The sequence below is a fragment of the Vigna unguiculata genome, chromosome 5 (assembly GCF_037176805.1).
Source record: "Vigna unguiculata cultivar grain cowpea cultivar isolate G323 ecotype 2 chromosome 5, ASM3717680v1, whole genome shotgun sequence".
Classification (NCBI taxonomy): domain Eukaryota; kingdom Viridiplantae; phylum Streptophyta; class Magnoliopsida; order Fabales; family Fabaceae; genus Vigna; species Vigna unguiculata.
The window spans coordinates 29,510,527-29,582,615 of NC_140796.1; the positions used below are offsets into that span (position 1 = coordinate 29,510,527).

The 72,089-nt window shown below is 34.2% G+C and overlaps 2 protein-coding genes and 2 long non-coding RNA genes across 13 annotated transcripts; 3 read left to right on the top strand and 1 right to left on the bottom strand.

Moving 5' to 3' along the window:
- The first annotated feature begins 15,033 nt into the window (after window positions 1-15,033).
- LOC114183110 (pleiotropic drug resistance protein 1-like) lies at window positions 15,034-19,138 on the top strand. 9 transcript variants are annotated; one of them, XM_028069988.2, is made up of 11 exons: window positions 15,034-15,719; window positions 15,792-15,932; window positions 16,187-16,579; window positions 16,663-16,944; window positions 17,053-17,140; window positions 17,232-17,356; window positions 17,437-17,545; window positions 17,635-17,778; window positions 18,110-18,181; window positions 18,262-18,333; window positions 18,903-19,138. In XM_028069988.2, exons 2-8 carry the CDS (start codon window positions 15,846-15,848, stop codon window positions 17,655-17,657), a joined length of 1,107 nt encoding a protein of 368 aa, XP_027925789.1. In that variant the 5' UTR covers window positions 15,034-15,719; window positions 15,792-15,845; the 3' UTR covers window positions 17,658-17,778; window positions 18,110-18,181; window positions 18,262-18,333; window positions 18,903-19,138. The 9 variants fall into 9 exon arrangements, with proteins under 9 accessions (XP_027925789.1, XP_027925787.1, XP_027925790.1 ...); XM_028069986.2 differs by having other exon boundaries at window positions 18,262-19,138; XM_028069989.2 differs by lacking the exon at window positions 18,262-18,333.
- Window positions 19,139-19,590: 452 nt separating this feature from the next.
- Window positions 19,591-23,731, top strand: LOC114186212 (uncharacterized). 2 transcript variants are annotated; one of them, XR_014995418.1, is made up of 3 exons: window positions 19,591-19,965; window positions 21,066-21,180; window positions 21,958-23,731. It is a non-coding gene; the product is annotated as an uncharacterized LOC114186212 (long non-coding RNA). The 2 variants fall into 2 exon arrangements; XR_003604990.2 differs by having other exon boundaries at window positions 19,593-19,965; window positions 21,953-23,730.
- Window positions 23,732-23,925: 194 nt separating this feature from the next.
- Window positions 23,926-26,069, top strand: LOC146886341 (uncharacterized). Its single transcript, XR_014994717.1, has 2 exons — window positions 23,926-24,900; window positions 25,063-26,069. It is a non-coding gene; the product is annotated as an uncharacterized LOC146886341 (long non-coding RNA).
- Window positions 26,070-34,002: 7,933 nt separating this feature from the next.
- Window positions 34,003-39,380, bottom strand: LOC146886342 (uncharacterized). Its single transcript, XM_085673401.1, has 10 exons — window positions 39,208-39,380; window positions 38,573-38,818; window positions 36,952-37,020; window positions 36,436-36,803; window positions 36,128-36,369; window positions 35,832-36,044; window positions 35,656-35,748; window positions 35,469-35,570; window positions 34,166-34,522; window positions 34,003-34,077 (listed from the first exon to the last, which is right to left on the bottom strand). Exons 1-10 carry the CDS (start codon window positions 39,378-39,380, stop codon window positions 34,003-34,005), a joined length of 1,938 nt encoding a protein of 645 aa, XP_085529527.1.
- Between the last annotated feature and the right edge of the window lie 32,709 nt (window positions 39,381-72,089).

Genomic DNA, 72,089 nt, shown 5'->3' on the forward strand with positions numbered 1-72,089 from the left:
CCAATTGAATGACCACACCAGTAGACTTAAGAGGTCCAAGATGAAGTGAAGTAAAAACAGATAAAGGCATTACATTAATAGAAGCTCCTAAATCTAACATAGCATTGTCAAACTTAGTACTTCCTATAATGCAGGGAACAAAAAACATACCTGGATCCTTACACTTTTGCGGCATTCTGACTGCAGGCTTCTTAATTAAGCTAGAGACATTTCTTCCCATGTTCACTACCTCTTTGTCCATAATACGCCTTTTATGTGTACATAATTCTTTGAGAAACTTGGCGTATTTAGGAATTTGTCTTACAACATCCAACAAAGGGATGTTTATCTCCACTTTTTTGAAAGTATTCAGGATTTCTTTGTCTAACTCCTCCATCTTTTTAATTTTTGGTATCAAACGGTTTGGATAGGGAGGAGGAGGAGAATAAGGAGAAGAATTTTCAGAGGAAGTATTAGGGGATCCCAACCTGGAGTTATCACTGGGTGCAGGCATCTCAGATGTTGCTTGTGTTGCTTCATCTGATCTTCCTCTTTCATCATTAGGTACAACTTCATTGTCCTTATCTTCATCTTCTTGGGTATCCCCAAGGCCTTGTATTTGCTTACCCGATCTTAAAGTAATAACGCTTACATTTCGCGGGTTGATTACAGTTTGTGCAGGCAAATTGCTCGAGCCTTTTGAGACTTCATCTGATTTAACTCATTTGCCATTTGTCCAATCTGGTTCTGCAAGTTTTGATTGGTTGCTTCCATCGTCTGTTTCAACTCATTGATTTGTCCCTTCATCATGTCAGCCATCATTTTCATCATTGCTTCCATGTTTGAATCACCAGAGGTTGCAGCTGGTTGTGGTTGTTGCCTCTGTTGAGGTGGAACATAGACTTGTTGGTGTTGAGGCTGTTGATTTCCCCATTTCTGGCTGGGATATTCCTTCCAATCTGGGTTGTACTTGTTGGAGGACAAATCATGGTTGTATTGCTGCCGAGGTGGTCTATTATTGCCATAGATGTTTGCAGCATATGCCTGAGGTTGTTCATTGTCTAACGTCCTTGTCTCTTTTAACATAGAAAAAGCCTCTGTAGGATGATTAGTAGAAGCACAAATTCCACATAAAGTAGAAGGGATAGGCTTTTTCTGTAAGTCTGTCGAGGTCCTTACCATGGCCGCTAAGTCATCCAACTTCCCTTCTATTTTCTTGTGATCTGCAACATATGACGCTTCTACTTCATGGGTTCCCTTCAATAGAGTTATAGAATTACTCCTTGTGGAAAATTGTTGATGGTTCGACGCCATAGTTTCAATCAATTGTCTTGCATTTGTTGGTGTTTTGTCCACCAATGACCCTCCACTTGCAGCATCTATCATTTGTCTATCCATGATACTCAATCCCTCATAAAAGTATTGAATGAGGAGATGCTCGTTTATTTGGTGATGAGGACAGGAAGCACATAACTTTTTGAATCTTTCCCAATACTCGTGAAGACTTTCTCTTTCTTGTTGCCTTATCCCATAAATATCTTTGCGAATAGCAGCAACTTTAGATGCTGGAAAAAACTTTTCCAGAAATAATCTTTTCAGAGTCTCCCAAGTATTGATGGATCCTGACGGAAGGCAGTATAACCAATTCTTAGCGGCATCTTGCAGTGAGAATGGAAAAGCCTTAAGCTTGATATGTTCCTCTATCACTGTTGTAGGTCTCATGGATGAACAAACAACATGAAATTCCTTCAAATGATGGTACGGGTCTTCTCCTGCTAATCCATGGAATTTGGGTAAAAGATGGATTAACCCAGACTTAAGCTCACATTCTCCATCTGGATATTGGATGCACATGTTTTGTGTAATTGCTGCATCCGGTGAAGCCAATTCTCTTATTGTTCTTTCTTCTATTCTATCTTCTTGAATTTCTGGTTCAGGTGATGGATCAGAAGATATGTTAATCACCGGAGGTGATTCTAATGGTACACTTTCAGTGGTAGGTTCAGATGATGATGGTGCTCCTTCAATAGAACACCTGAGTTCAAGTCTCCTACGTGATTTACGCAAGTTCCTTTCAAGTTCTGAATCAAGTTGATAAAATTGACCCGAATTGGCCCGAGTCATGCACTAAGCAGTCCACCTGAAAGTGTTTCCCTGTGTGTTTTTTTTTTCTTCCTATTCTTGTTTTGGAGAAAGATTTCAAGAAAGAAATGAGTTAAGATGTCGTTGGGTCTACTCCCAGGAAAGAGAGGTGCGTCACAGTGGACAACTTAAATACCAAGTCTTTTCTAGACAGAGTTTTCCAAACTAGTCTCAAAAAATTTCTTAAAAGAAATTCTTAATCAAAACAAAAATAGAACTTTGCTTGGAATATATTAAAAGAAAACTAGAGACTACAAAATAACAAACTATATTAAACGTATATGCGTAAAATAAATAAATAAATAAATAAAAAATAAAATAAAATAAATAAATAAAAACAGAATCAAAATAAAAGAAATACTAACCGTATTCCCCGGCAACGGCGCCAAATTTGATATACTATCGTTAGGCGATCAAATTACCACTACTTTAGCAACTTCAGTATTGCCAGTTAGTAGTGAACAAAATAGTTAGGGTTAAGATAACCCTGAGTCGTCTCACAACGAATACGGAATTGATCTCAAATATTTGATTCTTAAAAATGCAATTAAAACTAGCAACTATAAAAATAGGGGGATTTTGATGTGCAAAGAAAATGACACGGAAGATTGTAAACACAATAATAGTAAATAGGTCAATTCCACTGCTTTTTCTAAATAAGACTCTTCAATGGTTATCCAGAGATTATTGTTAAATTAATTATTGTTGTTGTTTTACAAATCAATCAATGTAAAGACTCAATTCATTTGTTGGCATCCTCATATTTAATCAAAGTACAGTCTTAATTAAAAGTGAGAATTGTTAGATTGTCCATAGTAAATTCAATCAAAGTACAGTCTCAATTAATTTTACTATGCCTAATCATGTCTATTCCTTTGATTCTTCACCAAATAGAAAACTTAATTAATCAAAGTAAAGTCTTGACTAATTTAGTTAAAGTAATTACCTCTAATCAAATTAAAGTCTCAATTATTGGCAAAAACTTATTTAATCAAATGAAAGTTTCTAAACAAAATCAAAGTAAAGTCTCAATCTAATTTAAAAACTTTTTAACTCATATGATTAGCATGCATGTAGATTTAAAATCATTATTTTCTATTCGATTACGAAGCAAAGGACATAGATAAACAGAAACCACAACAATAATCAAAATAACAAACACATAAATTCATCTAACCTCAGAATCCATTTAAGAAATTACAGTGGAATCAACCCTTAAAGCTTAGCCCTCCATGGCTTTGATGGAATACATGATAATATATGAAGGAAAGAAAATAAAAGAAAGAATGAGAGATGTGGTGGAGACGGTATCTGCCAAAACCAGAGAGTTCTAAGTGTTTAAGCTGTAAGTTGTAAGTTGTCCCCCTTCTGCTCCCTTAAGTCTCTTTATATAGGCTTCCACTGGACTTTGGGCTTTATCTGTCAGTTGCTAAAATCTTTTATTTTTATTTAATTAATTAGCAACTTAATTCCTGTCCCATTTCCAATTCTACCCCTCTTATTTAAGCATTTTTACAAAATTGACCAGAATTTGACCAGTTTTGACCAAAGTTTGACCAGTTGACTGCCTATCAGATGCTGACACGTGGCGCAGAGTGCACTTTCTCTCTCCAGACTAGGGTTTGCTGCGTTTAGGGTTTCATGGAGGCTTGTGGGTGCTGCAACGGCGCGGCTGACGGTGCGACGGTTAGATTTCCGGCGTGGTGGTTGCTCCGACATGGCTTAGGGCTGCTACGTTTTCCACTTCTGTTTTGCGTTTTCCAGCGTTTTCCAGCAAGTACACGAGGATGATGGTTGCAGCGTTGTTGCTGCTGCGCGGTGGTTTCCGGCGAGGTGATGTTGCTTCTAGATTCTCGCAAGGATGCAGTTGGTGGCTCGTCAAGCATGGTGTTGGTAGCTGCTGCTTTCGACGTGCAATGGAGGTTTTGGAACGTCAATGGTGGCTGCCGGTGTTGCAGGTGAAGGTGGTGTGCGTGACGGCACTATTGTGGAGATGGTGCGACGGAGGTGCGCTGCAGTTGCACGAACGGAGAGGATGGTTGTCGTGGAGGTGCTGGAATGGAGGTTGCTGTTTCCGGCGAGTAGAGTTGCTCGCGTGGAAACGGAAGTCTGCTTCTGTAATGGCGCGTCGCGGTGGTGTTGATGGAGGAAGATGGTGGCGAGAACGGTGGCGGCACTGCTGCAGCTGCGATGGAGATGGCACGGTGGCGCGGTGGTGCGGCGGTTGTGTTGACGTCTTCGCTGGTGCGTCGTGGTGGCAGGTCTGCGATGGTGCGGCGGCATGAAGAGGTGCGGCGGCGGCTGTGGAGGTTGGAAGGAGAGGACAAAATTAGGGTTAGGGTTTCATGAGTGAGATGGAGGAGATGATGACGTGGCAAGATCTGATTGGTTAATTTGGTGAGTGGAAGATTATGACACGTGTCAGCTTATGGTTGGCCTGATTTGAAAGGTGGGGATTGCCACATGGCATAATCTGGTTGAGTGGAGTTTAAGTAGTACGAGGGGTGCAACTTAGTGAAAACTGAGGTTGCAGAACAGGTTTTTGTGGTCCACTTGCAGGAGGAGTGTGCAAATAAAATCTGGGGGTGCATTTAGCTCCTGATTTATTCTTTTCCAGAATTTCTTGATTTTGGACTTATTTTGTAACTTTGAATATTTCAAAATCACACTATTAATTGACCAAAAATAAATTCCAGCTGCATTAACAAACATTAGAATATGCAATAATATTTTATGCAACTAAAATCAATTTTTACGCCACTTTAACCAAACTTACTCAATAAATCCAATAATCACAAATCCTAATTAAATCAATCTTTAAGCACAGAAAATTCAATTAAATCCCCAAATTTAAATATTAAATGAGGGCAAAAATTTGAACTCATCAATATCCAATTTAACTTATATGCTAAACTTTTTTATTATTATGATTTAAAATGTAAAATGCTGCCATGATATAAACCTTATTGCTTTCAATTAATTTTAATATTCAAGATCGCAAATGTTTGGGAGTTTTGAATTTACTATAAGTTAAAACTAACATATTATGCTTCTTGTTCACTTTCCAGATGATAACTATTCTCCATATTTTATAGGTTTTGACTAAATGAATAAATAAATAAAATTATTGTTATATATGATGTGCCCTTGCCTTTTGCTTTATTCACCAAAGATATGTCATTATTTTCTTTATTCATAAGTGGGTAGGAATTAATTCATAAGATAATAAAATTAAAATTTGAAAAGTAACGAGTATTAGTTAAGCTACTAGGAACTTTTTCTTTCAAGTTTTACATGTGTAATGATAAGTTAAGTCCAACCAGGTCCCTACTTTATGGACGAGAACATCCTTGGCACATTGAGGGAGCAAGCTGCTATAGGACTTGGCAAATTGATAGAAGTGACTGGTGGTGATTAATCACTCAAAAGGTTTGTCATCCCAATAATACGACATTTAATAAAAACTTGTTATGGATTACTATGTTTCATATTTTAGCATCAACAGTTGTATGAATAAAGTAAAATGACATCATATTATAATTTAGTATTTTGTCAATGTTTTGGCTTTTATTTCAATATCCTAACTAAACCAATTAATTGGTTGGTGGCTTATTTTTTTCCTATTGTTTGTGGTAGGCCTCTTATCCGAATTATATGGATAAATTCCCGTGGCAAGTGAAGGGTGCCATCTTGTCTATTCTAACATCAATGATAAAAAGGATGGAATCTCCCTAATGATTTTTCTTCCTCAATTGCAAACAACATTTGTCAAGTGTCTACAACATTCTACAAGGTTTGTTTGAGATATTAATAATTGAGTAATTCTACAAGTGTGCAATATAATATATATATATATATATATATATATATATTTGTAAGATAGTTTTAATTGACTAATTTAAGTTAATTTTTCTTTGTTGTAGTATTTTCCTGGTTGCAGATGCCAACAATATTCTGACAATCAAATCATTGAAGTTAGGTAAGATTGGTGTTTTTATCTCATTAGTAAATGCTTATTATAGGTTGGTATGTTATGCTTGTATCCTTATAAAACTATGTCATTGCTTATGCTGATTTGAATCTCGACATTTCATTTTAATGTTGTATCCAGTTTGTGACCAATATAATTTCTTTTTATTGCAGGATCAATTGGTTGTGGAATATTCTAAGACTATGTTAAGTTCATATATACCGTGGAATTAGTGTGTTAGTTTAAGCTTGTATTAAATTTTGTTACTTTTGGGGCTTAATATTGGTTGTTTACTTAGGACATTTCGAGTTAGATGCTTGATTTGATATTGGATGATAGACTTTTTTCTTTTGTATAAATGTATTATAGTAGATTGTTTACAATCTTTAAAGGAAAACTTGCCTAGCAATATTACATATTTTTATGACTAACATTTTGTTAGACTTTTGATTGATTGTTATAGTAGTCAAAGAACTTTTATGCAAATATAAAACTAAAAAGAAGGAATGAATGAAAAATAAAATAAATAATAAAAAAAACAAAATCCAATAGAAAATGTTTTTTGTTCAAAGCATACATTTGTTTTAATGAATGAAAAATAAAATAAATTATATAAAAAGGCAACTAATAGAGAGCGTTTGTTGATAAGAGTGTTGTCTATTGAATTACACATGTAGAGCACTTATTTAGATAAGTGTTATTTATTGATGTGTAGATAGAGAATGCTTGTTTCGAGAAGCATCGTTTATTGATTGTCATTAGATAACGCTTTTTTGTAAGTGCTCTTTATTAATAGATATCACTCCAATAGAGAGCGCTTAACAAACACTGTCTATGAACAAAAAAAAGCACTGTCTATTGACAATTTTGGCATATATGCAACATTTGAATCGATTAAATAGAAAACAATTGGTTGAAGGTTTCCCAAAACTCAAGTTTGAGAAGGTGATGAATACGTATTTTTGCCCTCATTTAATGTTTAATTCTGGGTATTTAATTGAATTTATGTGCCTAAAGAGTGATTTAATTGATAATTTTGATAATTAGGTTGTTTGAGCTTGTGTGATAAAAATGTCTTAAAAAGTGATTTTTAGCTGCATAAATTATTTTTGGATATTTTAACGTTTGTTGATGCAGCTGAAGTTAAGTTTTAAGCTCATTTAGAGGTGTGGAAATAAATTGATTAAAGTTTCATGACACCTTAAAGATAAATCAAAGAATAAGAAATTATCAAAAGCACAAAAATTCAGGCCAAGCATTACATGAAGACGGTAAAAAGCTTGAAAAAGTGAAGAAGTTTGGCTAAACCAAGAAGAGAGGAAAGAAAAATTGGACCTTGCGGTTTTCTTTATCTTTATGATAGAAGATAATTTGGGAAAATATATCTTTAGATATTTTATTTGATATTTTTAAATAATTATCTTATTTAATTATATCATAAAATATTAAAAGATAATAACTACCAAATCTTTTTAAATATGACAAGATCTTCTTGAATCTTTTTAGTTCCACAACAAACAAATATATCTTAAAGATATTGGATTATTTAGAAGATAATTTAAGGAGATTGCAAAGGGTTGATTTGGAAAATTAATACAAATATTAATTGGTGATAATTTATCATATATCTTTAAGTAATTAATTAATTTAATTATATTAGATATTGATATTATCAACCAATTATATTTGTCAAATAGTCTATATCTCTCCAAGTATTTTTAAATATTTATATTTATCTTTATTTCAAAAGATATTTGAGAGATTTTAGCAACAGAAAAGCCCAGTCCAATTCCTATATAAAGAGACCAAGGGAGAAGTAGAAAACAAGCTCGGGACTTCGGAGTTTTGGAACCCTTAGGGGTGCCTAATTTCGTTTCCTTTCTCTCTCTTTTCTTCTCTCTATTCTTCTTTTTATTTTGTATTCCATGGATTGCTAAACTTCTTGGGTTGATTCCATTGTAATTTCATTATGGATTTTGAGGTTAGAATGAATTAATTTCTTTGTTCTTTTTATTATTGTTGAGGTTTTAATTCATCTATGTCTTTTATCTTTGAATCTCGTAAAAAGTAATGATTTTAAATCTATATGCATGTTGATCATATGAGTTCAAGGGTTTTTAAATTTAATTGAGACTTTACTTTGATTTTATTTAGAAACTTTCATGTGATTAAATGAGTTTTTACCAATAATTGAGACTTTACTTTGGTTAAAGGTATTTACTCTAATGAAAATTAATCGAGACTTTACTTTGATTAATTAAGCTTTTTATTTGGTGAGGAGATAAAAGAATAGACATGATTAGGCATAGTAAAATTTGATTGAGACTGTACTTTGATTGAATTTACTATGGATAATCTAAAAGTTCTCACTTTTAATTGAGACTGTACTTTGGTTAAAAGTGAGAACGCCAACAAATTAATTGAGACTTTACATTGATTAATTTGCAAATCTACAACAATAATTAATTGAGCAATAATCTTTAGATAACCGATGATGAATCTATTTTGAAAAAGCAATGGAATCAATCTATTTTCTTTTCTATTGTTTTTATTTCTTTTTATCTTTTAAATTTTATTTCTATCTTTGTTTATCTGAATCCCCTATATTTTTTATTTTGTTTGACTAACCGCTTTGTATAGTTTTATAAGAACTAATTTGTTAAAAATCAATTCTGTGTTCGTTGGGAGACGACTTTAGGTTACTTTACCCTTACTATTTTGTTGACTACTTTCTTAACAATACTGAAGTTGTTATAGATAAGTAGTATTAATTTGAACGCGTCAACGACAGCGTTATCAGAAGGATAGAGTGTGTGAAGCATGCAAAAAGGGAAAACAAACCAAGGTTTCTATTAAACCTAAAAATTGTTTCAATTGAATGGCCTTTGTAATTGCTTCACATGGATCTATTTGGACCTTCGTGAACCATGAGTCTTGGTGGAAACTTCTATGCCTTAGTAATAGTTAATGATTATTCTAGATTCACATGGACACTATTATTAGCAACAAAGAATGATATGTTTCACGCTTTTAAAAGGCTTGCCAAAATTTTGGAAAATGAAAAGTTTGAACACTTTTGTGAAAAAGATGGTATAAAACACAACTTTTCAGCTCCTAGAACTCCACAACAAAATGGAGTAGCTGAAAGAAATAATATATCACTTGAGGAACTTGCTAGAACCATGTTAAATGAAACTTCATTACCAAAATAGTTTTGGGCTAATGCAATCAACACATCTAACTATGTTTTAAATCGTGTGTTGATTAGGCCAATTTTAAAGAAAACCCCTTATGAGCTTTTCAAATGTAGAAGGCCTATTTTGACCTACCTAAAAGTGTGTCGCTATAAATGCTTCATTTTAAATAATGGCAAAGAACAACTTGGGAAGTTTGATGTTAAAGCGAATGATGGTATATTTATTGGTTATACTACAAATAGTCATGCATATATAATATATAATAAAAGGTTAATGACTGTTGAAGAGTCAATCCACGTGGTATTTGATGTAACTAATCCTAAACTGCAAGATCAATTGTCAAAGAATGCAGATGATGAAGATATGCTCTTGGAGAAGCAATCTGGAACAGTAAATGAGTTAGTTGAAAAGGGAAAATAGTCGATTGAAACATTAGTTCACAACAACTTACCCAGTGAGTGGATTGAACCTAATGGCTATCAAAAGATAACATCATTGGTGGCAGTAATAATGGAGTATCCACTAGGTGCAAGCTTACCTACTGAACATGTTGCATTTGTGTCTCAAATTGAACCTAAGAATGTGAATGAGGCTTTAAATGATAGTAATTGGGTTATTTCTACGCAAGATTAATTAAATCAATTCACTAGAAATGAAGTATGATCTCTAATTCCTAGAAGTGATGACATGAATATAATTGGTACTAAATAGGTGTTTAGAAATAAAATGCATGAAGATGACAAATAAAACTAGGCTAGTGGCTGAAAGGTATAATCAAGAGGAAGGTATTGATTTTGATGAAACATATACCCGTGTACATAGACTAGAAGTTGTGAGATTACTATTACCATATGCTTGCATGTGTAATTTTAAATTGTGTCAAATGGATGTGAAAAGTGCATTCTTGAATGGTTTCTTAAATGAATAAGTGTATGTATCACAACCTCTTGGCTTTGAAAATCATCTATATCATAATCATGTTTTCAAATTTAAAAAGACCTAGTATTTTTTGAAACAAGCACCACAACAGTGGTATAAAAGACTGAGAAATTTTCTTTTATCAAAAGGATATGCTAAAGATGTTGTTGATAAAACACTCTTCATTTGCAAACATGAAAGAGATGTCATACTTGTTCAAGTATAGTTTGATTATATTATCTTCAATTCAAATAATAATTTTATGTGCGAAGAGTTTGTTGTAGCTATGCAGGGTGAATTTGAAATGTCTATAATGGGTGAGCTAACCTACTTTCTAGTGTTGCAAGTGTAACATCCCATCTAGTATGCGACTGGTAACAATTATTTTCAAATAAAACATCCAATAAGATTTTCTGATACCATCCTCTTAAATTAGGAAAATTAAAAACTTTAAAAACAGTATCGACCAATTTCATACAAATAAAATCCATGCAAAAATAATTAAGAATTAACCCCCATGGTTAATATTTTAAATGTAAACCTAAAAATTACTCGTGGAAAACCATAGCAATAAAAACATTTCAAAATCTTTTGTAAATCATTCCAAAAGAAAAATCTTAAAGCTTTTCTCATGCCTTTCTACTCCTCGCCAATAGCACATGTATCGTCCCCTACTCCCGCATAACACAAGTTATACGTTCCCAAACGATAGAAAGGGTGAGCAAACATCAAACCATTAATCACAATTAATTCACATCATCTCACCCAATAAACATAACATTGCATAACTGATGAGTTTATATTTTTTTCCCTCATTTAGTGTTTAATTTTGGAGATTTAATTGAATTTTTGTTCTAACTGTGTTCCCCGGCAACGACACCAAATTTGATAAACATTGTCGTTGACGCAATCAAATTAATACTACTTATCTATAACAACTTCAATATTGTTTTAAAAGTAGTCAACAAAATAGAATGGGTAAAGTAACCCTAAGTCATCTCCCAACGAACACAAAATTGATTTCTAACAAATTAGCTTTTATAAAAACTACACAAAAAGGCTTAATCAAATAAAATAAGAAATAAAGAAATAAAGTTATAAAAAGATGAAAAGATATAAAACAAAAGAAAATAGATTGATTCCACTACTTTTTCAAAATAGGATTCTTCATCGATTATCTAAAGATTTTTGCTCAATTAATTATTGTTGTAGATTTACAAATTAATTAATGTAAATTCTCAATTAAAAGCAAGAACTTTGCAGATTAATCAAAGTAAATTTAACCAACGTACATTCTCAATTAAATATTACTATGCTTAATCATGTTCATTCCTTTACCTCTAAATTTAAGCAAAAAACTAATTAACCAAAGTACATTCTTGATTAATTCTAGTTAAAGTTTTCACCTTAATACAAGTACATTCTCAATCATTGGCAAAAATTCATTCAATCACATGAAAGTTTTTAAATTTAATCAAAGTACATTCTCAATTAAAATTAAAAACTCTTGAACTCATATGATTGATTTGCATATATATAAAAACATCTTACTAATTAGCTATGATGTAAAAACCATTATTTTTCATGTGATTCAGAGATAAAAGACACAAGTGAATGAAAATCAAAACAATAATCAAAAGAACAAACAAATTTATTGATTTTAACCTCATAATTCAATTAACAAATTACAATGGAACCAACCGTTGAAGCATAGCACTCAATAAAATCAAAATAAAAATAAGAGAAGAATGGAGAGAGAACGAAATTAGGCCCCCTAAGGGTTCCTAAATTTCGAAGTCCGAGCTTGTCTTTTTTACTTCCCCTTGGTCTTTTTAGATAGAACTTGAACTGAGCTTTTATATTGCTAAAATCTCTTAAATATCTTTTAAAATAAAGATAAATATAAATATTATTTATCTTTATAATGATTATGAATATTTAAGAATATTTGGAGAGATATATGCTTTTTGACAAAATAGTTGTTTGGGAATTTATGATATAATTAAATAAAAAAATTATTTAAAAATATCTATAAATTATCACAAAATAATATTTGCCTTCATTTTCCCAAATCAACACTTTGTAATCTCCTCCAATTATCTTCTAAATAATCCAATATCTTCAAGACATATTTGTTTGTTCTGGAGATCTAAAAAGATTTAAGAAGATCTTACCATATTTAAAAGATTTGGTAGTTATTATCTTTTGATATTTTATGAAATAATTAAATAAGATAATTATTTTAAAATATAAAATAAAATATCTAAAGATATATTTTCCCAAATTATCTTTTATCATAAAGATAGAGAAAATCGCAAGGTCCAATTTTTGTTGTCCGTTTCCTCTTCTTAGCTTAGTCAAACTTCTTCACTTTTTGAAGCTTTTCACCCTTTTTTTCATGTAATGCTTCACTTGATTTTTTATGATTTTGATAATTTTCTATTCTTGGATTTATCTTTAAGGTGTCGTGAAGCTTTAATCAATGTATTTCTACACCTCCATGAGCTGCAACTCCACTAACACACCTCAAAATATCCAAAGAACATTTATGCAACTAAAAAGTTATTTTTAACATGTTTTTGTATCTCATGCTCAATAAACCCAATTATAAGAAATCCAAATTAAATTAATCTTTTAAGAACAAAAATTCAAATATATCCCCAAAATTAAACATTAAATGAGAGCAAAAATATGAACTCATCAATAAAACATCAAGCCATAACAAATCCTTACACTAAGAAGGATATCAATTCAATGATGAACTTGAACACACGCATACATACACCATCATGAATATGCCAAGCCAATTATAGGATATACAAACCAATGTCAATAGAAGATGAATAATAACCCTTGCACATAAGACTACATAGAATGCCACTTCCCACTACTTAAGAAGAGGAAGAAGATTCAGGTACAATTTTTCTACCTCTACAACAACAACAACAACTTGAAGATTCTTCACCACAGTCCACTCCAAGACGAGTAAGATCTTTGGTAGACATATACGAAACCTATAATATGGCCATGATTGAGCCTAATTGCTATAAAGAAGCATCAAACTAAGAAGTATGGGTCAATGCTATGGAAGAAGAGGTTAAAATGATTGAGAAGAATAACACTTGGGAGTTTGTGAACTATCCTCGAGGAAAAGGCATCATTGGAGTCAAATGGGTATATAAAACAAAGCTCAATCTTGATGGAACTATACAAAAGAACAAGGCCAGATTGGTCGCAAAAGGCTAATGACAACAACTAGGAATTGACTACAATGAGACATTTGCTCTAGTCGCACGACTAGATACATTGTAACATCTATCAATTGGATGTTAAATCAACCTTTCTAAATGGAGTGCTCGACGAAGAGATTTAAGTTGAAAAACCTCAAGGCTTCATCAACAAAGGCAATGAAGGCAAAGTACTATGACTAAAAAGAGCCTTATACAGCCTAAAGCAAGCTCTTCGGGCATGGTATAGCAAGATTGATCAATACTTCATCGATTAGGGATTCAGGAGAGCAAAAGTGAGCTACCACTATATATTAAAGCACAAGGTGAAACAACAAGAAGACAATATATTTATCTCTCAAAAGAAAATATATTGAAGCCCTATTGAAGAAGTTCAAGATGTATGATTGTAAACTTGTCGCTACTCCATTGGTGGTAAATGAGAAGCTACAACAAGATGATGGAGCACAAGAAGTAGATGCATCATGCTACAGGAGTTTGATTGGAAGTCTCTTATATCTCACAACAACACAACCAGACATTATGTATGCTACGAGTCTTCTATCAAGATTAATGCAAAAGCCAAGTTAGATTCATTTTGGAGTAGGAAAACGAATTTTAAGATATCTACAAGGCACAAAGGAGTTTGGAATATGGTACAAAACCATGACTAACTCAAGGATGATTGGCTACACCGATAGTGATTGAACAGGACAATAGATGACATGAAGAGCACCTCAGGCTATGCTCTCTTGCTTGGATCGAGAATATTCTCTTGGGCATTAAAGAAGCAAGCAATTGTGGCACAATCAACAACTGAAGCAGAATACATGGCTGCTGCTGAAGCAACGAGTCAAGCTATATAGCTTCTAAAGATATTTAAAGATATGGAAGAAAAACAAAGTGGACCTACTACAATCAACTATGACAATAAATCAGCTATTGCAATGACGAAGAACCTAGTGCATCATAGTAGAACAAAACACATGGCAATTAAATATAACTTCATCAGAGAAGCAGAGACAAATATGAAGATCTGACTCGAGTACTACACAAAAGAAGACCAAATTGCATATATTTTTACAAAGGCATTACCATGACCAAGGTTTGAACAACTACGCGCTATGCTTGGAGTTACTGAATTTGCATCAAGGAAGATTATTAAAGTGTAACGCAAATTCCAGAAGAATCAAGAAAATCTTAAGATAAAAGTGTTGAAATGTAATGAAAGTTCTAAAACAAGGTAGAAAAACCTAAGATAGGAGGAAAATTTGAAGAACATTCTACATAGGCAAAAATCTAGAACATTCCACACAAGTTGTGACTATCATTTTCTAGAATAGTTGATAGGTTTATAAATATTCATGACCTCAACCATTTGATGTAAGACAAGAACTAAGACAACATCTAACACACTAGTAACTTCTAAAGCTACATACTCCTTCACTACAAAAAAAAAATTATATAACATGAGTCATTTTGTAGAGGTTAAAAAAGACCTTCACAAATAAAAATCATATGGACAAATTATGATAAATTTTATAAAAGCTGATAATAGAGAGATTTTTTATTTTCTTTAAAGAGGTTTATAACCTTCGCAGATTGTAACACATTCTTCCCCTGTTGAATTCACGTGTTCCCTCCTAAATCAGAACAGTTAATGCATCTTTCCTTTCACTCGAAAACACACAGAAACCTAAGTTCACAGTCGATTTCTCTCCACGATTAAGCCATGCCGTAGCCTCCGTTGCAGCGATCTTCGTCGCGCCAGCTCCGTCGCGCCGTCTCCGTCGCACCGTCTCCGTCGCGCCGTCTCCGTCGCACCGTCTCCGTCGCGCCGTCTCCGTCGCACCGTCTCCGTCGCGCCGTCTCCGTCGCATCGTCTCCGTCGCACCAGCTCCGTCTAGCAGTCTTTGTCGCGCTAGCTCCATCGAAAACTTAAGTTCAGAGTGCCAATCGATTCCGCTCCGCGATTAAGCCATGTCGTAGCCTCCGTTGCAGTAGCCTCCGTTGCAGGGATCTCCGTCGCACCAGCTCTGTCGCGCCGTCTCCGTCGCGCCAGCTCCGTCGCGCCAAATCCGTCGCGTCAGCTCCGTCGTGCCAACTCCGTCGCGCCAGCTCCGTCGTGCCAACTCCGTCGCGCCAGCTCCGTCGCGCCAGCTCCGTCGTGCCAACTCCGTCGCGCCAGCTCCGTCGTGCCAGCTCCGTCGTGCCAGCTCCGTCGCGCCAGCTCCGTCGTGCCAGCTCCGTCGTGCCAGCTTGTTAGATTTTAGCATGAGTTTGATGGTACCATTGGTTTTCATTTCAGTCTTCATTGTTACAGTGTGGTTGTTTTACTTGAATAATTACTATTTTCAGGAAACTCAAATCATCAAAATTCATGTTGCATTTTTTTAAGCTACTTCTATCGCCATGGATATAATATCTCTGCACCTGATATACCAGGCAGCTGCAACTGGAGGTCTGGAGGCAAGTCTTGTAACAGATTATGTTCTGAAGGTAACACCACTAGAATAATGTCCTCTCATGCTTCAAAGAATAATATAAAATATATGCTTATGTTGTGAAGGTAACAACACTATAAAAGTTTATGTTCTTTGTCCCTACAAATATGTTAACATAACATGACTGTACTAAAAACGTACAATTCTTTTGCAAGAACTAGGATCGAACACGAGGGACCAGAAACCTATTTTGATCTATATATTATTAAGAAATGAACAGAAAAAGTATTTGCTTTTAACACTTTGCAGATTCTGGGGTTGGATATATGTGCTGATACAATGATGGGGGATGAAATGTTGTGCGGTGTATCTGGAGGACAAAGGAAGCGGGTTACTACAGGGGAGATGTTGGTTGGACCAGCAAATGCTCTCTTCATGGATGAAATATCCACTGGTTTAGACAGTTCCACAACTTTTCAAATCGTCAAGTGTCTCAAGCATTATGTTCACATTCTTGATGGAGCTGTAGTTATCTCTTTACTCCAGCCAACACCGGAGACTTATGAACTTTTTGATGACATTGTTCTTATATCTGCTGGCCAAATTGTCTACCAAGGACCCCGCCAACATGTTCTTGAATTTTTTGAATCTGTTGGTTTCCAATGTCCCGAGAGGAAAGGTGTTGCTGACTTTCTACAAGAAGTAAGTCAAAGTTTTCCTCTTGCATCTCTCGTTTGATGTTTTTTGCTGAAATCAATGCACATAAAGTTGATGTCTTGTCAAAGGTAACTTCAAGAAAGGACCAAGAGCAGTATTGGATGCATAGAGGTGAAGCATATAGGTTTGTAACTGTCACTCAATTTGTTGAGGCATTTCAGTCATTTCATGTTGGAAGGAGAATCCGAGAAGAGCTTGCAATTCCATTCGACAAGTCCAAAAGCCACCCAGCTGCATTAACCACTAGAAGATATGGTGTGAACAAGAAGGAATTGTTAAAGGCTAACATTTCAAGAGAGTTTTTGCTCATGAAAAGGAATTCATTTGTTCACATCTTCAAGCTGCTCCAGGTGAGTTCTAATGACTTTATCTAAAACATCATGTGAAGACAATTACAACTTTAATGATTTTGCTTACATGGTTTCTACTTTTGATTTTTCTGTTTGTGCGTTACATAGCTTACGACCTTGGCAATATTGACCATGATAATGTTTCTGCGAACCGAGATGCACCGGGATAATCTGGGTGATGGAGGTGTTTATACTGGTGCTCTATTTTTCGCAGTAGTAATTCTTATGTTTAATGGATTGGCTGCGATTTCATTGACCATTGTAAAGCTTCCTGTTGGGTCATGCAGAACGTTCTGGAAAGGCTAATTCTGTTGTGAGTTGTAGCCGCATAGAGAATAGAGGAATGGTTCTTCCTTTTGAACCATATTCTATTACATTTGATCAAATAGTGTACTCTGTTGATATGCCACAAGTAAGTCACTTGAGAGGGATTGTGGAAGTGATTTTAGCTAAACTTACCTAAAATTAAAACATAATTCTTGTGATTGGCAGGAAATGAAGGATCAAGGTGTAAGGGAGGATAAATTGGTGCTTTTGAAAGGTGTGAGTGGTGCATTTTGTCCTGGTGTTCTCACAACTTTGATGGGTGTAAGTGGTGCTGGTAAAATCTAAGTATCAGATGAGTTATGCAATTTTTTGTTATTCACTTGATCTTTCTCTGCCCAAATCTAAATATCTTTCTTTTGACAGGGAACTTTTTAGTAATAATATAACAGGGAAAATACCAACTAAGCTTGGGAGTTTGAGAAACTTGGTGAGCCTGGAGCTTAACTTGAACAAAATTACTGGTCCCATTCCAGAAGAATTAGGCAACCTTAAAAACCTACGTTTCCTGTATGAATTGCTTTCCTTGATCTCATATCTTTAATATGCAAAGCTTATATAAATCAGTTTCAATTCTGTTTCTTCTTTTTTAGCATTCATAAGTTTTGCTTTCCTACATATTCGTCGATGAGTTCCAACACATCTTCTTGCTACAGAGAAGAATAACTCTGCATAATTACATGACATAGATGCTTATACAACTTACAATCAAGTTATTGTAGCACTAGCACACACTCACTACACTTGCTACTCAATGATTGCTTTTGTTATCTTTGTTTCGTCACTCTTATGTTATTAGTTTATTATCTGGAAAACTAAATGGCTCTGCTCCCTGAACCAGGCGTCTCAACAATAACAACTTGTCAGGAAAAATTCCTATGCCTTTGACCAATCTCTATAAACTGCAAGTGCTGTGAGTTTTAATCCTCTGTCTACATTGCTATCAGCACTGTGTTATTTTATGTGTAACCTGACACATGTCATTGAATCTAGTGATATATCAAATAACAACTTAACAGGAGATGTCCCAACCAATGGTTCTTTTTCACTTTTTACTGTTATCAGGTTGGTACAATTTAAACTTGTTAGTTTCCATAAGCATACTTGATGAACCACACTACTTTTGTTAGCCAACAACCATTTTGGTTCAGTAGAATCCCATCATATTTATGTGAACACATTACTATTACTATTAGTTTACTATATTTATATATACTAATAATATTATCAAGGATGAGATATCAAAATTTCATTCACCCATTTATTTGTCATTACAATTTTATGAATAACCCCCTATTGAAATTTACAAGCATTCAATCTCCACCAACTGCCGCATCACTACCAACTCCTTCAGGTTTGTTGGTATCTATTTTCTGGTTGGTAATGAATTTAATTTTTTAAACAATAACCTGACATAAAAATATAAGGTGAGAAAATATAAATCAAAATGCCCTCAGTTACGTTTCTTTAACATGATTCACACATTCCATTCCATTCCAAGTTCAAATATTTCTTTCACCTTTTTAACAATTGACACGTTCATGGTATTTTCACAAATGCTTATTCTCTAATTTTAAAAGATTTTTGGCATCGAATATTTTCATTCTGACAAGTTTTAACTTTTATAATTTCAGCGAACCAATGATGCAAATGAGCCTGAGTCTTCTATGGGTATAAGAGGATTATCTGGTGGTAGCAACATGTAGGGTGTTGATGATGTTGTTTAGGATGAAACTATTTTAGTGTATTATGAACTTTGAGTAAGTATGGATTAAGTTGTAATTGTTTCAATTTAAATTACTTTTATGTTAATATGTTGATTTTGAGAATCAAAAGTTCTAATGATATATATTTGAGTACTTTGGTTGAAGTATTTGATTGAAGTTTACAAAAAAATATTGTTGATATAAAAATATAAGTACCTCAAATGGTGATATACATTGTCAAGTATAGTAGGAAATTCTAATTACAAACAAAATATTGTTTTTTATGAGATTTGAATAACGCAGGAAAAATACAGTAATAAATCCACAAATTAAATAATACAAATGAATCCTCGAATTGAGGAAGGTATTAACCCCCACAAAAAAAATGAAAAACAGGAATTTTAGAATCAAATATGTTTATGGAAATAAAGGAGGTTTTAAACCTCCACAAAATAATAGTCATGAATAGGAGAGGTTATAACTCTCCATTAAAAAAACTTCCATAATATAAACCTGGTACCAGAAGTTGTAGAAAACCTCCATAAATAACTTGTGGGGAACCTATCTGTGGAGGTTTGAAAACCTCTGCAAAATATTTTGTGAAGGGTAAAAACCTCCGCTAAACGAAATTAAAACTTCCGCAATTTAGTTTTTTTTTTTTTTTATAGTGCTTCCAAATACAACTTTCACATTCTACTATCTCCACAATTTTCTCTTTCCCATTAACTATTTCTTTCACAACCTGAAAATATTATCATCGTCAAAACGATTCGTCGATTATATTTTGTCAAAATCAGGGTCAAGCCCCGACAGGGTAAGAAACTCACTCACAAGCTCACCCTTTTTTTTTTCTCCGCTCCCAATTCGGCTCAACACGACGCCGCTTTGCAAAAGGGGTAGTGACCCATAACGTAAAAATGTCGATGAACCCTTCTGCGAGATCGCACTGTAAGAGGCCCTTCACATCAGAGAATTCGGCTTGGCCTCCGAGGTTATCGTTTTCAGCTTCATACCCATTTATCTTGCTCTTATCTGGGTTTATCTTTATCACGTGGTGGTGACCTAAGACCCATTTATTTCCATTTTCTTTTCATTTCTTTCATAACTAAATTTCAAATAACCAAGTAGTTCATGTAGCAACGTAAATCTTAAAATTATTTCCACTTTTTTTTCTTTGCTTAAATATAGTTGATGTCGAACAATTATCTTTTAAAGATTATACTTTACTTAGTATTTAATTGTGAAAAATGGAGAGTGTAAATGAACCTCACAAATATTAAATTGATATGATTGTATTTAAGAAAATCATTATAGTGTGAATAACCCTTGTCAAATTATTTTTTTAAAATAATTATATTAAAAAAATAGTTCTTTAAATGTTTATGAAAAATAGTGTTGTTGATTAGGAGTTGGGATTAGTTGAGATAATGTTCTTATGCTGCATGTAGACATGACATTGTGCAGGTGGATAGAGAGAGATAAAAATAAAAAGTGAGAGTTTGCTGATATGGAAAAGAAACAAGTATTAATGCAAAAATAAACCAAATAGGTGAAGTAGCATGTCATAATTAATTGGCTACAATTATGCTATTCAGAAAGATAACCTCCATTGGATATCAAACTTTTCTTCCTTAGGATATTGTTATTTTATTGCTTCAAACCATGGTAAAGAATCTTATTTATTTCAAGTATTGAATGCAGTTCCTTCTCTTTTAGAATCTTTTATGACAAATGCAATAATATTTTCAAGTCTTTAAACATAAGAATATCCTGCAGGGAAATCAAATTAACATATGTTGACGTCATATATCTCTAATAATGTCATTATTTGTTCATTTTCCTTAATCATGAACGCTAATTATGTTGTATGTTGCCAATGATTTTGAAATATCATGAGTGCTTCTTCTTGACTGGCGTTGGTAATCTTGATTGATATATAGTCAATTTTTCTTAGGTTGTTTAGTCAAAGTCCCTTACTTGACAGGAATATGACCATGAATAAAGATTATTGTCATATATATATATATATATATATATATATATATATATATATATATATATATATTGAAATTACTTTTTTTCATATTGCAGCATAATAGTGGAATAATATGACGGGCAAAAGAATAAACAAGAGCAAAAGGTGATCAAAAGGGAGCCAAATTCGCTCGGAAGATGTAGCAATTATTAGTTGTTTTGGGAGATTTTGGTAATGAATTACTTGTAACATATATTATTGTATGCTTTTTTTTATTATGGTTGGAGTTTTCTATATTTCAAAACTTAGATATGCATTGTTCATGACTTATTGGTTATACAATACAATTTATTTTGTTGGCGATTTTATTTTATTTGATGAGTTATTAGTTTTAAATGCTGCTTAAATTTATATTAAAAATGGAGTAATGCTAGAAAAAGATGAAAGAACCTATAGATAAATTTGTAGGTAATTATTTACGGATTTATCCGTATGTAAAACTGTATTACCTATAGATTTTGTGAATTACTAATAGATTTTTGTTGTAGGTAATTTAGTTTTTGCTTGTAGTGTTTCATCTATTTTTTTTCTAGACAATCTAGCTCTCATTTTCTCTTATAAATAGAGAGCTCTAGGTCTTATAAAATCATTAATGAATATAGTATAGAAACTCTATTGAGATGACTTTAGACCTTTCTCCTTTTGTGAATCAGACTAAGTTAAGAGTTTTCCTTAGTGGCTTCCTCTAGCCTCCTTCCTTGAGTGTTGGTCTAACCTCACTTGAGAGCTCCCTTCAAACACCATAGCCACACCTTCGCCTCTTCATATCTTCTTGCTTTCGTGCCTTCATCTTTATCCATGGAAGTCTCATCAATTGTGCATGGCTCCTTGAAGATGGACTCATCATGTGATGAAACTCGTTTATCTTCGTTGAGTTGATTGTTTTGAGTGGATTGAGAGTAAACTGTAACAAGCTAATATGTTTTGTAACTTGGTGATGAAGGTTAGACCACAGACAAGATGCAATGGAAGCTCTCCCAAGAAGGACTCCAAGGAGCATGTCTAGAGGGAAGACTTTTAGTCCTTCATCTTTATCCTTATTTTGCATTTTATTATGTGATTTTCCTAAGTTGACTTAGGTGACTCAACCTTAGTTGACTTGTTGACCTTTCCCTAGGTTTGCCTTTTTTTACTAGAGTTGACTTGACTTAAGCTAACACGCTAATATATTTTTATATGTTTTGTAGCAATTAGGTTAAGAAGGCCTGCATGATGTGGTACAACCCTAGTGGTAAATGGAGATGATGCAGAGCATAGGTGGAGGAGATTGGAAAGCATTAAGTAAAAAACATAAAGTAAATGTATCTTGTACCTTTTATCTCCCTTGTCTTTATCACCTTTTAGCCTTTTGTAGAGACATTCATTGTCTATTTTTGGTGCTTGTCCGAAATCTTTTTAAGGTTTCCTACCATCCTTTTAGTTCATGCCACCTCCAGAAGATGCTTCTAGAATGTAAGGTTTTGTATATGCTAAGTAGCCTTTTTGAACTTTTGTTTATTTCCTATAGGCCCCTAAAACTCTCTATATAAAGGGTGCTCATAAGCTTGTAAAAAGGTTGATCAACGTTGAGTAAAACTTATATTGTTTAAACCACAAAATCATGACCTCTCCTTCAAGGACCAGAGACTCTTCATAAGCCTTATCTTGAGCAATCAAGTGGCAGCATTCATCACTCATCTCTACGAAGAGTTGGCCTTTGTGTACATACCTAAGAGTGGTGTGCTTCACTTGCTCCATTTCCATCTTCCTACTTTCATTTTCATATTTGCTTATTCCATTTATATTCAGTTATTATATAATGTTGTCCATTTTGTTTTGTTTCCTTGATTAAATCATCACTCTCCTTCTCTAGAACCTCTAGAAATGAACATTCACATCTAGATAGCTTGTTATCTTAATGTCCAATGGGGATCTTCTCTAGGTTTTCCTAAGAAATCAAATACCTTATTTCATAAAAGCTAAAATGAACCTACATAACCTGATATAAGTTACATTTGAATTAAGGAATCAATTTTATTAACTTGTTCATCACTTGAATCTGTTCTAGTTTAATTGTGAATTAAAATTGCCAACCCCCCACATTGGTCTCTAGGAGATGAACTTGGGAAGATCTCTCCTAAGTACTACATTTAACTTATTTATTTGTTCGGGTACGACCTCGATCACCTAGTAGTATAGGGGTTTTTTTTGGGCCTTGTATAATGGGTCAAGTAGTCTAGGTTTACATTTGGGCCTTGTATTTGGGCCATGTAGTGTAAGGTTTTGGACCAAAGGGAGATGACCTAGCTTTGGTGCATTTTATGGTTGACTATAGAGTCAACATGCACATATGAGAAAACGTGCCCTCCAAGGTTGATGGCTTCTTGATGATTCATCCTTGGGAGAGTAGTGGGCATGTAGCATGCTCTTAATGAAAATGATTTATACTTATTAGTGACATATGTCATGCTCCTAATGGAGATGATTTCTCCTTAATAGTGGTCATGTGTCATGCTCCTAATGGATAGGATTTGTCCTTGGTCTCCAAATTACAATATTAGGGTTTTTCTTCTACAAATTAGAAATACCTTTAGAGGTATGTCCCCCATGTAAATCACCTTTGAATTTGAGTAAATTTATGCTACCAATTTTGTGCAATATTCACTACAAGAAAAATGACTATTATCTACAAAATTTTTTTCGTAGATAATTTATTTTTATCTACCACATAATTTCGTAGATAACATCAATTTCTATAAATCACAAGAAAAAAATTATCTACGAAAATAATTTCGTAGATAAATATGATATACTTTGATGAAAATTTTTTATACGAAAATTTATCTATGAAGATAACTGTAGAAAAAATATATCATAAAAAAAATATAAAAGTTATTTTAAAAAACTTTACCTACAAAAGATGTTTCGTATGTAAGAATTATATAATTTGTTTAAATAAAAATAATATGATATTTTAAAAAATGTTAATCTTAAGTCTCATTTTCCGCTCCCAAATATTCATTTTCACACGCTCTCCCTTCCAAATATTCACTGTAGAGACGAAACACTCAACAAGTATGTTCTTCATCAGAAGCTTCGTCGGCAGTAACATAACGACGTCGACCATCATGAGAAGCTTCATCGACAGCACGCGTCCCTCTTTGTCTCTACCCCTCCGTTCAGGCCAATGCTCAACACTCACGTCGATGCTCAAATCTCATGCTCAAGAACGTGGTGGTCAAGCTCCTCCGCGGTTCTCTCCCGAAAGGGGAGGAGAATTTCGGCCATTGGATGAGGAAAGTCTTGGGGGATTCGGATTCAACGACCACTAGCCACTGTCATTGTTGGTTCGCCAAAAATTAGGGTTTCTCATCGCCAAACGTGAAGGCGGTTCACGCAGTGTGTTTTCCTTCCGCTACTTCTCTTTGTCGTGTTTGGTTACTTAATATTGATTGTGTGGTTGCAGGATTATGCAAATTATGGATTGGCATATCTTATTGACTTCATACATGGAAATAGGCCATAAAATGCCTAAAATTTTGCAGGTTGGAGTTTATTTCTTATATTTGTCAGTTTTGATCATACTTTTTGTTTGCCACACTTAAATTTCCTTTTAATTTGCTGCTGAATATGCAAATATATTATTATATATGGTTTGGAGATTGGATTATCACTCATCTGCTGAGAGTTTTGAAGTAATAAGGAGAAACCTATATTAGCATGAAATATTTAATGCTAACTTTTAGCCTATAGTATTGCAACACATTTAGATCTTATTCCTGTGTGGGCTTACTTTCTAGTTATATCTTTTGTGCTTTTGTTGAACTGATGGTATGGTGTTAATTAGTAAATATTCAGCATGAACAATTGAAAGTTTCAGGGAAGTCCCCTAAAGGAGCTCCAAATGTGAAGGTATTCTTCTACCTTGTACTCTGTTTTCTAATGTGTTTGGTAAAATATGTTAATATGCTTTAATTTTGAATTTATATCCTTAGTATATGGTATCCTACTATATTTGTTAATTTGAAATTTGTTTCTTGTGATGTGCTCAATGATTATTTCTTTCACTTGTAGGGTCTTGAAGACATAGAAGAAACGTTGTCTATTGGTTTAGACAAGCCATCTTCATATACTATCAAGCTTGATGGTGCGGAAAAAATAAAACACCCATGGAGGATATTGTTGAGGTTTGAATGGGTATCAACAAATCAAAGATCCTATGACCTAAGAGGATAAATTTCCAATTTATGGAGGAACCAAAATGGTCAAGACATTACGAAAAACTATGTAAATGCCAGTGGTTATTTTCGTAAAATGTGACGGTTTTAACCATCACATTTTACGTGTGTGGGGGTTTTGAAAAATGCCGCAATTTGTGTCGCCACAAAGTAAAATGTGGCGGTTTCAAGCAAACTGCCACAACAACCGCCATATATTACATTGTGATGAAGGCGTGACGACCACCACCACCTCCTTAGAAGCTCCCTCAGGAAGGATCACTAGAAGCATGTCTAGAGGGGAGTCTTCTATTCCATCATCTTTATCTTTGTTTTGCATTTCTTTAGTTTGAGTTCCCTAAGTTGGTTTAGAGTTGACTTATTTTGGTTGACTTGTTGACTTTACCCAAGTTGACCTTTTGACCAAGATTAGATTAACTTAAACCAAGATGCTATTCCTTGTTTGTCTTGTTTTTGTAGGTAATTAAGAAAAAGTCAAGCATGGCTAGGTGGCACATGATGATTAGAGCACTTGGATGATGTGGAAGAGAGAGGAAAGCAAAAAGCATAAAGCAAAAGCAAAAGTAGACATGTACCTTATCTCCTTTTACCTTTTTGGTTTATTCCTTTGAAGGCTACTTGGTCTCCTTCCTCTTTTGGCCTAGAATCTTCATGAGAATGCATCCACCAATCATGATCCTTCACTTGGCTGAGACTTCACATGTTCTAGGTTTCTAGGGTTTGCTTGTTAGTCCATTCCATGTTTTTGTATTTGCTAAAGGACCCCTATGGACTCCTATTTAAAGGGTGCTCCTTGTCTTGTAAAAGGGTTGATCATTTTGTTGCTAAACTATTGTGTTTCAACCATTGTTTTTCCGTGAGCTTTCCTTCCTAGAAGTGAACTCACCTTTGCCTTATCTTGCTTGCAAGTGGCGGCACCATCACTCATCTCTAGGGCTTGGTTGGCTTAAATCCCCCCTATCAGTGGCATGCTTCTTCCATGCTTCATCTTCTATGCTTTCCATTTTTAATGTTTCTTCCTTCATTTGTTCTTTAAGTGTTGTTGAATCCGTGTGTGTGTTAACTTGAATCCAACTCTCTTCTGGCTTTCAAGAGCTTGTGAAATGAACCTTCACATCTAGATAACATATCTTAATGTCCAGTGGGAATTTTCAAAAAGCTTTCTTAAACAACTTCACCATATTCATAACTCTAAAAGAAAACAAGATAATCCTTCATCATTTGGTATCTAGAGCCTAGGTTATCTTGAATATGGTGTTTTTCTTGTGCTAACCTTTGTTTGTTGGCTTGTTGTGCTTGGGGGAGCTCTCGGTTTTTTGGTTTTCAAGTTGGTGTGCACATAATTTTTCCACTTCACTTGAGGTTAAAGTATCTAAAATCCGTATCTCTTGATATATGTTGTTTGGTGAAGTGAAAACTTGAAAATTTGGTGTTTATGTTTCCTTTGGCCGAGAGCTTGCTAAAATGTTACCATGCCAAAATTTTTCTTCACATGTTAAAAGTCTTCTTAAAATGTTCCTAGCTACTTTTGAGTCTCTTGTCACACGCTTCTTTGAGTTTTCTTGTTCTTGTTTCTAAGTTTTTGAACTATTGCATGAGATATATGCCTTATGTTGTTGTATGCTCATTGAAATTGATTTTGACCTAATTTTAAGGAAGTAACTGTTCAAGACACCCTAAAACATCCTTATCATCATTTTAAGTACCTAGTTTTGAAAAGAAAAAAAAGTGTTTTCATGACCAAAAACAGTTTGGCCGAGAGCTTTTACATTGCTTGCTGAATCCATTTGGCCATTTTTACTAGGTGTTATGCTACCAAATTTTATACTTGGATTTTAGGTGATATTGGCAAATTAGTTCCATGAGTTAACCTGGTTACGATCTTTCTTGGTGTGTGCATAATTTGAGGTATAATCTTGGCTTGTTCAAATGCTTTCCATAGAGTCTTCAAAAGTGCTTTTTTCATTGCTTTAGTCTTGTTCAAGTTTTGTCTTTAAAACAAATTTCCTTAGAAGTTAAACTTTCTTGTTTTTTAGCTTTGCTTGATTGTCTTTAGGTAATCCTTGTTTTGTCTTAGTTGTTTTCTTTTCCTTGTTTTTCTAGAGTGTTGTGGCCGAGCCACTTGCTTTGCTTTTGAAAGGTTTTCATCTCTTTAAGGGTGTTTTCACTTGTTTGGAAGGGTTTTGAGTGCTAGCCTTGCTTGTGTGCTTTGGGAGTGTGATAAAAAACACTTGGGTGCTTGAGAAGACCACACTTGGTCTCGGGTTTTACATTGTTTGTTAACTAACCTCTTGCTTGTCTTGGTTTTTGGTGAGTTTTGGTGTAGGAACATGAATATGGATCCAATCTTTGGAGGTAGAAGAGGAGGAGGAGTCGGCCTCACCTTATTCCCCTCCCATGGTGACTCCTATGGCCCAAGAAAGTGAACAAATGACCCTTGCCAACATCTTATGTGAGATGGAAGTGAGTAGGAGAGAAACTTTTGACCAATTGAGGGCGGATAGGGGCAAAGTGAGATCTTCCTACAAGAGCACATCCAAAGACTTGAGCTTAGGGAAGATGAGAGGAGAAGGAAGAGGTCCTCTTCCGAGGATTCTAGCCATGGTGGAAGAAGAAGAAGGCACGATCATGATGGTGGTGGAAGGCGCAATCAACTCCCACAAAAACAACCTCCACCAATCAAGATTCCAAAGTTCAAGGGGGAGAATGATCCAAACCTCTATATTGAGTGGGAGCAAAAAGTGGACCAAATCTTCAATATTTATTTAGTTAGTGATCTAGAACAAGTAGATTTAGTAGTTTTAGAATTTGAAGATTATGCCATGACATGGTGGCATCAATTGTGTATGGACAATATTAACCAAGAGCCACCCGCAGCCTCTTGGATGGACATTAAGACTTTGATTTGCGTGCTAGATTTGTTCCTTCCTACTATAGGAGGGAGACTCTTTTGAAGCTCCAAAGGCTTCAACAAGGCTCTATGTGTGTGAATGAATATTTTAAAATGATGGAGTCCATGCTTCTCAAAGTAGGACTCCAATTTGAAAGTGAAGAAGAAAAGGTAGCTAGATTTGTGAGTGGTCTTAGAAGAGAAGTTCAAGATGTAGTTGAGTTGTATGAGTATTCCACTCTTGACAAAATTTTACACTTGGACTTAAAAGTTGAAAGTCAATTGAAAAAGAAACAAGAGGCCAAGAGGAATACTCCATACAATGACTACTACTCTAGAACTTGGAAAGGAAAAGAAAGAAAGGATGAGAAACCTCCTTCCAAAGACCACCCACCTAGGACTAATTCATCTAGAACCTCCCATGAAAATGCAAACTCTTCTCAAAGTTCAAGAACTAGTTCCATCAAATGTTTTAAGTGTTTGGGCTATGGTCACATTGCTTCAAATTGCCCAACAAAAAGGAACATGATCTTGAACCCTAAGGGAGAGGTTGAAAGTGAACATTCTTCTCCCCCCTCCCTTAAAAGTTCTTCCTCCCACACTTCTTCCCAATCTTCAAGTGAGGATGAAATCAAACCTAATGAAGGAGGTTTGTTGGTAGTTAGGCGCATGCTAGGCCAAGTGCCTAAAGAATTTGAAAATCAAGGAGAAAATATTTTTCATTCAAGGTGTCAAATCAACAACAAAACTTGCTCCCTCATAATTGATAGTGGAAGTTGTGTTAATGTGGCTAGCACAAGGGTTGTGGATAAGCTTGGCTTGAAAACCATCCCCCATGCCAAGCCCTATAAGCTTTCTTGGCTTAGTGAGGAAGGAGAGATTAAAGTGGACAAACAAGTCCTTATTAACTTCTCCATTGGAAACTACAAGGATGAGGTGTTATGTGACTTAGTGCCCATGGAAGCAACTCACATTTTATTAGGAAGGCCATGGCAATTTGATAGAAAATCTTTTTGCATGATGGCCATGCCAACAAGTTTACCTTTAGCTTCCTAGGCAAAAAGATCACATTACTACCTCTTTCACCAAGAGAAGTCAATGAGGACCAATTGCAAATGATAAAGAAAAGAAAAGAAGAGAAGGCGCAAAAGAAGGCGCAAGGGCATGACAATGAGTCCAAGAAGAGCATGATCACCCTCAAAGGGGTGAAGAAGGTAATGCTTGCCCAAAAACCCATCTTCCTAGCTTATCCTAGTGAATCTTCCCCCTTCTTCCAAAACCCTCACTCTAGATGTCCCTTAGACTTGTCATTAGTCTTAGATGAGTTCAAAGATGTTTTTCAAGAACCTCCAAAGGGTCTCCCACCCCTAAGAGGTATAGAACACCGAATTGATTTCATACAAGGCTCATCTTTGCCTAATAGGCCAGCCTATAGGACTAGTCCCGAGGAGGCTAAGGAAATTCAAAAACAAGTGAATGAGTTGTTAGAAAAGGGGTGGGTGCAACATAGCATGAGTCCTTGTGCAATGCCCGTGATTCTAGTCCCCAAAAAGGATGGAACATGGAGAATGTGCATAGATTGTAGGGCTATCAACAACATAACCATCAAATATAGGCATCCCATTCCTAGGTTAGATGATTTGATTGATGACTTACATTGTGCAACCATATTTTCCAAAATAGACTTGAAGAGTGGGTATAATCAAATTAAAATCAAAGAAGGTGATGAATGGAAAACCTTTTTCAAGACTAAGTTTGGATTATATGAGTGGTTAGTCATGCCTTTTGGCTTGACCAATGCACCTAGTACATTCATGAGACTCATGCACCATGTTCTTAGAGAGTTCTTAGGGAAGTTTGTTGTAGTGTACTTTGATGACATTCTCATTTATAATATGTCTCAAGATGACCACTTGCATCATTTAAGGAGTGTGTTAGAAACCTTGAGGAAGGCATCCTTGTATGCTAACATGGAGAAATGTGTGTTTGGGATGGATCATGTGATCTTCCTAGGGTTCAAAATAAATCAACACGGGGTCCATGTGGACTAAGAAAAGGTTATGGCCATCAAGGATTGGCCTCCCCCAAAGAATGTAAGTGAGCTTAGGTCTTTTCATGGGTTGGCTAGCTTTTATAGGAGATTTGTGCCAAACTTTAGCACCATAGCCGCCCGTCTCAATGAATTGGTCAAGAAAGGTGTGGTATATAAGTGGGGCAAATATCAAGAAAAAGCTTTTGAAACTTTAAAACAAAAATTGATCAATGCACCACTCTTAGCCCTCCCTAACTTCTCCAAAACTTTTGTAATTGAGTGTAATGCATCCAATGTAGGCATTGGGGCCGTGCTTCTCCAAGAAGGGCACCACATAGCCTATTTTAGTGAGAAACTCAAGGAGAGTCACATCAACTACTCCACCTATGACAAAGAGCTTTATGCTCTTGTGAGAACTTTGCAACCTTGGCAACACTATCTTCTTTCAAAGGAGTTTGTGATACATAGTGACCATGAGTCACTCAAATTTTTGAAAAGCCAAGGCAAGTTAAACAAGAGACATGCTAGGTGGGTAGAGTTATTAGAGCAATTCCCATATGTGATCAAACATAAGCAAGGAAAGGCTAACATTGTGGCGGATGCACTTTCAAGAAGGCATTCCCTCCTTTCCATTCTTGAAACTAAATTTCTTAGTTTTGATCATATTAAGGAATTGTATCCAGAGGATATTGATTTCTCCTCCATTCTTAGTGAGTGCCACCAAGGGGCTTACAAGGATTCCCCAAGGTTCCTTAAGAGCCTCACTCATTAGAGAGGCACATGAGGGAGGATTAATGAGACATTTTGGGCCAAACAAGACTTTGGAAATCTTGAAAGAACACTTCTATTGGCCTCACATGAGGAAGCATGTAGATAGGCATTGAAAGAGTTGCATAGCATGCATGAAAGCCAAGTCTAGAGTCCAACCCCATGGTCTTTACACTCCCTTGCCTATTCCTTCCAAACCTTGGGTTGACATTTCTATGGATTTTGTCTTAGGCCTCCCAAGGACCAAAAAAGGTAGGGATTCCATTTTTGTAGTGGTGGATAGGTTCTCTAAGATGGCCAATTTCATTCCTTGCCATAAGATTGATGATGCAACTTATATTGCAAATCTTTTCTTCAAGGAAGTGGTAAGACTACATGGCCTACCTAGGTCCATTGTGAGTGATAGGGACTCCAAGTTCCTAAGCCATTTTTGTAGAACCTTGTGGGGTAAACTTGGCACCAAGCTTCTTTTCTCCACCACTTGCCATCCCCAAAGTGATGGCCAAACCGATGTGGTTAATAGAACCCTAGGACAAATGTTAAGATGTATGATACTGCAAAACATTAGAGAGTGGGAGGGACTTCTTCCCCACATAGAGTTTGCCTACAATAGGGTTGTGCATTCCACTACTTCTCATTCCCCTTTTGAGGTTGTGTATGGGTTTAATCCCCTAACTCCCTTAGACCTCCTTCCCCTACCCACTCATGAGGCATGGACTTGCCAAGATGGTGACGCCAAAGCCAAGTACATCCGAGACTTGCATTCACAAGTCAAGGAAACCATTGAGAGGAGAGTTAAGAAACAACAAGAGGATGGAAATAAGGGAAGAAAGGAAGTCATCTTCCAAGAGGGAGATTGGGTTTGGCTTCACTTGAGAAAGGAGAGATTCCCTACTCAAAGGAAGTCTAAGCTCCTCCCTAGAGGGGATGGACCCTTTCAAGTCATTAGGAGAATTAACAACAATGCTTATGAGTTAGACTTACCCCCAAGGTACAACATAAGTAACTCATTCAATGTTTGTGACCTTTCTCCTTTTGATGTAGGGTTTAAGAATTTGTGGTCGAATTCTCTCCAAGAAGGGGAGGATGATGAAGGCGTGACCACCACCACCACCTCCTTAGAAGCTCCCTCAAGAAGGATCACTAGAAGCATGTCTAGAGGGGAGTCTTCTATTCCATCATCTTTATCTTTGTTTTGCATTTCTTTAGTTTGACTTCCCTAAGTTGGTTTAGAGTTGACTTATTTTGGTTGACTTGTTGACTTTAACCCAAGTTGACCTTTTGACCAAGATTAGATTAACTTAAACCAACATGCTAATCCTTGTTTGTCTTGTTTTTGTAGGTAATTAAGAAAAAGTAGAGCATGGCTAGGTGGCACATGATGATTGGAGCTCTCCTTCCTAAAAGTGAACTCACCTTTACCTTATCTTGCTTGAAAGTGGCGGCACCATCAGTCATCTCTAGGGCTTGGTTGGCTTAGATCCCCCCTATCAGTGGTGTGCTTCTCCCATGCTTCATCTTCTATGCTTTCCATTTTTAATGTTTCTTCTTTCATTTTTTCTTTAAGTGTTGTTGAATCCGTGTGTGTGTTAACTTGAATCCAACTCTCTTCTTCCTTTCATGAGCTTGAGAAATGAACCTTCACATCTAGATAGCATGCTATCTTAATGTCCAGTGGGAATTTTCAAAAAGTTTTCTTAAACAACTTCACCATATTCATAACTCTAAAAGAAAACAAGATAATCTTTCATCACATTGTATAAAGTGGCAGATTTCTGGGTTAAATTATGGCAGTCAAAACCGTCGTAATTTGTTAATTAGAAATTAAAGATACTAAAAATAGTGGCACTTAATGATGAAGGATTGGCCTTTGACTAGGTTTGACTTGTTGACTATAGTTGACTTGACTTAAGCCAACATGCTAATCTATGTTTATTTGCTTTGTAGGTTAATTAGGAGTAAGAAAGCAATGCTAGGTGGCGCATGGTGATTGGGGAGCATAAATGATGTGGAGGCGACAGTAAAGCAAAGGCATAAAGCATAAAGTAAAAGGCATGAAGCAAGTGTACCTATGTACCTTTGGTCTCCTTTGTTTTTAACACACTTTGGCCACTTTTTGGAGACATATGAGACACATTCGTTGTCTCCTTTTGTGCTAGAATGAAATTAGCCTTGCACACACCATAGTTAGCTCTTTTGTCTCTCATTTTTTGTAACCTTATTTGACCTAGTTTCTAGAAGCTAGGGTTAGGTTTTTGTAGAGACATCCTTAGGTATCTTTTATTTGCTTAGAGGCCCCTAAACTCTTCTATATAAGGGGTGGTCCTAGACATGTAAAAGGGTTGAACATTTTGAAGTAAAAACACTCTTGTGTCTCAACCATTTGTGAGAGTTTCCTCCCTTGGGAGTGAATACTTTTAAGCCTTATCTTGCATAGCAAGTGACGGCACACATCCACTCATCTTCAAGGTTGCCATGGCTTCTAGCCTAGCCTTGTAGTGGCGTGCTTCTCACATTTTTACCATTTCTTTTCTTTCCATTTTATGTTTTCTTCTTCCTTTAATTGTTCTTGGTTTTCTATGGTTTATGTGCTTTCCATTTTCCTTTTTGTTTTGAATCAATCCATCATCTTCTTCTCTTGAGCTTTGTGAAAGGAACCTTCACATCTAGATAGCTTGCTATCTTAACGTCCAGTGGGGATTTCACTTAGCTTTCTTAATCAACTCACACCATACTCAATAATCATAAAAAGGAACAAGATAATCCTTCATCATTTAAAAATGTCACAACTCACATTATATTACGACGTTTATAACATGCCACTATTATCAAATGTCGCAATTCAAAGATTTTATTCATTACTATTATTATTCACATATATTTTTAATTTTGTAACTTTTTGTTAATTTTCTATAATAAAAATTTAAAATATAGAAAAATTAATGATATTACAAAAAAATTAACAAATATTATCTTTCATCAAACATAACAAAATTACATGAAGGTATCATGTTCAAGTATCCAAAATAAAGACAAAAATTACAAGTTCAACATGCAATTCTAAAACTAAAGTTTTTATCTTAATCCTAAAATGGTTTGCTTCCACCACTTAATCCGATAACATCATTTGGAGATGGCATGCTACTCCCAACATCTGGTACCTACAATGAATAAATAATGAGAATATATAAGTAATTGAATTAGATAACTATAAAATAAGTTTAAGTAATATTATTTTCTACATTATACCTCATTAGTAGAGGGATGTACTAAACCAACAAGAATTACAACAAGATCTTCCGGGACGTCTTCTTTAGAAGCAATGTAGGCAAGCAACTTTTGCACATGATTCTTCATAGTTGCAAGCTCATTTTCTATCTTCACAAGGTTGTCATCCGTACTTGGTGAAGCTGTACTAGATGAAGCAAATTTGACACCACTTAATCTTGTAGTCGATTGTTGAAAAACAATGGTAGAACAAGCTCCGGCTGAAAGTCCTTTAACCCGACCTGGATGCTCTTTTCCAAATATGACACCTATCAAGTCATTTGGAGATATATGTGAGGCACACTCTAGATTTTGTATGATCAAATCATCAATTTTTTCCTGCATAAAATGGCAAAGATTTTTCAACTTTGTTTTGTAACAATACTTATAGAAAAGAAAAAAAACTTATGCTTGAACAAGTAAAATCTTATGTGGTCCTTAAGAACAAGAATCACCAAACCCAAAAGGCTAACAATAATTATCAAACAACAAACTTCAACTAAACAACAAAGCAAATCCCCTAATAACTTTTTAAAATCTGCAAAGTAAAAGGACAAAGCTACATTTGAACCATTTTCATTAAAGACACAACAACTATACCTTCTCCCACGTCATTAAACAATATATCACAACACTGTTTCAGAACTACACTGGTTAACAAAATTCAATTCAAATTGGTCATGTAGAACTAGTAAAGGTAAGTAACAACACATATTACTAAACAAATTCCAATTTCGAACAGTGCTTTTATCTTAAGATAAATAATTCACTCTTACATTGTTCAGAATAGATGTAGCTAGTTTATTGATTATCATATATTTGAAATAAAAATGGTTAAATTTTTTCAGATACTAAGTTGTGGTCCAGAGGCAATGACCAAAGCCATGGCTACTCACCTTGATGCACTTGGCTACACATCAAACATGCAGTTCCATTTCTAAGCTTTAATCTAATTCCTTTCATTCTATTCTTATTCATTTCAAGATAATTTACGTAAAGTGATCAAAGTGACACTTATGAGCTTAGTGTTTTTTTCTATCAATGTGCCTCACAAAAATGATACTTCTAATTATGACTTGTGAGCTTACCACAGTTTTATCATAACAATTTGCTCTAACTCATACGCCACATATTACCTCACTAGCAGCAAGTTCTATCATTACCAAAAACTAAGCCATCCAAATTTGAACCTCTCACTAGCAATATATGATGATTACATTATACTTCTACCTAATCAATCTAACAATTAATATATAGCATAAAGAGAAATTAACAAAGAAATTACTCCAATCTCCATAGCCTCATAATTGACATAGGTGCCATTCTTTCTCTTATGAGTTATCTTCCACAGTTCGGCTCGCCTAACATTCCTACCAGTTTCAATTTTCTATATATTCAAAGAAAATATTATAAAAAAAAGAAAACAGAATATATAACTCAAAGTTGAGAACAAAATATCAATAAAAAGGTACCAAATCATCCCTTCTTCTTGACAAAGACACAGCACCACCAGTGTGAGGAATAGTTTGTCTTTTCCTGATATCTCTATTTTTCTTACACAAATCCTACAAATTTAAAATTGATTAGAAGCTTATTGTAAATATCCGAATTCATGAGGTTGTAAAAATATTAATTCAAGAGTTTATACCATTGTGGAAGGCTTGAGACGATAATCAACAAAAGTAGCCCACTGTTCCATATTAAGACCTTCTGGAACATTCTTGATGAGTTCATTTATGCTAACAAGTGGGTCATAAAATTCATTCCAAAGCTTACATCTATACTCCCTCCAGAGTTTTCCAATTTTAAGCAAAACTTCTCTTTTTGCTAAGTCTTCATTTGTCTTGAAAATAAATTGAGTCTTCAAATAATACAAATGTTAGTCAAAATCTATATTGAATAAAAGAAATAACGCTAGAGATGTTTAATGGCTGGTTATTTTACCTTTAAGGAACTTTCCCACAGATTATCCTTATAAGTATCTGGCATAGCTGACCATCTTTCAAAACTTATAACGAACATAATATGATTTGATGTTAGCAATCCACACACTCCCGCAAGTAAAGTGGATGCTTCTCCAATCGGTTGATATTTATCGTCATAGTTTACGATCACACGTAATCCACTAGGCATATAAAGAGCATCCTTAACCTTGACCTTCACATTTTGACTAACTCCATGCTCATCTATAAATTTTAAAAACATGAATTGACACTTAATAAATGAAAACAAAAACACATTATTAAATTTACCTGTAGCCTTCACCGACCAATAGTGGCTTGACTGCCTTCCTTTTTTAGGACCTACTCTTTCAGGTTCAGATTCAGGAGTTGGCTTAATAGATTCAAAAGATGGAGGTGTTGGTTGTGCAGGTTTAGAAGCTGGAAAATAAGGTTCACAACTTGGCTCTCCATGTTCAGTTCTTGGCTGTCCAGATTCAATTTTTGGTTGTCTAGCTCTTGGTTGTTCAGATTCAATTCTTTTTTGTCCTAGCTCAGTTCTTGGTTGTGCTGAAGTAACCTCCACATAATTTCCTACTGAATGTTCTGAATTAGGTGAAATGTGTTGAATTTCAGGGGTTCCTTTGGCTGCCTTAAGCAAATTCCTAATTCTTTTAGCTCTAGGCATATATGCACATAAAAATGAAACAATCAAGATGTAAATAATTAATTATTACAATAAAAAAATCAATAATTAATTATAAGGTAAACATGTATGACAAAGTTCTATAACATAGAGCCATACCTAACAACTATTACTATTGTTACATTGAATCATTATCATCAAGGTCATCATTATAGTTGTCCTCATTTAATAAGTCATCATCTTCATAGTCCCTAAACAATGTCAATTGCTCATAGTCATTAAAAACTAATTTAAGTCTTGTTGGGGACATGATTGAACTTCACAAATCTCAATATCTTCTTCTCCCATGTCATAAAAGTCTTTTGGTTTCAAATGGACTGCAATTGTCTAATCCTTCTTGACTTCATCATTGACATAATAGACCATTTCAGCTTGTGAAGCCTCAATATATGGATCATGCTCCTCACGATCTCCAGTGTGAATTAATCGTGAAAAAATAATACAATTAAAACCCCATGGATCTTTCTTAAACCCTTTATCTTTTGTTGTGTTGACCCATTTACATTTGAACAATGTAATTTTAAAATGACCATAGTAATTAAGCTCTATTATATCTTCTAATTTTCCATAATATGCCAAATTTGCTTCTCTAATGTTATTGTCTACACTACTTGCAACACATGATGTTGAAGAAGTTAAGAAAACTCCACTATTTTGACTTTTCATCCCATGTTCTCGACTTTTAGTTCTAAATTTGTATCCATTCACATTGAAGGCAATAAATCTTCTAGCATGTGGTGTGGGACCTTAAGCTAGATACTTGAGATCATTTGACACTGAATTTGATATGTCTGGGTTATGAATCTAAAAGAATTATTTTATATGTAATATATTTTGAAAACTTTAATTTAGAATTTTGTCAAAAAAAAAAAGAAAAGAAAAACACATTCTACATACCCTTTGAGGAAACCCATTTATGAAATCCTTATTAACTATCCTTTCTATCTCTGTACTAGAAATTTTTCCCCTTTGAGACCTCCTTCACAAATGATCTTTAAATTCCCTAGCACAATATGTCAACATATTACTAATAATACCATAAAAAACACATTGTAAATATAATTTTATTTATTGAAGAGGTTTGTACTCACTGAATATAAGGCTTAACTTGAGAGCAGTTAAATAATACATATCATTGTGCTTGAGGCCAAAATGTTTTCCATTTTTCAAGTCAATACACTAGGAAATGTTACTTGAGTATCCATCTAGCATTTTAACACTTTTCAATGTTTGCAAAAATGTTTTTTCTTTGTTTTTGACAATGAAAACAAAGCTGGCCGAAATCTTCCTTTATCATCTGGCCAAAGTTCCTTCCTTAAACCAATTTCTTTAAGAACCTTTCATGCTTTAAGATGATCCTTTGATTTTGTAGGATCATTAAGCAAAGTATACAAAACATTGTCACAAACATTATTCTCAATATGCATGACATCTAGACAATGGTGCAACAAATTGGTCTCCCAATAAGGAAGGTCAAAAAATATACTTCTCTTTCTCCATTATGGGGCTCCAACCACTTCCACATTGTTTGTTCGAGACCTTTTACTTGAATTTGTAGTTTCTAATTGTTTTCCAAATGTAACATTCAAATCCTCAACTTGTTTAAATATTTCTGCCCTTGTCAAAGGAATTGGTGCATCCCTTCGCTCAGTTCTTCCATTAAAAAGAGCTTGATTGGATCTAAATTTGTGATCCTTTTGTAAAACACAACGATGTCCCATATAACTAAATTTGCCCCTATACAGCGAAGAAGATTTTGTATCAAAGGAGGTTTGCTTCATACACTCCCAAGGAGGACGGTTATATGGGATGAGGACCACTGGCCATATACTATGACTTGTACTCATGTTTCCAAAAGGGTTGAAACCATCACTAGCTAAGCCTAATCGTACATTTCGAGGGTCATTTGCAAATTCTGGATGCAATAGATCAAATCTTTTCGAAGCCTCGGAATCTCTAGGATGCCTCATCAATTCATCTTGGCTTTTTCTGATGCATGCCATGTTATAGAATCAATTATCTTAGAACACGTGAACAACCTTTGAAATATTGGCTTTAAGGGAAAGTAGCGCAATATCTTTGCATATTGTTTCTTCTTATTATCTTTCCATTTAGACGTCTTGCACCGTTTGCATTCTTCTAAGCCTTCATTATCTTCACCCCAATATAACATGCAATCTTTTGGGCAAGATGGTATTTTCACATAATTAAGACCAAGTTTGCTAATAACATTTTTTGCCTCATAGAATGAGTTAGGAAGCTTAGCATGTTCAAAAGCGTCATTTAACAACTCCAGAATCATCGTCATTGCTTTGTCACTCATTCTACACATACACTTTATATGATACAACTTCAAAATGAATTATAGCTTTGAATACTTTGTACAACCTTCATATAATGGTTGGTTATTTTCCTTCAACAACACATCAAAATCTGTATTCCCTTCATCTCGCATTGTACTAGTTTGCATACCAGCATCTTCAGTAGTTTCGTCAAAATCATTGACATTATTACCCAAAAAGATGAAGGCATCATTTAACATGTCTTCCATTTGATTTTGAGATTCTAATAAATCTTCAACCACAAATGCACTTCTAATAGTTCTAGTCTCACTTACACTTGGCCCTTTACCATGGAAAAACCATGTTTTGTAGTTTTCAGGGAAATGTCTACATGTTAAGTTTTCGTGAGCTATCTCCCTAGTTTGTCATTTTTTGAATCCACATTTTGAACATGGACACTTAATGACAAGACAATTTCCATGTTCAAAAGAAAAATCCAAAAAAACATTCAACCCATTTGCATATGCAATGGTGTTTCGGGGTTTAAAAGTCCATGATTTATCTATTGCCATGACTTCAAAAGAAACAAAAAAAGTAAAAAAATTAATTATTTATCAAGGGAATCATACAAAGATGGGGAGAGGGTGATTAGAAGAAGATTGGGAGGGATAATGGCGCCCCTGACAGCCTTATGTGGCATAAACATGCAAGTAATTTGATATAATATAGATGTTTCAATTTTACATCGGTCATCTTAATGATGAATACTTCGTTTACTTTTTTGGTTAATATTTACTACAGTGTTTATAAGTTGCTAGTAATTTGATCCTAGTTCTTATATACATATGTTAATTGATTTGTGGAGTCAATGATTTGTCTCTTTTTTAGGGGTAACTCACATAAGCATGCAGGTTTACCTATTATTATTACTGTTATCCAAACTTGAATTGAAGTAATAAAAAAATTATCACTTTGATAGTTATACTGTGTCATTAACATCTATACATTCTTGGTGTAAGTTAGCCTACCCAAACAAGAATTTTGCTAGCTACGGTACTTTATGCTTAATAGTTACGCATTTTGAAAAATATTCTAATTTATTCTTAAATTAAGTCGTTCATTGCTTTAATATGCTATGTATGGAAGTTTAAAATGAATTATTTCAATGATTAGTGTGGTTGATTGGAATGGATGGGAGTGAAATGAAATAGGGTCTTTGAAAAGTTAGTTCTCTCTTTCCTTCTCGTTATATATATATATATATATATATATATATATATATATATATATATATATATATATATATATATATATATATATATATATATATATATATATATATATATATATTCTATTAAGAAATTTATGCTAAATATAACTTTTTATTTAAATTTGATTTTTAATTTCTTGATCTTTCAAGATTTTTTATGATATTTCGAAATAGTTCACATCTATATTTTCTATTTTTGGGTGGTTCTTCTTATATTCTTATTATCTATAAGGTTTTCTTCTATATGTGAAATGCAAGTCATTCTTATCTTAGTTTCTCTAGTCCAGGTTTATGTTATACTATATGGAGGTGAGTTATTAATGAATCCTATTATTAGTTAACATTTAACCATTTAACATAGAAAAAGATTAGAAAACACTAAGTATGTTGATTTCACATTTAGAATCTATCAACTTAGATTAATTAGTAAAACTTACAGCATACTAGCAAAATGATATTCATGCACCTTGTAAAACTTTTTTAAGACAACAAATAGTGACAATCCACAATTAATTTCAATTATTCCATGCTAACCACACACACTATAAGAAATGAATAAAATTTCTAACCTTTGCCAATAAAGAAGGATACTGATAATAGGATTGTCCAGCCAAATTGTAACCTATAATTCAAAAAGCAAAATCAACCTAGCATGAAATACAACAAAACAGTAAAACAACAACATTCATCAAATACTTTGAACCTTTATAATAAAAAAATGAGATGTAGATCCTTTATAAATATTGTGGTGTAATTACAATGTAATCATAATTGATAATAGAAGAGATTCAGTGTATCTCTCTGTTTCTTTAGTTTTATTATGGTGCATCCTCTCCTTTTGAGGTAATGTTTCATTATTTTGATATTGATCGTAGGACTATATATCTACAAAATAGTAAAACAATAGCAAACTCTAGAATTGCAGGACTTCACTCATCTTATTAGGAGTTTAGAGTTTAAAGGAAGCAAATTCTTCTAAGAATTAGAGCCATAAGTTCAATAAAGTTGGAACTTATGGGTAGTAGGTTGACTAATAACCTGAATCTAAGAAATGGATTGACACAATTGAATTGAAATATCTATTGATATACTAGGTTCGTGTTTTTCAAACATCTAATAAGTCATGTGATGTGATAGTCACATAACTTTTCCTTGGAATGAAATCCTTTGTTAAAAACTATGACAATATTTCATACAACTTGTAATCAAAACTTAGAGCTGTCAAAATGGGTTGGAACCCACGAGCCAACCCGGTTCACCACGAGTTCGGGTCGGGTTGGGTTGAAATTTTTTTACAAATTTCAATACAAGTTGATTTTTGATCCGGCTCATCCGGGTTGAACCCGTGATGAGCCGGGTTGGCTCACCAACCCGCAAATAAAAGGGTCACACAAGTGTTTTTTATTAAGTTGGGCTTTACATTTGGGTCATGTTAGGTTGTTTTTTTTAGCCAACACATAAATAATTTGTATTTTTTTATTTTGGTTTGTATTTAGATTGTATTAAAGCTTATTTAGATTTGGGTTAAATATGTTTTTGGTCCCTTAACTTTTAGGGAATTTTGGAATTAGTCCATTTTGAAACTTTGGACCAATTTAGTCCTTCATCTCTTGAAATGCGTGGATTTAGTCATTTTAATCAAATTTTGTTAAGCTCATTTGACATTTTAAGCGCGTTTCATAATAGTATTTGACTTAACATTAAAGCAAAAATATGTCAAACAGTATAAACAACTCAAATACAATTCTGAAATGCATACGAAACATCAAATAAACCTACCAAAATTTGATTAAAAGGACTAAATCCACATATTTCGAAAGATCAATGACTAAATTGGTCAAAAGTTTCAAAATGGACTAATTCCAAAATTTACTGAAAGTTAAGGGACCAAAAACATATTTAACCCTTTAGATTTTAATTATAATTATAATTTAGTTTTGACTGAAAAATGAATAAAAAAATTGTATTTTTTTTAATTAAGTGAACCCGTGAGCCAGTCCGTTTAACTCCCCAACCCGTAGTGGGTCGGGCCGAGTTCGAATTTTTTTGGCTCGCTAAAAAGTGAGTCGGGTTGGGTTGACTCACTAAATCATCAACCCGTGGTGGGTTGAGCCGGATCGGGTCGGGTTACCCGTTTTGACAGCTCTATCAAAACTACAATTATATATATATATATATATATATATATATATATATATATATATCATTATGCAATAACATATATACAGTTGTTAGTATTTGCCACTTATAAAATAGTACATAATAATCTAAGGATATTTTCAGTTTGACATAATGATATAAATCTTAAATATTGTGCATATGTCTAAGCTTTATCCCACTCATCAAGAAAATTGTGGATCTGTCATGGTTCAAAATTTACCACTTCAATCAAAGCAAGATGTGGTATATACTCTGAAAGACAAACTAATATTAACATGTTTACAATCTTCAATGAATTTGTTCTTTCATTAATGTCAACTACCAAACCCAACTAATGTGATGAAATAATATCTTGATGTCAATTCAGAAATGTATGATTATTCATAACCTGAGTACTCACGGTCATTATTGGCTTCTACATGACTAAAAGTCAAGAACACATGCTTTCTCTCGACAATTTTATGACAAGAATCCATGCGAAGTCCTGTGATTTTTTCATCACAACCCAACTCTTTCAAAAATAGAAACATATTAATTCGTGAATTCAATATTTTTTCAATAAGCAAAACAACCCATCCTTTTATTCATACGGTAACCACACAAACGATAAGCAAAATGAAAAAAAAAGTTCTAACCTTTGCAAGCAAAGTGAGTTGAGAGAGAGGAAAAGTGAAACTTAGTCTGAGTCGATAAACACCTTTGCACATTGTATTTGCCATTTTATTGGTGGGAATAGTACAAAAACACTTTTGTGAATGTGAGACTAAGTCGACGAAGCACGAGTGGTTGATGGGTTTAGTGAAAAAGCAAGAGCATCAACGCCAAACTAAGGGGAAAGCTTGAATGGAAGATATCTAGATGAAATGTGATTGAACTTAGAAAGGGATAACCATTGGAGAAAGAGAACCCTAACCACAAGTCGAACAGTGAGAAGGGAGAAACGGAACCCACGAAGTCGAAATGTGGTAATGTCAAAAAGTTGGTACTCTAATTAAAACACTTAGAGGGAAATAAAAATGTGAGAAGCTAAAGTGTGGGAAGGTGAAATTTATTAAAAGATGTCAGTTCAAAACGCCATATTTTACATAGAAATTGTGGCAGTTTCCCAAAATTAATAAAATGGCGGTTAAAACCACCATATTTTACATGTAAAATATGGCAGTTCAATAAATGTCATATTATATTGTAAAATGTGGCAGTTTTAAATAACCGCCATTTTAAAATTGTTGCAATTTGCACTATTTTTTGTAGTGAGAGATGATGAAACAATAAAATTAAAGGTATACCCTTCTCCCATTTTCTAGTGTGTTTACCTTTAACGTAATTCTTTTTAATTGCGTTGTGTGTTATCTATTATTTTATTATGACTCGTGTAGAGTAAATTTGGAGAAGCTCAAGCAAAAGAGCACAAAAGGCCAAACAAGCATAGTTGGCAAAGGCAAAGGCAAAGGCTGCTCCTGATATAAATCCCAACTTAATAGAAATAACAGAGAGAGTTGTAAGCTTATGCTTAACTGAACTACTGCTTTCTATATATGTTTGTATGGAATATTTTCACTTTTTTGTGATGCTTATAGGTCACCCCCCACATTCTTGGATCATGAGGGTGCAAATTGCCCTTGATGCTGTTAGGGATCTTGAATACACTCACGAGCACACAAAAACTCATCATGTACACCGTGATATCAAGACCAGTAACATATTGCTTGGTGCTTCTTTTAGAGCAAAGGTAGTACAAAAATGGATACTGCTACATTATTTTAGTTTCCAAATGTTTCACATTTCTTGGTTTTTGTTTGTCTTAAATCTCTTTTGTCTTCTCTAGATTATGAAAATATGGTTTTAAGTTGCTTTAGTTTTAGAAAAGTTGTACAAGAGTATGCCAGTTTCACTTGTTAAATTTTCTACTATATATGTTATAATACATATGTCAACATAACTTCAACAAATCCAATTTGGAGATCTCCGTAGTCAAAGATGGTGGATATTCCACCAGGAAAACATCCCTAAGAATCCTGTATACACATACATTACCATTCAGGAACAAAACTTACAAGGGTAATACACTTCATTCATGGAGGAAACATTTCATGATTCTTATATTCCAAGCTTTAAATAGTGAAGAAAAAAAATCTAACATAAACGCAAACATGTAAAAGTCCTTAAAAATAAGTTTAACCATTGTTACTATTGTTGGAGTGAATGATACTCTACAAATATACTAATTTAGCAATTTACTATAACTTCGCAGTGAAAAAATTTGTATATTGATTCTAGAAGAAGAAATTAAAGCATAAGCATAACAACCCTTCACGTGAGTTGGTGGTAGGTAAAATAAGTACACCCCCAAACATTGCCATTTTACTTTAGTAACAAATATAATAATTGTTTTTATTATTTTATCTCCTTTTATATATATATATATATATATATATATATATATATATATATATATATATATATATATATATATAAATGTTTGCTTTTTAAAAAAGTGTATTTTTATTGGTTTGAATAGAAATTGAGATTCTGATATAAGTTTGGTTTAAATTATGTTCTTTATTGTGAATCTTAATTATTGATTCAAAAGAAGAGGTAAGGATTGTTACAAAAATGTTTTTTTTTATACATATTTCAGTTATCTATGAAATACTTCATAAGTAATTTATCTATGAAATATTTTGTAAGTAACTTAGCTACGAAAATTTTCGTAGGTAAATTATCTACGAAGACTTTTGTAGGTTAGTTACTTACGTATTTCGTAGGTAAAGTTCGTAAGTAAGTTACCTACGAATGTACGTTTCGTAGATAAACTTACCTACCAGCTGAATACCTACGACATCTATTTCGTAGGTAATTCGTAGATAATATCAAATTACCTATGAAAATTGTCTATTATCTACAAATTTTGGGTGTAGATAATAATCATATTTCTTGTAGTGAATGCTCAACTTAGACCACGAAGGCTAGAGCACTCCTTCTAGATTTTCTCTAGCCACCCTTTTGATGAGTTCAAATATTTGCCCTCATTTAATATTTAAATTTGGAGATTTAATTGTATTTTCTGTACTTAAAGATTGATTTAATTAGGATTTGTGATTATTGGATTTATTGAGTAAGTTTGGTAAAAGTGGCATAAAAATTGATTTTAGTTGCATAAAATATTATTAGATATTCTAACCTTTGTTAATGCAGCTGAAATTTATTTTTGGTCATTAATAGTGTGGATTTGAAATATTCAAAGTTACAAAATAAGTCCAAAATCAGGAAATTCTGGAAAAGAATAAATCAGGAGCTAAATGCACCCTCAAATTTTATTTGCACACTCCTGCTGCAAGTGGACCACATAAAAACATGTTCTGCACCCCTAGTTTTACTAAGTTGCACCCCTCCTACCACTTAAACTTCATTCACTCAGATGCTGCCATGTGGTAATCCTCAACTTTTAAAATTGGCCAACCAGAACAAGCCACGTGGCAACAATCCTTGCAGTAACAAGTTGTCCAATGGAAGGCTGCCACGTCATCATCTTCATCTCCCAAAACAGAAACCCTAATTTTTCTCAAACCCTAGCCGCCACCATCAACCTCCATGGCAGCCGCCGCCGTTTCCGACCACCGTCTGGATTCACGCACCAGCAGCTCAACCTTGCACCACCTCCACGACAACCATCCTCTTCACGTTGCCACCACCACCATTAACAACGGAGCTACAGCAGCGGCGACGCGACCATCTTCCATTGACGAACCAGATTCGCAACCACCATTGTAGCCTCTGCGAACACCAGAACAGCACCACCTGCATTGCAGATCTGCATCTGCGAACATCAACGACAACACCAGATTCGTGAACCATGGAAGCTTCCATCTTTCTCGCGAGAATGCAGCAATTCGCATCTCCATCCTTGCCGGAAAACGGAGAGCACAACACCGTTTGTACATCTCCGTCAGCCACCGCGCAGCAGCAACGAGCGCGCAAACAGCAGCGAAAACTGCCACCATCTCCACTGCGCCTGCACCTGCTCCATTCACGCAGCGAACCAGCAACGCACCACCACGAAACCACCGTGCCTGGAGCATCCTTGACGCCGGAAAACGCTGCAGCCCACACCACCGTCAACCATCACTGCACCTGTTCGTCAATTGCCGGCCACCGCGAAGCAGCACCACTGTGGCAGCGGCTCCACACGCATCTGCACCTCGCAATCTCTTTCGTTCTCTGCAGCAGAAACAGTGACTCCATTCGCGCATCCACTTCATCACGCACCTGCAGCGCGCCTCCACACAGCTTCTACACTTCACGCGCAGCACCTCCATTTTCTCTCCATCATCTTCAGCGCAGCAGCAGCTGTCAAGCCTCGCCGGAAAACGTCAGCAGTAGCCGTCATAGCACCTTCGCAGCCAAAGTGTGAGAGAAACCCTAATTCTGGAGAGAGAGTCTGCACTGCCACGTGTCAGCATATGATAGGACAGTCAAACTGGTCAACTGGTCAACACTGGTCAAATGGTCAAAGTCAGCAGTTAACTCTGGTCAAAATTGTAAAAATGGTTAAATAAGAGGGGCAGAATTGGAAATTGGACAGAAATTAAGTTACTAACTAATTAAATAAAAATAAAAGATTTTAGCAACCAACAAATAAAGCCCAAAGTCCAGTTAAATAGACTTAAGGGAGCAGAAGCGGAACAACTTACATTAGAAACTTAGAACTCTCTGGTTTTGGCAGATACCGTCATCAATCACATCTCTCATTCTTTCTTTTATTTCTTTCCTTCATTATATATTATCATGTATTCCATCAAAGCCATGGAGGGCTAAGCTTTAAGGGTTGATTCCACTGTAATTTCTTAACTGGATTCTGAGGTTAGATGAATTTATGTGTTTGTTATTTTGATTATTGTTGTGGTTTTTGTTTATCTATGTCCTTTGCTTCTTAATCGAATAGAAAATAATGATTTTAAATCTACATGCATGCTAATCATATGAGTTAAAAGGTTTTTAAATTAAATTGAGACTTTACTTTGATTTTATTTAGAAACTTTCATTTGATTAAATAAGTTTTTGCCAATAATTGAGACTTTACTTTGATTAGAGGTAATTACTTTAATTAAAATTAGTCAAGACTTTACTTTGATTAATTAAGTTTTCTATTTGGTGAAGAAACAAGGGAATAGACATGATTAGGCATAGTAAAATTAATTAAGACTGTACTTTGATTGAATTTACTGTGGACAATCTAACAATTCTCACTTTTAATTGAGACTCTACTTTGATTAGAAGTGAGAATGCCAACAAATGAATTGAGTCTTTACATTGATTGACTTGTAAATCAACAACAATAATTAATTTAACAATAATCTCCAGATAACCAATGAAGAATCTTATTTAGAGAAAACAGTGAAATTGACCTATTGACTATTACTGTGTTTACAATCTTCCATGTCATTTTCTTTGCATATCAAAACCCCCTATTTTTATAATTGCTAGTTTTAATTGTATTTTTAAGAATCAAATATTTGAGATCAATTTCGTATTCGTTGTGAGACGACTCAGTGTTATCTTAACCCTAACTATTTTGTTTACTACTACTGAAGTTGCTAAAATTAAGTAGTGGTAATTTGATCGCCTAACGACAGTGATATCACCTTTCTTAAGAGTTGGCTCAACCTCTCTTAAGAGCAACCAAACACCACACCATATACACAATAATCCCATTAAAACTAAATCGTACACCACACTATACATAGCTTTCACACACTCACATCACTCTTGGAGTCTCCAACTTGGATTAAGTCATATATAATTTGGAAGGAGCGTACCATCAATCTATAATAAAAATAAAATAGTAGAGATCATCGAACATTTTATGAAATCCATCACCTAATATATAAGATAAATAAATATTTTTTTTACAAGATAATGAAACTTTTTCAAGGCCTTACACACTACCATTTGTACATTTGAGTGTACAAGTTTCTTTACTTGATAGTTAAACTTTATGTTTTATTATCCATGCCAGTGGTACAAGTTTTCCTAAAAGAAAGAGTTTCATTGTCATTTTAAACCGAATAATAGAGTAATCCAACAATATAATAGATTACTTTGAAAGATGACAAATAAAGCCAGTTAATATATATATATATATATATATATATATATATATATATATATATATTATATTTTTTTATGGATCTTCAACCAATATTTTGGAGATGAAAAAATTTTTGTTGAATTAATATTTGTCCATATTTTGCTCTAAAAGTATGAAGTTGGTCCTTCAATATTTTTTAGTCTTAATTTGGTCTTGATTTTTTAAAAATTGATGTAATTTTGTCCTTTTTCATTAAATTCTTTGAAGCGGATCAAGATTTTTTCATCAAAACCAGGATTATGTCACCAACAAAGTAAACCATTCTTATTCACAACTTCAATTTTGATGAAAAAACCTTGATTTGTTTTAAGAAATTAAAAAAAATAAATAAATTGTATCAATTTTTGAAAAATCGAAACCAAATTGAAACTAAGAAAAATTCGATGACCAATTTGATATTTTTGAATGAAAATAGAAACTAAAATAATGACTAAACCCAAAATTATAAACAAACAAAATCACCGTATTTAATTTTTATGATAATAAAAAATAATAAAATTATTATCATTATTATTCTTATAATTATAGAATTAAATATAATTTTTTTTTATAATTTTATTATAATTAATTTTCATTTATTATGATTATGTTTACAAAACTAGTCAAATTAAAAAAATTAGTTAAATTAAACAAATGATCGCTTAAAAGATTAATAAAATTATTTAAAAGATAAAATTAAAAAAATAAATGTAAAAGAAAGAGAAAAATTTTACTTTATATATATATATGTAAAAAAATTTAAAAATAAAATATATTCAATTTTTAAAAAAATATTTCAAATCATATATTAACTTATATGAATATTAAAATATTTGAGGAACAATGCCCCATATGTCAAATATGTCAAATAAATAAATATATATATATATATATATATATATATATATATATATATATATATATATATATATATATTAGAAGAATATTGACTACAATGAGGAAATTGCTAACAACTCAAGTGATGAACTGGATACGGAGAAGGTTAAGCTTGAAGGAAGAAAAATGAAGTCAACAAAATGTTACAGAATATTTATCACAGAATTGGGTTGGCCAACTTGTGATAAAAGGGTGTATCTGGAAGTTTAAAGTCAAAAATATTTTTTGAAGTTTATAAAAATATAAATTTTGTTGAAAGGAGGATAAGATTAGAATTTAAAACAATCTATATATTGCAGCAACTTTGACCTATCTTACTTCAACTTAGTGAGAAGGGACGAATTCATATGACAGCCATGTATGCTTACATTGTACTTGTCAACATTGCTTACAAAATAAAAATGAGCATTTTGCAGAAAACAACGGGTTATCAGAATCTTACGATAATTTAATGATTAGGATTCCTTTTGTAATTTTTCGATTAAGGTCTTAAATAATTCTTAGTAATTTAACCTTTTTGAGTGTTTACATGTATTAATTTTTTTAGAGACCTTTTTAAATCATTCTAAATTATAAGAACATATTTAAAAGGCTTAATAATTTCTTTCTAAAACATCTTAACATATTCAGACATAAAACTGCTATTTAACTTGAATCGGTAGCCTTTATAAATAGGTCTGGTTAAAATATTAACGCTTTTATCTTTTTACATTAAGGACCCAAATAAACCAAAACAACAAATTGAAAACTAAATCAATAATTAACAATAATTAAGCCTAAATAGGTTTTATTCAAAATAGTTTAAATATATACTTAGAGAAAAAAATATTTCAAATCCTTGGCTCCTAGTTCAGATATTCAAGTTCGTATATGTGTGCCAATAGTTGTTATAAAAATTGATATTATTTTATCATAAATTATGTGCAACGACTGATAAAAAAAAGTATTATATAACTATTGATTTAAATATTTGTTTATATTATATTAAGATTAATTTAAATTATGTTGTTTGATAAGAGGTTGGCAATAATTTTTCTTTTACTGCTTCAAAAACAATTCTTGTACATCCTGTTACATTAAATTTGTTGTTTATTGTTAGAAAAGTCATTCACTTGCAGGTTTCAAACTTATAAACGCTTAATATTTTAAAGATTAAGAAAATAAGCCGCGAAAGCAGGAGAACCACGAAGTAGCTGAATTCTGGCAACTATAGATGGCAATGTGTTCTATTAGAGTTGACTTCAAAATGGGTAAAAAAGTCAAAGTCGTGTTTGTTATGTGTGGACTACGAACACTCCTACATTATTTAGCTAAGAGTTCTAACATTACAAAGTTTCTGTGTAATTTCTCATTTTGATCCAAGTAACCACTAGGAACACTCCTGCATGACTTAGCTTAGAGTTTCCACAAAGTAGAATCACAAAGTTGTACCACGATTTCTGAGTTTCATCCAAGTCATGACTAGGGTGCAATATCCAGTGGGTGGTTGGGTAAATTATTATGTGACCCACGCAGGTTGCAAAATATTGACAAAAATCGGCTTCAATTTCTCGATTGGACCTTATCTGGTGTCTGAATACAGAATTTATTTTAACCAAGTTGAGTTATGGCTGGGACTCAATTTTTACACAAGTTGAAAAACAATGTTATTGCATAAGATAGTAGATTTAAATTTATGGATATAATTATACTATCTTCAATTCTCATGTCTATGTTCTCTGTGTTCTATGGATATTTATAATTTACAAATATATATAAATAAGAAATAAAGCCTCACTTGAGTATATTGATATTTAGAAAAGTTGACTTCAATTTAAATTTACTCTTTTAATATCATATTAGACATTCAAAGTATGCCAATGCATCAATCCCTCGATTTAATATCAATGTCTCAATAGGAGAAAGTCAATTATGTTTACAAAATAGTTTTGCATTTCGTGAATTGCACCAGTTTAGATTCTTTTGAATAATTCCATTTCATTTTTATATTTTACGTTTGTTAAGAAAACTATAGCCTTCTATTATTATTTTTATTATTACTAGTAAACGTGTATATAAGTATGTATTTTCTAAATATGTGTGATATTATATAAATATGTTGTAACGTCCCATTTAATTATTAAACGAAATTAAAGGAAACGTCACGCAAATGGTAGTGCAATAGCGTAGTCTTGGGGTCCTTAACCCAACCCCTACAACCTGGGCACACCACGATGCCAACGGAAACCAGATACAAGTCTAACAAAGAGTGTAGGGTAGAAATACATAAAGCGATACATGGGTCGTAGCCCTAAAGAAAACATGAAGAAAATAACTCCAGCCCAGATGGCTAAGCAGCGGAATCACCATTCCCTTGTTGGCCACGAGAATCTCGCCCATCTGCTCCCATCAATCAAATTGATCATCATCGCAAGAAAGAACAGCCACATACAATACAACCATACAACAAAATGGGTAAGCTAGAGCCATTAACATATTCATCATACATTCAATTATATTTTCACCATCTCATATCCATACAACCAAGCATGTCATGACTCTTCATTCAATACACTACGACTCGACTCGACTCATCCGGATACGTATAACCTAGTCGGATTCAGCGGATGCTTGCACTTGTGGTGGATACCTCTGCTCACCCCCGAGCTGTGTTACAAGTGTTACGATGGATCAATTTTCCCTCACCACAAGGTTAGCCCTTAATGAATTTCAGGCCTCCTGCTACTCTCACCACAAGAGTCAGTCCGCTCTAGGTGAGACTAACTGACTCCTCAGAGTGTCAGGATGCAACCTGAATCCTTACCTGGTTATACAGATGGGGCACCACCATGAACACCCACTACTAGGGGCCATGGAATTACGTCCCGACTACTGAAGCGCGACCCTGAAAGTCTCACCTAAAGACCCCCAAGGAATTATGCACTGACGCAGACAAAATACGATCATACAATCAAATAATATTCACCATGCAAAGATACCCTCATTATATCAACCTTTAAAGTCGTTACCTTTCAATTTCCAGATTCAACCCATTCCAACTCATCATAACCCATCCATGCTCATAGGATTTCAATTCATCACATTTTCATGCCACTTTAACAATGACCCACTCACTTAGTTCACATGCCAACTTTCATACCAAACCCATCATTTATAATTCATGAATCATGTTACATGCACCACATACTCCATTATATACATATCACTCATCATACATTCATACCCACCTAAAGCAGATCATCCAGAAATAAACAAACATCCAATCACAGCACTGTCTCGCCCAACACCTCGCTCAGGCTGAGGGGTCTCGCTCAGGCAAGTCCTCCCTTCCGCCTAGGCGAGGGCACAAAACAGGAACAGGAACAATGCGGGATCTCGCTTAGGCGAGACCCCTTTCGCCTGGGCGAGTTGTCTGCTCACTCAAAATTAAAGAGTTGGCCGCCTGGGCGACCTTGGGCGAAAAAGGCTTGGGCGAGCCTCCGCCAGACTCGCTTAGGCGAGTCCGACTCGCCTGGGCGAGATTACCAAGTCTCGCCCTGGATTCACTTACAGCAGATACAATTTTCCAAATCCTTCACTCATATGAAATATCCCACACACCACAAATAACGATTTATCCACACAAACATCCAGCAGGCTCAAACAGATCAAATGCAACCCAAAAACAAATTAAGGACAACTCAAACTCGAAACCCTAACTTCCCGTACCTGGAGGAAGGGTTAACGGAAGCCCTGGCGGCACGATAGCTAGCATTTTTGTCCTGGGAACGGCTAAAGAGCTGGAAAACAGCGGAGAAACAGAACCAAGGGGGATTTAATACGAAGCCCTAACTGGAATAATGCCAAGGAAAATCATACAAGCTAGGAGGGGTACTTACGCAGAGTAGGAACTGAGTTTGAGCTAGCTCGAAGTGGACCTTAGGGCAAACCCTAGCAGAGCGTTCTGTGAGGGGGGGAGGGATAGTGACAGCTGTTGAATTTCTGCAAGAGTCCAAAGTGAGGGTTAGGGCAAACTGAAAGGGTTTTATCAATTGGGCCGGCCCTAGGCCCAAACACAAGAGGGTAGCCCTTAACTTTAGGGCAGAAATGGCCAGCCAAACTTTGATGGACCTTACATATGTAATGATATTGTAATTTTATTAAGTTAATATATTAAATAAAATTATATTTATTAAAAATAAAATAAAATATATCAAAAAAGATGAAAGAATAACGGTTGATAAATAAAAAAGAAAAAGAAAAAACAAAGATACGATTTTATAAAAAACTTATATAAATAACGGTCAATTTTTAAAAATTTAATAAATAATTATATTTTAAAAGATAAATTTAGAATTTTAAAATATGAATAAAAAAAGAAAATTTCTTTATATATTGTTATAAATTATTATTATTATTATTATTATTATTATTATTATTATTATTATTATTATTATTATTTCACACTGGAGTGCACATGTGCGCAGAATAGTCCCACTTGACATTCATAGACAAAAAGCAGTGAGTTAGGTCTCTATTAAATTAGAAATGGCTTAAAAGAATTAATCTTAGAGGTGTCAATTTGGCCCCTAACCCATGGGCCAACCCTGACCCACTCTTCATAAAGCCCCCTTTTAGGGGACCCCCAAACGAAGGGGCCAAAAAAAAGTCCCAGCCCCCAAAGCCCCCTCTCTAGTGGGTTACGGCTAGAGCTAAGGTGGGTTAGCCCCCCAAATAATACTACATTAAGCCAGAGTCAAAGATTAAGTTGAGCGACCCGAACGGGCCCGATGACCCGAACGGGCCCGATGACCCGGACGGGCTCGACGACCCGAACGAGCCCAATGACCAAGACGGGCCCGATGACAAGGACAGACCAAACGAGCAAGATGAGCCCGACGACCAGGACAGGCTGGATAACCCGGACATGGCAGACAACACGGACGGACCCGAAAACCCGGACAGGCCAGACGACCAAGATGGGCCCGACGACCAGGACGGGCATGACAACCCGGACATGCCAGAAAACACGGACGGGCCCGACGACCCAAACGGGCCCGAAAACCCGGATGGGCCAGACGAGCCAGATGGGCCCTACGACCCAGACGAGCCCAACGATTTGAACGGGCCGACGATTGGAACGGGCCCAACGATCCAGACAAGCCCAATGATCCAGATAGGCCCAACGACCCGAACGGGCCCGACGATCCAAACGGGCCCGATGACCAAAACGGGCCCGACGACCTGAACGGGCCCGACGAGCCAAACGGGCCCGACGAGCCAAACGAGCCCGACGATCAGACGGGCCCAACGACCCAAACGTGCCAGACGACCCGAACGGGCTCGAAGAACCAGACAGGCCCGATGACCCAAACGTGCCAGATGACCCGAACGGGCCCGACGACCCGAACAGGCCCGACGATCCGAACAGGCCCGATGACCCAGACGAGCCCGACGACCCGAACGTGCCTGACGACCCGAACGGGCCCAACGACCCAAATGGGCCCGACGAACCACACGGGCCCGACGACCCGAACGAGCCCGACGACCCGAACGGGCCCGACGACCCGAACGAGCCCGACGAGGCCTAACGACCCGAACGCGCTCGACAACTCGGATGGGCCTGACAACCCGTTCGGGTCGTTGGACATGTCTGGGTCGTTGGGCCCGTTCGGTTCGATGGTCCCGTCTGGGTCGTCGGGTCCGTCCGGCTCGTCGGGCCCGTTCAGATCATTGGGCCCGTCTGGGTCGGGCCACGTTTGGGTCGTCGGGCACGTCTTGTTCGTCGGGCCCGTTAGGGTCGTCGGGCATGTCTGGATCATTGGGCCCGTTCGGATCGTCGGGCCCATCCGTGTCGTCGGGCTTTTTCATATCGTTTGTCTCGTCCGGATTGTTGGGCCTGTCCGGGTTGTCAGGCTTGTCCGAGTTGTCGAGCTCGTCTAGGTCATATGGCCTGTCTTGGTCGTTAGGCCCATCTGGCTCGTTCGGCCCGTCTGGGTTGTCGGGCATGTTTGTGTTGTCGGTCCCATCTAGGTCGTCAGGCCCGTCTGGGTTGTAGGACTCGTCCGGGTCGTCGGGTCCATACGGGTCGTCGGGCTTGTTTGGGTCATAGGGCCTGTCAGGTTCGTCGGTCCTGTCCGGGTCATTGGGCCCGTCCAGGTCATCGAGCTTGTCCGGGTCGTCGGGCCCTTCCATGTCGTTGGGCTCGTCCGTGTTGTCGAGTTTGTCCTGTATTCAGGCCCGTCTGGGTCGTCAGGCCCGTTTGGGTTGTTGGGCCTGTTTGGATCATCGGGCCCGTTTGTGTCGTCTTTCTTGTCGAGGTCATAGGGCAGGTCCGAGTCATTAGACCTATTCGGGTCGTCGTGCTTATCCAGTTCGTTGGGCCTGTCCCACAGATAGTAATATATTTTAAAAAATAATATATTTTTCATGTGGAAGATGAAATCCCATGGGTTGGCCCTGGCCCACAGGGCTTTTGTAGGGTCTTTGGCCCTGTGGGCTTCTTTGTTGGGGGCTTTTTTTCAATGTGGGCTTTTTTGGCCCTATCCCACATAGGCCAGGACCAAACCCTGTGGGCTGGGCTAAATTGACACCTCTAATTAATCTTACGATAATCATTTTGTTTCAATTTTAAAAAAGTAATAAAAAGCTAACTTTTAAAAATAGAAAATAATGGTTGTGAATTTAAGTTAAGTAAATGAAATTAAATTAAATTAAAATTTTACATAAAGTAATTTTTTTTAAATTATATCATTTATATATATATATATATATATATATATATATATATATATATATGTATGTATTTTTTAATAAAATAATATTATCTTTCAATTTTTAAAATTATAATTAATATTTAATAAATAAATACATGCACAATATATTTATATTAAAAAATCAATATAAATATTTTTTTAAAATAATTTAAAATAGTTATTCTTTTAGTTTAAATTTATCTCATTCCTCTTTCTCCTTTTTCTTTTTTTTTTCGTAGAGTAAGCTTACCCTAAGCTCTTCAATTTTTTCCCTCGTTCCTCATTCAATTCTCTTTCTCCAATTTTTCTCAAAACAGAAAAATAAATTTTCCTTTAAACAGAAACCTAAACTAAATGCCACCTCAACATAGCTCTTATTGTACGGAGGATGTAGCCTTCTCTTTTCTTTTATTTTGCCAAAATTAGAAAAGATATAGAAAGTGATTTTTTTTCCTTTTTTTTATAGAAATTAATTTTATTTCTTTCTTTATTTTTGTGTCCATAGATAGCATGATTTTTATTTCATTATTTAGTTAACTACTAGAAGAATAAATTTTATTTTCAACATTTTACATTAATTATGAACTCGACATACACGTTATCTATAACGAAAGTGAAATATAAACTTTGTTAGAACCATAATATATGAAGTATGACCATAAAGAAGAAGCAAACAACATAATGTACATTGGCATATGCTTTTCTATATTAGTTATGAATTGAAGTGATGTAAAAAGAGACATGTAAATTTCTATCTTCTTACCATGATTGTAGTTATAATCAATATAGAAGGTGTTCTTACCGAGATATGCCTTCGAGCAAGTGACAATATCTGGCTGGTTTTGATGGAACTTGACGAGATACTTCCAAAGATTGTAACACAAGGTAAGATCCATCTACAAAAGACTCTTTGATGCTCAAGTTAGTAAGAGAGTAAGGATGTTGTATAAGAGAGAATGAGTATCTTAGCGTGTGTGTATCCCTTGGGGAATACTATATGTATTTATAGGTAATGAGTATCTTAGCGTGTGTGTATCCCCTGGATCCATGTGATAAAATAAGTAATGTAATATTAACCAATATCAATAAAGTAACAACTTACCTTGAATAAATAATAATAGTAATAATAATAATAGTGTGGCACCTTACTCGATATACCAAATATTCTGTAAATATCAAGGATATCAAGACATAATCAAACTATCGAGATTTGTCACAATTGTCGTTATTATGTGAATACTTGCCCCAATAGATGTATCTTAGAATATTTTGCAGTTCTTTCGGTAATGAGGCTAATTGCCTTATTGGGTCACATTACTTAGCATCATTTATTGGATAGGTATGTACATAGGCCCCCACAATCTCAGGAGTTTGATTGGCATGGATGGCATGCCTGTTACAACGCTGATTGCCCTCTTGGCCGAGTTATGGCTAGCTTCTACGATGTTGTAAGTAGATGGGTCATTTGGTTGAATTGTACGTGGTCGTATTTGACTTTACAGGTGAATTGATTGGCATGTCCTACAGTCTATGGGTAGGACCTGGGTATTATTTTGGGTGGTGTGGAGTTTGAGAGCGTGTTTTAGTGCTGCCAATTTAAGCAAGCTCTAGTGTGTTACTGAGCTGGTAGACTTGACTATGTGTTATCAAGCTGGGTATGCTTTATTGGGTGTTGTCGTGCTGGGCAAATTTGGGAGTCGTGAAGAATTAATGAGGGGTTTTCTTCTGAAGCACCACAATGATTGTGTTGTCTTATCACTTTAAATGTGTTAGTCAGGGATTGATGTGGTAGTGGTTAGCACAAGTGACCTTAGTACATGGATTTGATGAACCAAATGCATGAAATCATGTGTGATTGATGAAGAATTGATGAGATTCGTTGATGATCAAGCTTGAGGTTTGTTGAATTTGGAATTGACGTGAAGATCAAGAAGCTTGATGATTGGACTATATTCATAGACTATATGACATTGTATAGATGTCTTTTTGTCTTGTGTTTGTCCTTCTCAATTTGTTAAAATAGGCTTTTTACAAATTAAAAGGCTTGTTATATATAGGTTCGGTATGAATGTATTCAATCAGTTGAATTGTTATACAATCGATTGATTTCACCTAAGTTAAGTGAAATCAATAGATTATACGAACAAATCAACCTGTTGAATTCACTTATGACTAATCTATATCAACTGGTGTTTATAGAGGTGCAAGAGGACTCGCTTGGGTGTCTTGTATGTTGATTGAGTGGTATGGTGGTTAGAGTAACAGAAAGATCACTATTGTGCATAGTCATGATGTCGTTGGGCGCTTTATTAGAATCTATTATGTTTGAAGTATTTTGAGAGTTAATTCATTACAACTAATTAGCATGATTGTAATAATTTCAAAACCTATAACCCTATATTTGTTATGTATCACATTTCTCACTATGAAAGGAGGAAAATGATAGAATTAGGAGAACTACTCGAGAAAATTGATTTGTAGAACTGGAAGGAAAAGTGGAGAAGAAGTGATGGTGATAAGTGCAACTCCCATATGCTAAGCATATTTGCTCTAAAGGCAGATGCAATGTTTAAAATTGGTTGAGCCAAGCCAAAAATGCCATAGCCAAGCTGGTCTGCTAAAGGATATCCAGCCTACATTGAGCTGATTGAAAAATGGGTAAGGAAATTTGGAAATGGCTAAGTGAAATTATGTAGAAAAACTTGCAAAGTGTTCATATTTCATTAAGCAAAGTTGAATTTGTTAAGCGAATTTTCTTCAATGAATACACTCTAGAAATATGTTTAAAAAGGTTATGTCCAAATTGGCATAAAACAAGATCGTACAAAGTTGATGGTCTTTGTGACATGAAGGCTTTTCAAAATGGTTGTTGGTGTAGAGCAACTTTAAAACATTTTTTGAGAGATCTTTGATGTAAATGAACCTTCTTAAGATCCTTTTGCAAGACAAGCAAAAGAAATATTCTCTACAACATAGAATAAGTATTTATAATATTATAATTGTACATAAGACCACATGTCTTCATCGTTTATCCAAGGGAAAACTCATCAGAGAAATATATACATGCATGATGTTATGTGGTTGTCAATTAAACAAAACACTTCCATTAAAAAATTCATGTTTGTAAAGCATTTAAAAATAAATTGGTATTGGTGAACTTTTCTCTAACAATCTTCCTCATTTTTATAGTACTTAAACCAATAAAATTTAAACATTCATATTTTCAAAAAGAGATTTTACCATGTTAAACTTTCTAAACATTTTCATCAAAAACCCATTTTAAACAAATAAGTAACAATGTAGCATAAGTTTAATGGAGTTTCAAACTTTATCACTAAAATTTAATTATGATTGATTATATTAGGAAAATGTAAACTTTCTTTATGATTACAAATTTCAATGAGTAAATAGTTAATGAAAACTTATACGTTATAACTTACTTTGTTACATATGTCAAAGCATAGACACTAACAGAAAAAAGGTCTTTTACGTCTGGTGCTTTTTGCTTTTCTCGTTTGGTTCATGTCAGACGTAGTAATGGTAGTTGTAAATTTATGTCTAACTTTAAACCGAACATAAATTCACGTCTAACCCAAGAGAACAGACGTAAAGTTAGATTAAGCTCTGTAGGTGGGAGACAATGGCGACGAGTTCGCGTTTCACAAAGCTGCTGCCATAGGTTCACGAAAGAGATGCAGAAAGTGATGTGTGAATGAAGCTTTGTGTTGGAAGTTCGAACAGGTGCCACTTTTGAAGGTCGCGGTGGTTGCTGCGACGGTGTTTCTGGTTCGTCTCATGTGTGAAGGTTCTACTATTTGCGTCGTGGTCGCGCTTCCATGGTGGTTGCTCACATTTCTGCAATGGTGTGGCAACTACATAGTCCTCTGTCGCTGTTGCCGCCGCTGCACAGTCCTCTGCCACTGCTACCGTCGCTGTAGAGTCCTTTGTCGCTGCACTTCAACCACAATCCTTTGTTGTTGCACTTCAACCAAATGACCACCACCGCACGTCGACTGTCGTCGCTGCAGTTCCTCCGCCGCTACAGTTCCGTCATCGCTGCAATTTTGTTCTCATTGTCGCTGCCTCTACCAAAAATTGCAAAAAATTAGGGGTTTCAAGGTAAATGGAGGTGCACCAAAACGGAATCAAAAGACAAACTAACCTTTCAACAATTAATCACTTGATCTTACCGGTGCAGTTCAAAAATGGTAAATTTACGTCTAACTTGCACTAATCAGACGTAAATTTACATCTGACTTGCACTAAACATATGTAAATTTACGTCTGACAGGAGAAATCAGATGTAAATTTACGTATGACAGGAGAAATCAGACATAAATTTACGTCTGATTTCTCCTGTCAGACGTAATCAGACGTAAATTTACGTCTGATTAGTCTGACTAATGTTAGTCAGACGTAAAAATTGATAATTTAGTTACAAGTTTGTCATTGGTCATTGTTTATGTTTGATTCTGGTTGGTCAAACGTAAAATCGCAGACGTAAATTGTCTTTTTTGTGTTAGTGAGAGTAGAAGAAAAGAGAAACTAAAGAAACAAATTTTTCGTCTTCTTCTTGTTTGCATCGCTTTAACCAAACATTGTTTAGAGCTATAACTTCTCCTTCCAAACATCCCCTTAAACATACATCATCTACTAAGTTTAGCTTCCCTTAACTTTATATCTTCTATTTTCCTCCCCTATAAGCTTTATCTCTCTTATATTTAAATCTTCCTTTTCTTTAAATTTTCATTTCTGTCATTACTTTTAAAATTTATACTTGTCTCCCTATAAGGACTATAATTGAAAAAAAATGACCTTAATATAGGGCTTTTGGATAAGGCTTTTGGACATAATATTTGTACTAGTATTGTCATAATAAATTGGTATTTAATTTATAAATTAGACCTAAAATATTATTATACATTAATGACCAAAATATTCCCAATTTAATGCTATTTTATTTTTAAAATTATAGTTTAATTACATAATCATCCAACGAAACATAAAAGAGGCACAATTGTAAAAGTATCTTAGATTCAAAACTTGTGACTGAGAACTAAATTAAAAAGCGAAGGTCAATCTTGTTGTTTGGATGAGGGATTTCAACAATTTCAAGAAATTGAAATACTTAATAATTGAAATACATGTAATTGAATGCTCTTCATTTGTTAAATAATTAGTTTTCATGAAGTAATTGAAATATCTTATTTTTCAATTTTCTTATTCGGATAAAGCAATTTAATTTCTATTTTATGACCAACTCAACTCTACCTTTGAATCTAACTTAAATTAGCTCGACCTCAACTAGTTTGACCTAGGTTGATTCGAATCGGCTCGACCTTGACACAATTTGAATTGATTCAACCTATGCCGATTCGAACCAATTCGACTCGAGTTGACTCAACTCAACTCAACCTTCAACTATGGTAGATGGGTGTAAACCTTTTGTCTAGACTAACTCAACTCGACCTTTAATCTGGGCCAACTTGGCTCGAAACTTTGTTCAAGGTCAACTCAACTAAAAACCATCTCGTCTAGACCTTTGGCCTGACTCGACTCGGCTCAAACTTCAGTCCTGGCCGGCTCGGCTCGACTTTTGGCCTAAGTTTACTCAGCTCAACCTGTGAAACAGAGTGAAATAGGTGACTAACCTCAACCTTTGACCTAGACCGACTCGATTTGAAGTCATCTCATCTAGACCTTCGGTCAGGGCCAACACAGCTTGGCATTTGGCCAAGGCCAACCCAACTCGACCTTCACCCTAAGTCGACTCAGCTCAGAGCCATCTCGTCTCAACCTTTAGTTCGGGCCCGCTTGGCTCGACCATTAACTCGGGCGCGCTCGACACGCCCTTCGTCTTAGGCGGGGTTGGCTCGACCTTCGGTCCAAATCAAGTCATCTCGACCTTCTGTCCAACTCGACTCGACGTTTTGGATTAATGAATTTTTTTTTTGTCCTAAGGAATGAGTAATTCCACAACTTGTGAAATTTCAATTCCACCTATTTTTGTAGTGAGTTTTAAATTGTACTATTTTAGATTTTTGAAATACCTTCTTAAAATTCTTCAATTTCAATTTTCTTTTATGTCATTTTCATTCCTTGGAAGAATTTCAAATTCTTCAAATAATGTATTATTCTTTTAAATTGTTTCATCCAAACACATCACAAATTAAACTCTAAAGCTATAGTGAATTTCAGCGGAAACTTTTGAACATCTATCCTAAACGAAACCGCCACCCGTCTTCCTGTTTTTTTTTTTTTTTTCTAGAGTAATAAATAATGATTTATTTCTAACAAGCTCTTTCTTGTGATGATGGACATGAGATTCACAATAACTTTTTTCCCAAAAGCTAGATTTTCCTTTGTTCTCATCTGAATGTGGATGTGCTCAACATTCCTAAAGCAATCAAAAGAAAAATAAAAATAAAGGCAACATTCGTTTTCATTGCCGTATATGTTGTACTAAGTCGTTCACATGACCCATGCAAAACAAATAAAGCCAACTTAGCCTTTCACATGACATGAAAACGAATATATATAGAAGCTTTATACTCAGTTTTTATGGCACATAGATAGACCATCTTTTCTATTTTAATAACTACAAAGTGTTATATAAACCAATGCGTGAGTTGGCAGTTACGTAAGGATAATTGCATTGAATTATCATTTTACAGTATACAATAGTTTATGTTCAGAATCATGGAATACACCCAGAAACGACAAATCATTAAGTGTAGTACTAGGGTTTTCAAAATAGTCACTGACAAACACATGGATAGTTATAGTTTAATGCTTAATGTGGTGACGTGTTTGGAACATTTCTCACAAATTTGAATAAATGGTGTGTAAGGTTATATCATAAAGTGAATGGGGAAGTTTCGCTTTCTAAGTCAATGAATGAATTATTGACATTAAGTTATATGAAATATGCAATGATTCCTTCGAAAATATTTTATAAAGTAATGCTTTAAACATAATTTTTTTATTTAAATTAAGTATATATTCTCTTTATCTTTATTAGATGTGATTCATCGTTCTAATAGTTTAAAACTAATAAAATAAGACATTTCATAATAATATTCAAAGACAGATTAACATAATAAAAAATATATTAATTCAGTCTTTTAAAAATCCAAACTATAAAAATATATCATTTATACAATAACACCAAACTTGCAAAGGTATCCCTATACCGAATATACTAACCACTCGTATCACCGCTGCAATCTCACAACTCTAACCATAGACTTCTCATCCTTCAGAGGTGTCTCTAAACCTGCATTTTCATATGCTCCCACTAAAATGATGATCATCGCAAAAGAAGAAAACAACACAAGACCACAAAGTGCAAGGGTAAGCTAGTATACAAAAGAGTTATCCTAAAACCATTTAAATCATATCAATTATTAGTCATACATGAACAAACTACAATAATTCACATAATTGCACATAGACATATGACATTAAAATCATTTATCCAGATACATGCATTTGAAATCGGAATCACTAGAGACGCGCCCTTGTGGTGGTCTTTACTGCTCTATAGAGCCATTGCAAATGGGTTTCACCTTACCACACACAAGGTTAATCCATGATCATATAAGGTCATTATCCTGTTTTAGACTAGGACCTCCTCCTACTCTCACCACATGATCCATTCTACTCTATTTGAGGGTGAATGATCATTAGAGTTTCAAGATGTCACCTTACTTGAATCCATACATTAAAGTAAAACCACCATAAAATCTTCCCATGAGACCCATGGAATTACGTCAAATACATAGCTCGAATACGTTAACAAACCCATTATCATCACAGTTTCATAACAATACTTTTACAATCATATACATTCTTAATCACATTTATCTTATTCACATATCAATAATTCCATCTTAAATTTCAAATACCAAACAATCACATAGTTTACCACAACATATCAAGTCAAATCTCAACACACCAATATCAATCATGCATAGCTTCATACATCATATTCTCATCACTATCTCAGTCAATCATAGGTTAAGAATAAGGAATTAAAATTTTGAAGCATTCTTACATGAGCTAGAGATTCTTGCTTGAGCGATAGGGGCTCTCACTTGATCTAGAGATTCTCGCTTGAGCTAAATATTCTCGCTTGAGCTAAAATTAAACAGAAACAAAAAGACTTTCAGGTGCTTTCTCACCTAAGCTAGAGATTATCGCTTGAGCAACAAGGGCTCTCTCTTGAGTTAAAGATTCTCGCTTGAGCTAAAACTCGAAAAGAAAGCAAAGTGGAATTTTGTCTATTTTTTCTTGAGCTAGATTTCTCTCGCTTGAGACAAAATAGTAGATTTTCCCTCTATTCTTAGCATCCAAAACCAAAAAACACAAACCACCACAATTCACATGCACTCTTAATTCAACACAGAAAAATACAATTAAAAACTAAGATAAGTAGTTCATTTCAAAATTTCAACAAAACATAGCTTCCTTTACCTCAAATGTAGACCAAGATTGAAACAACAAAAACCCCAACGACGATTTTGAGCGTCAAAAGCCCAAATCAACCTACAGAAGCCAAAATAAAGGAATCGTAGAGAAGAATAAGGCTTTGATCATAATTCAAGCAAAAACAAAAACCCTCAAATTGAAAAATAGAATAAGGTTGGATTTTATACTTACCCGGAGGAAGAAATTGTTTGAGTAGATTCGAAGAGGACTTCGCCACGATAGGGATGGCAAATAAACCCACCCTTGTGGGTATTGCCCAAACCCGTTCATGTTTTGATGTGGAATCCCGACATTGACTGGGTATAGGTATGGGTATGGGAAATCCCCAACTTTTTGAATTAGGTATAGGGATGTACTGTGACATCCCCAGGCCCACCCCAGTGCCATGTCAGGTCTGCAGTCCAATACACCCCAACCCCTCGACGCAACTGGTAGCATCTTCTAGTTCGCCAGGGTGTTAAAGGTCAGGTTGGGAGTTCGATACCCACTGGCAACAACCTGCCTTGCGAAGTGGGGGGACACTTGGGGCGAGGGGTTGGGGTGTATTGGACTACAGACCTGACATGGCACTAGGGTGGGCCAGGGGATGTCACAAACTGCTTTGCGAAGCGAGGGGACACTTGGGGCAAGGGGTTGGGGTGTATTGGACTGCAGACTTGACATGGCACTAGGGTGGGCCAGGGGATGTCACATGTATATATTCGCCCCATCCCATAACCGTTATATCCCCATCCTCGTTTAAATTATTAAAATATTCACAGTTAATTAAGCAACCTTATATATATATATATATATATATATATATATACACACACACACACACATACACACACACTTTCTAATTTTTATTTCTTCTAGTTGTTTGATTTGTCATAAAATTCATTCGCATCTCTAATATATTTTTCATCTTATCATAACATTTATACAATTTTATGTAATTATGTTCAAATATGTATGTCAATTAAATATTTTTTATGTCTCTTATTTAAATATTTCTATTCTGTTTTAATTTTTTAATTTATTGTATATTGTCTTTTCACGTGAGAATGTTTAACACTATCAATTTATATGTTTAATAGCATAAACATTTTATTTATTAGATAATATAAAAAGTTTATCTTCTTTACTCTATTATTATTAATTTTTCATTTGAAGAACATTTTTGTTTCGATAAAACAATTCTCGTTATTTCTCAACCATTGGTTATGTTGATATTTGAAAAGTTTTCTTAAATCTCTAAGGTATTTTTCATCTTATCATACCCTTAATTATACATTTTTTTTCTTTGTGTGAGTTCACTCAATAGTCTCTCAAATTATTTCTAAGACACACATTTGATAATTTTTTAATATTTTTACTTGTTGTTTATTTGTATAATGTAGAATACTATTTTGATATATTTTATATAATTATTTTTTATTTTCTGAATCATTATCAATCATACTGTCATTTTGTCACTATAATTGCATAAATAAATTTTATTTACTATAATATAAAAATTTAATCTAATTGTCCTGAATTATATTTTATCACCATCCAACATATATTGAAGTTCAAAAGATACAAGATCTATGTTAAAATTTTATTATTATTAGTTTAATATTTATTCTTTGAGTAATTTTGATCAAGTGATGTATTATAACATTTATGAGTGTATAAAAAAGAAATTCATTAGAATTTTAAAAATTGAAGTAAACAGACATTTAAAATATATTTTAATTTGAATATTTGTTTTCTATTAATGTTTGCAAATTTAATAACTAATTTTATTCTCATGAAATTTGTATACAATTATAATTTCTTTTTAAATATTTAATATTGAATAAACAACCTTCTTCTATAAATATTTGATAATATTATATTTTCTTTACCGTAATTTTTTTATTATTTATAAAAAATAATTAATTAATATTGAAATAGTAAGAAAATGGGTACGTGGGTACGAGAATATACTCGTTACCCGGTGGGGATGGAGATGAGACAAAAGTTTGATACCCGTTGGCTTTGGGTATAGGGATGAATATGAGTTTTTTCTATGGGGATGGGTATGGGATAGTTGTAACATCTTGGACGTATATTACTAATTTAAATAAAATAAAATTACATGAAATAACCAAATCGCATTTATTAAAACTTATTTTCCAAAATGCAGGAAAATTAAAAATTTTATTATTCTGTCATAATTTAAAATACATAGTTTCAACCATTATTTTAAAATTCTAATTAAACTAATTGTTTACAAGAAAATATAAAAGCTCCATATAGGCTTCCCCAAGCTAGCCCTTCTTCGGCTCTACACGTCGCCATCTCCACCTGCGACATCATTTACTCTCGTGTATCGAATTACACAATCATCACAAAAAAAAAAAAACAAAACAGATAGGGTGAGCTAACAGTAAAAAAAAGCTCATAAGCAAACTAAAGTGCACACACACACTCGATGGAGAACCCCTATCCTCCAAGTCCAGATAACATGACCACCATCATGTAATCCACGTTTTACATCTTCAAATGATGACCTTAAGATATCCTTTGCTGCCATAAGCCACAACTCGTGGTTCCACCATCTACAAGCCACAAATCGTAGATACACGTGCGGGACTATCCTATTTAGAACCATTATCCGTAACGCCAGGTGGAGTTTCCATTACGAACCACAATTCGTACTCTTAACACAAGACTAACAACACCACTGGCCGCAACCTTTGATTGCTTAAGCAAGTGGAGACCATCCATACGAGTCATAACTCACACACTCACACCTGTTACCAATATCACTAGGCCACAACCTGGGATCGCCATGTGTTTACCCTCCATCCCGAGCCACAACTCAAGGGATGTCATTCAGAGCCACAACTTAAGGAATGCTCCAGCAAGTCTCCATCCTAAATCCATCATCCAAAGCATTTAAAAATCAACTCAACCTCTTCTAAAGACCTACAACCCTCAGACCCAAGCATTTATTTCTTCTACTGTCCGCCTCCTGATTCTACACCCTTTGATGATATCCTTAAGTTGATACTTGCTATTATAAGTAACAACTCAGCCCTCCGATTACAGGCCACCAACTATAGTACACACGCGAGAATTATCCAGTTATAGACTACAATTTGTAACACTGAATGAAGCTCCCCAATAGGGACCACAATCCGTATTCATCATGAGACTACCAGTTTCACCGGCTACAACTGTGAAGAGCAATCAAGTGAAACATTCGTATAACAATGGAAGTTATCCTGACACTACATATAGAGGAGAATGGGTTAGGTAGTAAGAGTAGCAAGAGGTCTTTGTCTAAGAACAATTTGGAGTTCTCATGATAGGAAAAAGACTAACCTTATGTATAACAGATAGGCCAACACAAATCCAAAATTTCAATGAAGTCCAACATCAATGCATTTTATCTAGATAATTGAGCCTAGAACAATCTTTAAATTGAGTGTTCCATATCTATATGGTTGTTTGTATTGTATTATAATACATATATATGATATTTCTTTTCCAAATTTGCTTACCCTCTTGTGTTTGTTTGTCTTGTCTTTTGTTGTCTCTTTCTTTTGCAATGATCACCTTATCAGTGTGAGCAAGTGGGTGACGATGTCTACACTGCTATTTTTTACTGTGGGTTTAAGTAGTTTTGTGAGTTGCGATCGCATGCACGTGAATATGGCTTTTATGAAGAGGTTGTGGGATTGGGGTTTACAGGAGATGAATAAAGTTAGAGACTCGGAAAACGAAAAAGTTGTTTGTCACTTTTTATGTTGGTTATATGTCCAAATTGTATAGAAAATCTTTGTAATGTATTACAAAATTGCAACCACGTCACTTTTTAATCATGTTCTATGTCCAACTAGTATAGAAAATCTTTGTAATTCATTGAAAATTGTCACCGATCCACTTTTTATGTTAGTTCTAGTTCTAACTGGTATAGAAAGTCTTTGTAATTTATTACAAAGTTGCCACCGCGCCAGTTTCTATGCCAGTTCTAGGTCCAACCAATATAGAAAAACTTTGTAATTTATTACAAAAATTGCCTCTTTGTCACTTTCTATGTTAGTTCTAGGTCTAACCGACATAGAAAGTCTCATTTTATTTATAATTCTGCATTCGCGTCATTTATTATGGCAGGTGGATTATAACCGCAATAATTTTTAAACTAGCATTTCTTCAATTCATTCTGTTTGTCATCCTATATTATATTAATTAAAAAATGCTACTTCCTATATTTATTAGAATAACTTTCACTACAAGAAATTAATATATTTAAATGTTACATAGATTGGTTCATAGAATTGATAAGTGTTTCTTCGATTCTAGTCTAGAGATATAAGGATTCTTAGTGAAGGTTGGTTCAAGGGTAAAACAAGTAAAACACTAACTTTTGGTCTCCTAAAATAGAAGGTCTCAAAACAATTTTTTTACTACTAGTATTTCTCTGTTAAATATTAATTATAAAATTATGTTAAAGAAAAAAGGCCTCAAAATTTTTTTTAGTACTAATATACATCCATTGAATTAATTATAAAGTTATGCTTAAGATAAAAAAAAAGGCCTAAAAAATATTTTATTACTAATATAACCCTATTAAATTAACTGTAAGTTTATGTTTGAGAATAAAATTTAATTAAATTATTATTAGTTTCTGTTAATTTTTATTAGTATTAAAAATGATAACTAATGAGTTAAAATCTCTTTTTAGTAAATTGTAATTTTGTTTACAAAACAAAGAATGATTAGTTATCTTTATTCTCCTATAATAAATTTGGATTCTATTTTCTTATTTTATCTTTGTGATTTATCTTGCCTTTCCTGACTTTCTTCTCTTCTAAGAGTCATTTTTTTAGGGTTTTGATAAATTACATTCCTTAATCTCACGTTGCATGTGTATACCTATTTTTTCATCTTCATTTCTAGTTAGTATGTTTTTTCTTTCTACAAAACTATTAATTAGATTTTGGTTAGTCTTTCGGTGGATATTGATTGGAGCATAATTCAAAATTGGGCTTTTTGTAGAAAGATAATTCAAGTTTAAAAAAAAAGACTTACTATCGAGTTGAGAAGAATAATAATTTATTTAATTATTTTATTAATGATTAATCTTAAAATAAACTATACAGGTTTATGAAAAAGTTGAGACTTGAGAAGGAGAAAGATACTTGAGAATTCAAGATACTACAAGTCTACTATCGATTTTACTTTCTTGACAAATAGAACCATGTTTTATTATTTTAATTCATTTGTTTTATATATTTATCTTTAGTATATATGGATTTGAAAATGCATTGATTTTTTTCAAGGAAATTGCTTTTGAAATGAATATAGAACCTAAGTTTTGTAAAAAAACATATTAGATGCAGAAAGAAACAATTTGATGAAAATGTTGAGAATGAAATTGTAAAATCTCTTCAAGAATAATTTATAATTGATTACTTTTTGTATATTGTAGATAAAACAATTACCACATTTTAAAGTAGATTTGAACAATTTAAAATATATGAAGATATTTTTGTTTCTTATTTAGTGTTAAAAAATTAAAGTCATTAGATTGTATATAGTTGAAAAAATTATCCTTAAACCTTGAAAAATGTCGGATATTGATGCATTTAATTGATTTTTAGAATTAAATATTTTAGGTGAAATTATAGGTTTGGAAAATGATAAACCAATTGACACTCTTAAGTATATAACAATAATAGATTCTTTTCTAAATGCATATATAGTTTATAGAATAATGTTAAAAGAGTTTCTCAAAACTATTTAAGATCAACAATGTCTCAATAAAGATTAAACAGATTAGTCATATTATCTATTGAAAAAAGAATTGTTAAATGAAATTAATTATGATAATTTAATAAATAATTTTACATAAAGAAAAAAGCTTAAAAAATAAATTTTAAATAAAATACCCTATTTTTTTAAGTTTGTTTTTATGTCTCACAAATTCTTGAGCCAACCATGTTCTTAATCAGGACATTCAATATGTTTTGTCTTACCTTGATTTGTATCGTTTTATTTTTTATTACCTAAATTAAATTTAATGATTATTTAATATCTCTCGTGTTTCTTTAATTGCAAGAAAGCATTCTCTCTTATCAACTATTTAATGAAAGATTTTCAAAAGAATTTGTATAAATCAAAAGTTTTGAAAAGAACCAATTCACCTCCGCTTGTGATTCGACTTTATTTTGCTTATAGTGAGGTTCAATTTCATCTATTTTAAAATCATGATACTAGTCTCCATATAAAGGTCCAAGTTTCATTTTTGACCCTATTACATAACAAAAATAACTAAGAAAGTTAGTAATGAACTAGTTCCAAACAAGTGAAAAAACAAGAAATTGGTAATAAAGGTCATAAACATGGTATTTTCTATCTATCTATATATAATTATAATTAGCTATTATAATAATTAAAAAGAGTTAAATTATTATTAATTAATGGTTGTCATTAATTTTTTACAATTACTCATATCTTGATTACTCTTTTATGAGATTTAACTGTTTGTATTAACTTTTTGTAAACTTTGAGTTGCTTCATCCTCTCTCATTATCTCTTTTTACTCTTTCTTTCTCTCTTTATTATTAGCTTTATATATAATATTTTTAGTCCCTCAACTTTGATGTAAAAATTGAAATTTGTTATTGTTTCAAATTTGATACATTAGTCCTCAAATTTGAATATAGTTCTTTTAAGTAACGTTAATTTTTATAGGCTTGTTCTAGGTTAACATTTGAGTTGAAACGCATCAAATCATATAAAAAGCTCAAACATTAGCTTGAAACGTATTTGCCACGTCAAAAAATTAAGAAAACTATATCTATTCAATTTTAAAATTTGGGACAGAATCAAATTCTAAATTCGCATCAAAATTAAGAGAGTAAAAATATATTTAACTCTAATTAAAATTATATATTATAATATTTGTTTGCTTAACATATGTACAAATTTATTTAATTGAGCAAAATTATTTTCTTTTTTATTTATTTTAGTTTACATCACCAAAGAATAGAAGAAACCATTACAACAACAAATTAAATTTGTTATAATTTTGAAGTTAAAAATATTGTTAGATGAAAAAAACAAAATGAAACCACTTAAAAAATTAAAAAAAAAATCTCCACAATTATATTTAAAAAATAACCGAAATGGTATGAATAATAACTGCTTCTTTTATTAAAATAACAAAATCATCAATGTACACAATTAGTTGTTCAAAAAAAAAATCAAAATTGTACGATATTATACTATCAATTATTTAAAATAAACACATAAAAAATAAAAGTTGTACGTGATCATACAA

Bases quoted from the DNA above. Each gene is read 5' to 3' on its own strand.
- LOC114183110 (XM_028069986.2), top strand. From the start codon at position 15,846: ATGGATATAATATCTCTGCACCTGATATACCAGGCAGCTGCAACTGGA. The intron at 15,933-16,186 runs GTAACACCACTA...AACACTTTGCAG, and splicing joins TAACAGATTATGTTCTGAAG to ATTCTGGGGTTGGATATATG. The intron at 17,357-17,436 runs GTAAGTCACTTG...TGTGATTGGCAG, and splicing joins ACTCTGTTGATATGCCACAA to GAAATGAAGGATCAAGGTGT.
- LOC146886342 (XM_085673401.1), bottom strand. From the start codon at position 39,380: ATGGAAGACATGTTAAATGATGCCTTCATCTTTTTGGGTAATAATGTC. The intron at 37,021-38,572 runs GTATAGGGGCAA...GACATTGTTTAG, and splicing joins GATACAAAATCTTCTTCGCT to GGACTATGAAGATGATGACT. The intron at 35,749-35,831 runs GTATAAACTCTT...TTAAATTTGTAG, and splicing joins GTCTCAAGCCTTCCACAATG to GATTTGTGTAAGAAAAATAG.